The sequence below is a fragment of the Lampetra planeri genome, chromosome 6 (genome assembly GCF_965212315.1).
Source record: "Lampetra planeri chromosome 6, kcLamPlan1.2.h2, whole genome shotgun sequence".
NCBI lineage: Eukaryota > Metazoa > Chordata > Hyperoartia > Petromyzontiformes > Petromyzontidae > Lampetra > Lampetra planeri.
Window position 1 is genome coordinate 5,546,230 of NC_136112.1, and position 59,983 is coordinate 5,606,212.

Here is a 59,983-nt window from a genome sequence, read left to right on the forward strand (position 1 = left end):
GTTCGTGTGCCACGTGGCGCCGCTGCTGCTTGTTGCTGGGAGGAGTTCCGCATCAAAGCTCCGCCTGAACACGCCCCCCCTCCACTCTTCGGGTCTACCGCAGGGGCCAATCAGCGCTCGGTGATGGGCTCAAGGCACACCCCCACCCACCCTGAGAGTCGACCGCAAGGGCCAATCGGCGCTCGGCGATTAGCTCAGGGCAACCCCCCCCCAGAGTTGACAGCAAGGGCCAATCGGCGCTCGGCGATTAGCTCAGGGCAACCCCCCCCCCCCCCCAGAGTTGACAGCAAGGGCCAATCGGCGCTCGGCGATTGGCTCAGGGCACCCCCCCCTCCCAAGAGTCGACAGCAAGGGCCAATCAGCGCTCGGCAATTGGCTCAGGGCCCTCCCCCCCCTAGCTCCCAACAACCGACACCGACACCGGCGTCCAATCGGCTGCGTCCGTAGGCGTGGCCCGGCTAATGCGATACCGGAAATGACGGCTGGCGCGTCCGTTTGAAAACAAATTCGAAAATGAGTGGAAGAGTCAACACTTGAAGGGCGAACGCCGCGCGTATTTATGTTTTTAATCGTTATATTAAACTCCCCTTACTTATTTTAATCGGCTCGTGTAATTCGCCGAGCGTGTCCGAGCAGGTAAAAACGAGTTTATGTTTGCTTTAATTGTGTTGTTGTTTTTTGCCCGCGGGTTCGGTGGCGATGCGATTTGAGGTAGCGGTTGTACAAATGTGGCCGAATGTCGATGCGTTTCATGTAAGGCGACGGTGGGTCATGAAAATAATGTTACATTTTAGGTAAAGCGCGTAAGATTCGGTGTTAACGCGATGCTCTATCGATGATTGCGTGCGGAATTGTGTTCAGGGGGCTGTACGTTATGGGGTGGAGCGGTGGCGCAGTGGTTAGCGCACTATTATTGGTGGAATCCGATGAGCTATAAAGCTCACGGCTTAACATCAGTAACGAGTGATATCTAAAGTAGCCCTGGACCATTGTGGTGAAGTATGGTTAAACACACACAAAGAAATCCCCCGTGACCAACACAGCGGTTGATTGACACAAGTTGTCATTTGTATGACGATAGAAAATATTGATTACACAGCGTGCGCATTGCAATCGGTAAAGGACGAGTTTTAGCAATAATCGGAATGATCTCGGTATCATCTCGGAATGTTTAAGAGTTTGCCGACTGCCCACTGTTCAGTTGACGACCATTAGCAATGTTCGCGAGTTCCATGTTAATTGGAAAACCCACTGCCTTAAATGATAAATATGTAAATATAATCGGCGACGTTTCGTGCAATGGCCCTTCATAGCATGTACATTACATGGAGAGGGCAAAGAGATAGAGGTAAATAAGTGGTGGAGACTGCACTTAAACCATGGTGCTTCATGACAAATAAAAATTATATTTTGTGATAATATTGTAAGTGAGCATATATTCACATGTTATTCGAAAACTGGTGTTGAGGGCAGTCTCCAACCCTTGCTATTTGCCTTGGCCTCTATGTGCTATGCAGAAGGGGCAATACCCAAAACGTCGCCGATTATATTTTATTTTGCCGTAGTGTTGTGACGAATGTTTTTATTTATCTAATTGAGTTTGTGCACCTCTGCCAATGCAGCATCACCAGCTAATTTGAATAATAAATGGGATGTTACAGAGGGACACAAACACCCAACTAAAATACGTGCACGGAATGGCAGAGGTTGTGCCCTTCACCTGTCTGTTGAAGATGTCAGCTACACTCTGGGGTCCCTCATCCAGCAATGGATTAATACATATAAGAGCTGCAAATTTACAGACTGATACGGGTCACACTGTGGGTTGAGGGCCAGTTTGTCTCGTCTGGACCCAATTGGCAATACAGTACAATCGATATACTGTCAGTAACTCTATGCACTCTAATTCACTGATGAGTCAATTGTGGTAATGGCAGAAAAATCCTTACCATCGCTGAGAAAGAACAGAGGCCAATAACTGCAAAAATATATTTACCCCAATATTAAAGGGTTTACAGCCAAGCTCAGATCGCCAGTGAATAACGGGCACAATGCTGTCCGCCTAATGATGCTAGTTGTAATTACAGTACTGGCGAAATGTCGTACTCAGATTGTAAATGTTGTGGATTTGCTCTCCAACACACCGGTGTGCTGTACGAATAACGAATTGGCATGTTCTGGTTACGTGACAAACATTACTTATTGGCTGTGTCGGGTGGTGGTGGGTTTCACGACACATTTATATTTACGCAATTTAACCCAAAAAAACGATATTATGGACAATACTCTTGGCTCACAGTTTGCATGCTAGGTATATGCAATACATAGCTATAATAAATACGTAATTTACAGCCCTATGTCATTCCAATACTGGATGAAGACTTCCCCCCAACATATTGGTAATGGATGTTATTTATTCATACTTCACCAGCCTCGACTCCGATTTGGTGAAGTGGGCAACCAGGACAGGCTCAGCCGCTGATGATAGATGTGACCAAACATTCAACTCAGCTTGGTAGTTTCATAAACGCATTGGGCTCACCACTGTGCCACGTGAACCTACTTTAGGTAAATGTAAAGGTCCAGCCCTGCAATTGCTCTCTCTTGCTCCTGCTGACTGAAGCGCATCTGCCAGAGGCACCTCTAGAAATCCCCTCTAGAGGGTATTTTGGTCTATACTTTCATGCTGATCAGATACCTTGCAAGAGGGAGGGTTATCCTCACATTACGTTACACATACACGACGTTGCTTGCTGATGAACTAGATGCGGTTCTCCGATTTATACTACTGGGTAGACAAGAGGTGGGGAGATTTAAGGAACCTTTCCCGTTGTACTTATTTCTGCCACAAGCAGCTTGCTTATTGTGTTGTTTTATTTTCATTTCCCCAAGCACCCCAGGCTTATTATAAGTTGTGGAAGGGAAAGCTGAAACGGCGAGATGATGAAATTTAAGCGAGGCTGGAAGGGAAGTGCGGATTCTCCTGGCACAGAACCCATCTTCAGCCGCTTTCTTCGCCTGAATCAGCTGTTTCAGGTAATTGCTCCAGTTCTTCAAATGCATGAGAGAGCAGCATTTGCTGAAAAAAATGTTGCATTGGTGTTTTTGTCAAGTTACACATTTAAGCATTTTAACAGTGCACTAATTACATAAAAATGAAACTGCATGCAATGCAGTATTTCTCAATATATGGGCACCGGTTTTTCACAATACATTGACACCAGCTTTTCCTGCTCCAGTCGCTTGGTTTCTGTGGGATTCCTGGAAAAATCCTGATAACCCAGAAAACCCATTATCCAGAAAGTGTGCTTTTGTTGAGAGTAGCGTGATTTCATTAATTAAAAAAAGTGCATTATGAAATCCACCGTGCGGCCATCTGTCGGGGAGACTGCAATAAATAGTTTCATTGGTCAGCTCATTGTGTGGTGAATCAACTCTTTTCCAGTAAAACCCTTAATTGTTAGAACATGGCTTGTGATTGTTTTTTTTGAGAGATGAAATGTGTCAAGTTGTTTAGGTTTACATGTGCAAGCTATACATGGTGCTTAGTGATGGGGAAAAAACTAAAACTATAACCCATTACAATAGAATAAGAAGAGATTTACCCTTTCTGGCAATAAAACAGGTGTTAAGATTTTAAAACACCAAACGGAAATATTTTGCAAGGAATCCGGTGTGCATTAACCACACTTACTTGTGGTGAACATGCAGACAAAAACATGCTCTGATAATATATGCATTAACGTTGGAATTGATTGGTCCACACCAGAGACAGCTTTCTTTAGAGCCTAGTCTCAAAGTGTTCGACCAGAGAACTCCAACGGGTGAATAGCACAAAGACAATGCAATAGTATGTACAACTGCAAGGTTTCCTTGGTTGTATTGTGCAGCTGTCCGATGCATTTTTTGGGTTGTACCGTGATATCCCCACGTCTCTCGCTCCACGTGCTCGGGCAGCTTCTTCAGGAACAGGATCAACTTGGTTCCTGATGCAAACGCAATTGGGGAGCATTTCAGTTTGTTTTTTTGTGAATCTCTTGTGCTGCCCTGCCCCCTACAGGGCAAGATTGCTCAGCCGGGGCAGCATCGGTACCTGGCCACCCGCGATGGCCTTCTCGACTCACTCCTGGTCCTCTTTGAGGAGTGCAGTGACCCAGGGCTCATGAAGCACAACCACATTGCCAACTTTGTCAGTAAACGTGAGTCAAAGGCTGTCTTGCCATATACGTATGTGAATGACTGCATAACTCTATTTGAAAAGTGAATCTGAAATAGCTTGTTATTAACAAGAATAGCTAGCTATTTATAGTGCAGTTGTAGATTTATCTGCTCTTTCAGTTTGAATTAAATAAATGTGGACTTAATTGCCTGACATGATGAATCGCCTTGGTGTGTGAACGGGAAATAATAAATGCCACTTCCAACTGCAATTGACAGGCTCTTTAAAAGCACTGCTTTATATATTCTGGCCTCTGAAGAATATGATTACAAATGTAGTGAATATTATTACATTGACTCGTAAAGCCTGCTTGTAGTGATTTTAAAAATTGAAGGTTTTGATGTAGGTAAATTGGCTTTCTGTTATTGAAGGAAGTGTGCGCTGCATGAATTCAGTTATTTTGTAGCAGGTGAATATCTGAAATTCCCAGGGAGCAACAGCAAATGTGGCACATTTTTATTTCAAAGCCCTCTTAATATGAACGTTTACTATAAAATATCACAAATGTGTGCCTCTAGCCCTATATTAATCTTTCTGTGTATCTGTAACTATGGTATGTGTTTGTCTCTGTCTTAGTGTAACCTTTCACCTTATATGTATTAGACGTTTCACCCTGTGATCGAAGGACCACGCTAAATGTGCCCTGTAGTGACATTGGCTAAGGCATTGCAACCTTTTCAACATTTTACCATCCAAGCTGCAAAGCGTGACATTTATTTATATATCTTTAACCAGTATTTTAAACAGCTAACTGCATCCTCGTTTGCCAGTTTTCATTCCGTGACATGCAACAAAAACGTGGATTTGATTTTGGCTCCAGAAGAATAACGTTTAATAACAGTTCCTCGCTCCAGTTCGATTCTTTCTCTGTTTTCCGGCGCGTGTTTTAATGCAGATGCCGAGACGGTGTCGGAGCTGCAGGAGCTGCGTGTGACCTCATCGGACTTCGAGGTGAGAGGCGTGGTGAGCCGCGGCCACCATTCCGAGGTGCAGGTGGTGCGCGAAAGAGCCACCGGTGACGTGTACGCCATGAAGGTGCTACAGAAGAGCCGGCTTCTACACCGAGACAATGTACGTACTGGGTTTTCTGTTACATTTTTCGGTTATTTGTATGTGTCTGTTGACGACGAAGCTTGTGATTTTTTTTTCCCGTTTTCCATAAGTCCGATGAGGTCGCAGCGGCTTTTGGCTAACCGTAGAACAAAGATGGCCACTGCCTCGTGCGCTTTCAGATGCGCTTCTGCGGCCGTCTGAAACGTTCTTCCTTCCGATATAAGGAATCCACTGGGGCAATGCACTTTAATATATAGAGATTGAAAACGAATATCTTTATAACTGCTTTTTGTGTTTAGTTTGTTGTCTTTTCCCTGCACCTCCGATTAGCATGGTTGGCTATGTATGGTGATTTTATTGTCTTATAAAGAATGACCAACATAGGAGCACTATGTTGGTGGATGCTATTGTTTCCATCTTTTGGTGAAAATTACTCCCGATATCCACTCAGTTATCTGTGAGTGGTATACTTAATTTGCTGCCACTTTTGAGTGGCTCCTATTTTTCTTGGATTATAGGAAGACTGCATCTGCGAAAAATAGGACATTTCAGTTATCGTTTTAAGCTCGGTATACTAAATATGTCACGTCATAAGATTGTGGATAATATAGTGTAATTTTACACCCGTGGTATTTAATTGTTATGAAAAACATAACTTTTGCTTCTTCGGAAAAAAATGCGAAATCTTTCAAAGTGTCATGCAAATGTGAATTAGGTGTGCACTTAATAATACAGTGAATTTAATGAACTTAATACATTTCAGAAATAGATGTGTACAGTTAACTACATTGCCTTGCCCATGATTATAAAACAACTTTGATAGCCCTCAGAAGTATCACATAATCTGTATTTGGGTTATATAATGATAGTGTTCTTGTGAATCGCATTCACGTAGAAAATTCAGCCATGCCTATTTCATAAATATTTGCCCAATTAAATAATGTTAAAGGAAAAGATTCATGTTTGAATAAAGCAGTCCCAAAAGGACAAAATGTCAGTTTTAAACATAATTATTTAAAATTGAGTTTAATTTGTTACTGTTAGTAAGCTTCATGACATTTAAAAATTTCATTTAAAAAAATCTGCTGAACATGCGAGCTGTAAATGTTTCACTGCGCCGTGAAATAATTTCCCTTCTGTGATGCTGTCAGCTACATTATAATGTGCTTTAACGTGTTTTCACAATTGCTGTACCCTGCAGTATTATGACAGATTTGTGGGCAGTCACAAAGCATTGCATTTTGTAAGAGGTGTGATTTCCTCCATCTGCGGAGATCGTTCAGTGTAACGTGTGCTAATGCCAACGTCTTGCTTTTAAAAAAAGGTGGCCTTGTTTGAGGAGGAGAGGGACGTCCTGGCCAGAGCCAGCAGCCCCTGGCTCACGCACCTGCAGTACGCCTTCCAGGATGAAGACAACCTTTACCTGGTGCGGCCGGTGCCTCTTGCTCACGCCTGTCATTGAACAGGAAAACTTGCTCCGAACACAAACACGAGACATTAAACGTTAACCTGAAAATACGGTACAACGGCACATGTCCGATTCGCTGGAGGGGACTGAGTTATTGGAGCATATGCGAAATAGTCAGGGTTTGTGAATAGCTCTGTAGATAATGACAGTCACACCAGACACAAATATTGCACTGGATGTGGGAGTGGTTAATTAGGAGGTCCTTCTAAGGATCTCTTCCTTCCAACACCTCGGCTGCAGGTGATGGAGTATCACCCAGGCGGGGACCTCCTCGGTTTGCTGGGCCGCTACGAGGACCAACTGGATGAGAGCATGGTCCGCTTCTACCTGGCCGAACTGGTTCTTGCCACGCAGAGCCTGCATCAGATGGGATACGTACACAGGTGTCTGACGAGCGATGCACCCGTGCGTTCGTCGGTACACTCGCGTGACCAGTAAAGTTGTGCGTGTGTGTTTTATTCAGCCAAAACGATTGTTGTAAGTTGTTATTTTTAATATCCTTGTTAGTGTCCACCTTTGTCTTTTGAAATGAGCCTCAGGTGAAACCTGCTGTATTTTATGTGGATCCTGCAGCCTTTAATCTTGAAATAAAATCGTACAGCCACTCCAGCTGAATGCACTGTAAGCATCCATATAATTTATATCACGCTAAAAAGGAATTGTTCCTCTTTAGTAACATTCCTAAATGTTATGTCATTGATTGTCACTTATTTAGTTCGATGTATGATTTAACAAAGTGGTATTTAAAATATTTGCTCATTCCCAGTTGTTTACTTAGCTTGGAATGCAATGTTTTTTTATGCAATTCGTGGTGCTGCACTCTTGCAATTTATTTGTGGTAATGGAATTATTGTTTTGTGCTTACACACATTTTACGAAGGACTAAGGATCAGTACGTAGTTTTATGTGCGCGAATTGAATTTGTGCGTCTGTCTACAGAGATTTGAAGCCTGAAAACGTTCTGGTGGACCGTACTGGACACATCAAGTTGGCTGACTTTGGCTCAGCTGCCAAGCTCAATGCAAACAAAATGGTACGTATACCCAGCCCGTTAAGAACAGAGAACATAAAAACGATCGTAAAGAGTCTGAAGAAAGTGTTTGCAACATTCGGTCAATAGCAAAACTGGAGTTATAGGGATGTCTTTAGAATTGTAAACAAATATTTTACGTTCATAACATTTTTAATGTTTTATATTGTAGCTTTAATGCTTGCATATTGTTTTCAAATTATACAGCGACTGCTCCGTTAATTTACAATTAGAAACGTTTTGTTAAAATAACAAGAGATACAATTTCGACGTGAAAATTTTATAGTAGCCTGCAGGTCACACCAATGAAGCAACTCAGGATGCACTCACCATTGTACTCCTGCTTATGTCAACAGGTGAGCTCAAAGTTACCGGAAGGCTCACCGGACTACGTAGCACCAGAGGTCCTGAGCAGTGTCAGTGGGAAGGGTTCCTACGGGCCTGAGTGCGACTGGTGGTCAGTGGGAGTCATCGCTTATGAAATGGTGTATGGAAAGACCCCTTTTGCAGAGGGCATTTCCACCAAGACCATCAGCAACATCAAAAACTTTCAGGTGAGAAAAACATTTTATATTGTTAAAGTGGAGAGATTGCGGAGTGTTTACTCTTCTTCATTTTCATGGTTTTAGAAGTATAACACACGTGCTATATTCTTGGTTCTTTCGGTAAAGTCACGTAGAAGGGAAATAATGAAATATGTGAAATCCACAGCAAGAAAAATTTATAATTTTTTGTTTAAAACATTTTCTTGCTGTGGATTTCACATCTGATGATGATTGCTTGTGTTGCAGTTGAAACGTCGTGAGAATTTTTATTGTTTTATGTTTATATTATTTTATTATTTCCCTTCTACGTGACTTTACCGAAAGAACCAAGAATATGAATCCCTGCAGTCACGAAAGCTTTAAACCAAAATTTAACACACGTGCTATCGAAGCAATATTCTTGGTCGAACATCTAACGTACAGAATGCAGAAGTGGCTTGGTTTGCTCAGGGCTAATCCCCCGTCTCAGAAGACAGTCGGCAACATTGAGTTTAAAAAACAACTTATTAAGTGTAGCAAGCTGATATCCTCAGCCTATTAACACACGACCGCTCACAAAAAACATCATGTTGAGTTTGGTTTTCAGTGCTCACTTATTTGACCAAATATTCGGCATTTTTTATTACAGCATTTTCGGTTTCATCTCTACAGCAGTATCGATAAGAGGCAGTTGAGATCTGAGATGTAGTTTAGATATCACCTTTTAGAGGTTGTTCTCTACCGTAAAATATGCGGTGGTGCACTTCTGCAAGAGTTGCAAGCAGAAGTTACTTTGTCACATGACATAACTGCTCAGCAATAAGATAATGCACTGTGGTTGTAAGCATTGTTGGCGAAATTGAGCCATACTCATCCAGGGCTGCGGTGTTTGACATGTACAGAAGTTCGTCCGTTTTCCGTCCGAGCCGGCGGTGAGCGTGGAGTTTGTGGACCTGGTGAAGGGCTTGCTGTGTGGCCGTGTGGACCGCCTTACACCTGACAAGCTGCTGTGCCATCCGTTCTTCGCTGGCATCGATTTGAATAACATCCAGCACAGTAAGCAGGCTATGAATGTTCTTAGTATGGTGAGATACTGCATTCGTAATATGTACGTATGTTTTATTTGGTTCCTGCTAATCATGTTTTTTTCCCAGTTTTAAGTCTGATAATATACTGTGCAGTAAAACCCCCGCTAGCCGGATTTTGCGTTCACCGCATCACGCTGTATAAATATGTAAAGTGTATTGAGCATTACACGGGTAAGATGTTGATGTTAACTATGGGTTCGATCCCGACCCTGACGCCTGTATATTTGGAGTTTGCATGGTCTCCACCTGGTCACGTGGATTTTTCTCCGGGTTCTCCCCTCCACATTTAGAAACGTACATTCAGAGTATTGGCTGCTATAAATTTGCACGTGATAAGCCACTTTGTTGAGCTATAATTTGTGGCCAGGTCGCTTCTGAAAAAGAGCTACATAGTCGACCAAATCTGGTATAATAAAAAGTAGTTTGGTTTAATAGATGTATTTATGCTGGCAATACGTGAGTGGTGGTGGATGGCGATGAGGGGGTGATAGGGGAGAAGTGCTGGGGGATAAGGGAGACCCGTGTTCCCTCTGACCGACATAACTACTGTTCAGCACAGTGCACAGCACAGGCTACCGTAGGTGCTTTTACTGGTAGGAACCACCTGGTACCACCTGGTTTCACCAGCCCACAGGGGATTATTGTGTCTGTCCCGTCCGTCCGTCGTGCATCCAAAAATGGGAGGGGTGGGGCTGGTTGGAGAGGGGAGGGTGGGGAGGGGCTGGGTGGGGAGGGTGGGGAGGGGCTGGGTGGGGAGGGGCTGGGTGGGGAGGGGCTGGGTGGGGAGGGTGGGGAGGGGCTGGGTGGGGGTGGGAGGGGTGGGGCTGGTCACCCCGTGGCGCCCTTATAAAACTCAACGTTTAACCTATTCACGCCGGCTTGTGCCCGCCCTCATAGTCGGCCATATTTGCGAAATACACCACGCCGCTGTTGACCCTGGCCATTGACCAAGCAACCCAACGTTCCTACCAGCTCTCTCCGCAGGAATGTATTTATTTTTTTGGTCTGTATATAAAATACTACACATTATAATACATCACATTAATACATGTACAGTAACAAGAGGGTTGTTTATTTACATTGATATCATTGAGTTTTGCAGCTAGTCGGACTTCACAGCCGACTGACCAGGGATCTCCTCTTTGCTTCCAGCTCGCTGGGGTTTTACTGTTTGTAGTAAATCCTAGCGGTGTAATTATGTATCGATTCGTCAATTAAAACCAATTATTGTACTCGTGATACTCCCATGTATTCAATAATATGCATGTGAGAACCGATTGTTAAAATTTCCTACCAGCTTAAATGTGCATATTATCTCAATGCAACTGCTTATTGAGACAATTTACATCAGTCCGGGACAACATTTATCGAAAAAGGTGAAATGAGAAATGGGTAGGAGCTAGGGACGTTAGAGATGGGAGAGAAACACCAGCAGCATGGCATATCCCAAGGACAAAGTTACCCCGTCTAGAGTTTGAATAGACTTGGGACAAGTGCTGTTGGTGAGCACCTATGAAGGCCAGCATGTTACATGAGGGGGTGGGTGGCCAGCACCACGTCCTGCCGCCTTTGTCTTCCGAGTGGTGATGTTTACACACCTCACCAGGTATTCATTTGAATCGACCTAGGGGAGGCCCAGAAATGGTTAAGATAATCGTCACTGGTGTTGGTGGCCATGAGCGGGATTTTAACTTTTTCTTGGTTCTTTCGGTAAAGTCACGTAGAAGGGACTTTTAGGGACTTCTACGTGACTTTACCGAAAGAACCAAGAAGAAGAATCCCTGCAGTCACGAAAGCTTTAAATCGAAATTTTGACTTTAGCTTAATTGGGTTTGTTGTGCAGCGTGCTAACCGCTGCACTGTCGCAGCAGTTAGTTCCCATATACAGACACCCATTTCAATTTAATTAGTAAGTTTCCCATGTTATATTGTTCAGAACTGGGGAGGTAGTGTATACCCACCCGCTTTGTCTCTTTTAAGAGCTTCTTAATGTCATGAACCAACATTCTTAATTTTAAAGCGCAGTCGCCCTCATTCTGTGAGCTATTTTTATTACTTTTGTCAGATTGAGATATTATGTAATGCTATTTTTTTTATAATGTATCTGTATTTTTATAATGTAAAGTACTAAAGTTGAAAAAATAAATACTGGCAACACTGCTTTGCAACAGAGTTGAACACCGTTCATAGTTAAAATAATAGCTCGCCAGCAAATTACCATTCAGCCCAGACAGTTCAGAATGTTAATTTTTAACATTGCAATAATAAATCGGCTGTCCAAGCATAAAAATCCCTAAATGGATTAATAACTGTATGATGCATGATTAATGTGTGTACTGCGTGTGACATTTAAGATGCATGGTAATTTAATTATATACCTTTTTAATGCAATTATATGTTGAGCCGAATGTATGTGTGGGTTATACACTGTGCTATAAAACTTGTTGACCTGGGTTTGATTGCTCGTCATGGATAGCAGTGGCAAGTGGTATCTGAATCTGTTCTGTGCCTCCCCGAGGTTGACTGAACCTTAAATGAGCACCTGCTCACATGCATGTGCTAAACCCTATATGGTTATCAACGGAGGATTGCGGATAATACTATTAAATAAGCATGCAGCACCTTTTAAACATTATTTTTCACCAGGTTCATTCTCAGTCTCTTTATATGCAAATATACAAAATGATAAAGAAACACTGATGTTCACTATGGGAACCTCATTTGCCAGTAAAAATATGATAATTGGTTTTTTACCCTTCTATCTGGCAACAAAACTGACACCTTTTTACAAGGTGTCAGTTCAGTTAACACAATTAATTGCAAAGCACCAAGTCCACACACAGACTCCAGTTACAGATAAGATAGTAACAGAAAACATTCATCTTAAATTAGATGAATGTAATTTTTCATCATCTGGATTCTGCACAAACTGGAGTTGCAGATTAAAAAAAGGTTTCAAGAGAAAATATTTTAAAAGATATATATTGTTGAATTGAAACATTCAAATCAAACACGACTTCATCTCAATATGTCAAAACATCACATCGATATACACACGCAGTTATTCAGTATTTGCCTGGGTTGATAAATATTTTTGAGAAAAAAAGAAACGTAGAGTTTTGTTAATTACCATTGAGTAGGTTTCTCGTGTTTGGCCGCGGTGCTTGCGTTTGGTCACGGAAGCCACCAAATGTAATGATGGGTCCTGGCAGAAGCAGCGGGGCACAGCGTTGTAGTTGTGTTTCCGGGTGGCAGTCACAGACTGCCCTCCCCCATCCACCGAGTCCCCGCTGTTACCTCCCTCTGCTTTCCGACCTGCACGACATCCTAAATGATTTTGACTTAGAACTTTCGAGACTGCAGGGATTCATATTCTGTGGTTCTTTCGGTCGGAGCCCTCTTCACCTACATTAACATTAGCTGCCCCGCCCATCTCTAAACCTTCATAAACAGCTTGCCCTTAGAGGCTAACCTCCCTGTTCCTGATGACGACCTCTTATTTTTGATTAACTTTATTTTAATTATTTTATTGTTATTATTTTTTCTTTTATCCACGCGACATTACCGAAAGAACCATAGAATATCTTAAATGATATATAGCAGACAGTCACTCATCTAGGCAGGTCTCTCAAATGCCACGCTCCTTAAAGTTTCATTTGTCTTTCCAAATTGTATCGATGTGCAATTTTATGAGTCGGCCGACGTATTATGGGTTGTTTACCCATTTAATGGCTTTTGTAATCATTTATGTTATGCAACGTTTGTAGTCAGCCCATGAAGGAGTAAAAATCTAATGTTATTACGTTTACATATGACTTGAGCAGTGGTGCAGTGGTTGGGGCACTATGCTATGAATCCGGAGACGTTGAGTTTGATTCTCAACCATGGATAGACGTTGGTGGTGAGTGACATCTCAACTGATCCTTGGTATCCCCGTCAAAAAGCTACACTGATCTGTTTGATATGATCAACCCCCCCACCCCATGACTGACGTCATGGGGAAGGTTTTATCCAGCAGTGGATTAACAAAGAGCTGTACGTTATTATTTTTTACATATTATGGTTATCAGCACCCACCCCCATAAACGAGAAAACAAATGCCTAGATATCACTTGCTGTTAGCAAGTGATATCTATGAGGTCATTATAATTCCTTAGTTCATATTAAATTAGTACTTTGAGATGACAGGATGGAATAAAAAAAAAAGTATTCTTGCAATCATTGTTTTTGGACATATCTTTTAAATAATTCATGCCAATTTGCAGCTGTTCTGACAAGTATAACTTATAAAACTATGTAACACAATTTTTGTTCCTGGGTAGTAAGTGTTCGTAATTGCTTATGCCTAAAAAGTATAGAAAATGGGTATTATTCCCCACAAACTTTTTTTTTGTGACCAGGACAGTGATATTTTGAAATGTATCTATTTTTAATGAGAAAACGGGCGAATTTGTGTCTTTTCGTTCACATGTCAGAAAAAAACAACATATGAATGAAAATGAACATGTATATTTATACTAAAGTAATAAAAAATTACTACAAAAGATTTAGAAGTGAGTAGTTTTTTTAGATTTACGATTACACTGAAAATCAATTTCACGAATCAGCCCCCAAATGTCGTCTCCCATCATGTTCTCGTTATACTGTCCTTGGTAGCGGCGTTCAAAGTGCAGTATATCCTGGTAGAAGCGCTCGCCTTGCTCCTCCGAGTATGCTCCCATGTTCTTCTTGAATTTATCAAGATGAGCATCCAGGATATAGACTTTGAGGGACATCCTACAGCCCATTGTGCCGTAGTTCTTCACCAGTCTCAACCAGCTCCACGTAGTTTTCGACCTTGTGATTGCCCAAGAAGCCACGAACCACTGCGGAAAAGCTGTTCCAAGCCGCTTTCTCCTTACTAGTGAACTTCTTGGAGAATTCATTGCACTCCAGGATCTTCTTTATCAGTGGTCCAACGAAGACACCGGCTTTGACCTTTGCCTCAGACAGCTTCTGGAAGAAGTCTTGAAGGTACTTGAAGGCTGCCGACTCCTTATCTACAGCTCTGACAAATTGTTTCATAAGGCCCAATTTGATGTGCAGTGGTGGCATCAGCACCTTCCGGGGGTCCACCAGTGGCTCCCACTTGACGTTGTTCCTCCCCACAGAGAACTCGTCCGCTGTGGCCAGTCCCGCCTGTGGTAGTGTGCGTTGGGTGTCTACATCTTTTGTAGTCATTTTTTGTTTTACTTTAGTATAAAACATGTGTATTTTGATTCATGTGTTGTTTTTTTCTGACTTTATGTGAACGAAAAGACACATTCGCCTTTTTTCTCACTGAAAATAGGTCGATTTCAAAATATCACTGTCCTGGTCACAAAAGCAAAGTTTGTGGGAATAGCCATTTTCTGTACTTTTGAGGCATAAGCAATTAGGAGATAACACTTACTACCCAGGAACAAAACAAAAAATGTGTTACACAGTATAATCATTATATTATTCAATCACAATATCTAAACATTGTTGGGCCAGTACTGTATAGGTTGAAAACTAATTTATTTAGAACTGCTTTTTGTCTTTTAGTTAAGTTTTCCCCCCACCTGCGTTTAGTATGGTTGGTTACAGTACGGTGCAAAATAAGCTCAACATTCATACACTTGTGATTCAATAACACTGATGCCAGGGGGAAATAACCCATTTGAGATGATAATTCAACGTGGAGCAGCAAGAACCTTAACATGGAAAACAAAATTAAATCCACAAGATCAACCTGGTAAATTAATACAACATATATGCATTGCAACTTGGTTCCAAGTCACGTGTGGTGGGGTGAAGTGTGGGTATTGTCATCTCTTCAAAGGCATCTGGACAACGTGGAAGAGTAGGCCAAATACCATGTAGAGGGGGCTCTCTTGGACTTCCTCTAGTGGACACGCTTCTGTCAGGAGGAGCATGAGCAAGTTATTGCAGGGCCACACCTTAACCTTTTTACAATGATATATTTCTCTTTTTTATATATATATTGTGAATGTGTTCTTGGACAGGCCGTTAATTGTTTCACCAATTTGCGCATCATTAAGGGAGGTGCAATTCCCAGAGTGAAGCAGGCATTGTGAAGGGGGAGGCACTGTGAGTTGGGTGAGTTGATGTGCGAAGAGAAATCGTGCAAGCCGGGCGATGCAATTCTATGCACAGTGGTGGCACATTTGTCTTTCGGTAGGGACAAGTGTGGGTACTCACACCTCTACCAAGATATTTGGCACGGAAGAGTAGGCCAAATACCCTCGAGAGAGGGCATCTAGAGCTCCCTCTAGTGGAGGCAGTTGAGTGAGCAAATAATATAATTAGAAGTGCTGTACTGTTTATTACAAAGCAGGTAGAGAAAATCAATATTTTTGTACATCACCAATTCCTCCCTCTCCCAGCCCCATGCATCGATATGGGATTTTTTTTTAATGTACAACCGGATGTATACTGTACCGTACAGTATCTCCTATACATAGTAAATGTATGCAATGTAGTAGCTACGTATAGGCACGTAAATACACGTGCACGGATGTAATATACGCACGTGCATATATGGGAGGGCTTTAAAAAAAAAGATTTATACTGACAGAGAATCGTGTTTGTGTACGTCCCCCTAGAGGCAGCGGCGAGCCGGCATGCGTTGAATGCTTTATGTGGCAGAGGGCGCAGGCCGGCGAACACCATCACAGCTGACGGTTGTCAACTCGGTCGCCAAGCTTACCATAGATTAGGTCTGTAGGCAAGTAATTAAAGGTAACGGAGCTCTTTGGGCTTGGTCGTCGTCGCTGCTGACGATTTGGAATTTCCTTTGGTGGCTGGAGCGTGTGCTTTTTAAAAAAATAATGGGAACCTTGAGCCCCTTAGCATGCTATGCTTTTGCAGGCCTGTTGAGAGGCTAGAGAGAAAGTAGGCCAGCAGCAGCAGCGATTTCGTGAAGGCAGAATTTGAGAGAGAGAATTCGTTGAGCGGATCATGCCTTGGCTGCCCCGGAGCTCTGCACACATACGGCGGCCTCTAACCAGGTTTGACAGTGCGACGAATTGCTGTTGTCGTGGCAACTAAGCCATTAATAACCGATTACAAGGCTTCAACATCCTTATGAAAACAGCTGATTTTAGTACATCGCAGCAATGCATGGATAATGGTAATTTTGCAGTAATTTGATGGGTTCTAGGTCAGCACTACAGTGTGCTTATTTTCAAATGTCTGGCAGCATAATTTACCCATGTTGAAATTATATGCATTCGGTCTACTCGAGAATAATTGATGTGATTAGCACTTACCCAGCTCGTTAGAAAGTGGGGAATGTTATTTGTAACTTGCTTTGTTGCAATTTTATGGTTGTGCATTGGCCTGTTCAATTAACTTGGTTCAATTTTAAAAGGTCATCAGGATACCGTTTTGTCTTAGCATATTTAACCGTAGTATTTGCCGCGGTAAAAAAAAAATTATAATTGCAAAAGATCCTCACACGGACATGTCCGTAAGTGTCATTTGACGCTAAGCCCATGTATGCCGCTTAAGTGGGTCAAGAAGGGCCGTGCCACTTTACCAAATGAGTCTTATCAAACGGCTTAATGGACAGATTGTGTTATGTCAAAGCACGAGGAGTCCGAGAGAAGCGCATGGTGAAGTATCCCAGACAGCAGCAGCAGCGACGTTCTCCCATCGTCGCCAACGCAGGCACATCCCAGTCCACTTCACCGCGATGGGAAGAATGCTGTTTGACTGATGGCGTGGCTAAGCCTGGCTCGGCTCTCTGCGTGCGCCCACAGAGTGGCCGCGTTCGTGATGGGGAAATAGGCTTTGGCTCCCATGCCGTGCGCTCGGTCTGAGCCCCGTGCTGGAGCTACAGTGCTCTAATCGGCTGCTCTATCTAGGCCAAGTGAGTGCGGCGCTCATGCACAGGTACCGGAGCGTGCGCCACTTTGTGCCAGTGTCATTCTCGGGATGCAGTGTACTTTTTGTTGCATGTGAAGAGAGGGAAAAAAATTAGGCGATTTTTTTAAATTTCTTGCCTAAACAAGTCTGCGTTACTTTATCATTTGCGCAAGGCTGCATTCAGGACATCATTCCAGCTGGTATTTGCACCGGGCTAGTGGTAATGTATGAACTGTTGGTTGAGTGTGCTCGGTGACAGCGATATCAGCTGTTCTTTGTGTCCGATTTTGCCTGCTTGCTAGCCTGTGTGACTAGGCACTGTGCTGGGTTATGAACATGCTAACGTATTGCTATACAGTGCACTTTGCTGTAGGCATCAAATCTGCAGTATGTCCATATTGCATATTACGGCTGTGCTTACGATATGGCTATTTGAGTGTGTTGATTTGTGATGTTTTTTTAAATCATGACATTGTGTGTTTTTTTTAAATCCTTGATTTAAATGCACCGTAATTCTCTTCTACTGTGAAAGAATGGATTAAATACATTATATCTTTTTATGTACAGTGCCATTACAAAGGCGAATCATTTTTCATTTACTGCCGAGGGTAAGATTACATTCCATGTTGCAGATACACGTTTTGTGTCAATGTACTTTTCCATTTTATGTATCATGTTGTATATTGTGTACAGTGGCTCCTTACAGTGCATACGTTGCTTTACTTGTGATGAATGCAATGTGAATAGGCTTTAAATCGGCTCTTTCTTGTATGCTGCACACCTTTAACATACAGGGTATTGACATTACAGTTGTATTTGATGTTCATACCGTACTGTATTATTGGGTGCCACATGCATAGAATTAAAGAAAAGGATGATGATGATGTATGCCTTTGGTTATACCATCGCAGTCATGCTTAGCACAATGGGGAAAAAAGTAGTTTTATTCCCTAGCAATGAACTACTATTATTGTGGAATCGTTTTGTTAATAATGTTAACAAAAGAATTAGCGTGCCGTAAAATTGATTGTCATTTTTTTCCGTGGTGACCATAGTTTCTGTGACCTGGATGAAATTGTAAAAAGTATTTTGGAGCACGAACTTTGTCCTTTTTAAAACGTTTGTTGATGGAAATCGCATATTAATATTGTAACAAAAATAACCACGAACCTAACATGCCAATTTAATTTGTCGTAATGCCAGTCTCTTGTCGAATACAAGCCCGATATTCGGATGGTTTTCCTTGATGTGTTAATAAATGTAACGCTTGTCAATTTTGCACCATTGTGTTGCCGGCGTAAGATAAAACCAACATTTACAATGTCTCGCATCTGCATTGCCTCAGAAGCCAATTGTTAACATGTAAGCTTGCAGTACAGATGGTACTTAACATGCTTTACAGTGGTTGAAATGTGGTAATGATACCTCTGATGTGTTTGAAGATAGTACTGTATGTTGTGCGTCATCTTTTCCGACGTTTCGCTCCAAGTGCTGGTGGCTTCTTAAAAAGTTGCTGATTAAGCTCCCAAAACTGAAGTCGGTTCCCGAAAAAGCTCGGACTCCGTGCAAGCCACACGCGGCGCGACCCGAAAACACAACGGGGAACTGTTACAACTCTTTGGTTTTTCGGTAAAGTCACGTAGGTAAAAAATTAAAATAAATTAAATCACGATGTTTCGGAGGCAACACAAGCTTCCGTCTTCAGGTGGAACCGTCATAGCAAATTAAAATCTAGAATTAACTATTACAACGCAACCATGAAAATGCACGCAGCGATTGAACAGCGCGGTGCTTTTCTCCATTTTCTCTCTTCCCTTCCCCATCTGGCAGTGCCTCCTCCCTTCGTGCCACCTCTGCAAGGTGATGACGACACTTCGAACTTTGAGGAGGTGGAGAGGGAGCGCCCAGCTGCCCCACCGACGCCTCGCCAGCTGAGGCAGCCTGGCTTCTCCGGGAACAACCTGCCCTTCATCGGCTTCTCCTACAGCAAGGCCCTGGTTGGCCTTTCACGCACCGAGTAAGCAGGCTTTTGCCGAATCGCTTACGATTCGTTATCGTCTTTTGGGCCTCCGCCAGTTGTGCAGGTTGTGATTTTTTTTTTTATATTCATGGTTGCTTAGAACATGCTCAAAGGCCTAAAAACACAAAGAATCAGCAACACACTGTAAAAGCCGTTGTACTCTGCTTCAGTAATCTCACGTTTATGCTCCTTGCTTTCACCAAGCGATGTGACGTACGGTCAATTAGCCTCGACGAAACCCACTGTGTGGAGAGGTCCTCATCCAGGAGTGGATTGACTATGGGCGGCACATGTACCCTACATTTAAATGTCATTTTGATCATTAGGTATGTGACTGTTTCCTTTGCAATCCAATAAATTGTCACGATTCCGGGTCGTGATTCGATTCAAGAATTGCATTTTTAAAATCGTATTTTTTAGCACAGAGTTCACATAAAATAACTACTTATAACATTCGCTTAGAAAATTATGAAACACACCATTCAATGTAAACGATAACATGAATTGCAAATCATTGAGATGTGCCATAGAATATTGAATACTCATAAAAGGAATAATATAATTATTTGAACATCTCTTTATACAGGTTATAAATGTATGCCCCTTTTTTCCCATATGTACATTTTTATTGATTATTTCACTGTGGGCACAGGCATGGTTTCACTGACAGGTGATAATTTACATTGACACTTGTGTACTTTGACACTCCCGCAGGTCTGTTATGTCGGTTTTGGATTCCCCAGCCAAAAACAGTTCCATTGAGAAAAAACTACAAACCAAGGCCAAGGAACTCCAGGATGCACAGGATAAATGTCACAAGGTAGACCTACACAATGCATCTGTGATACACATTACAACTTGTGGGCACTATAATAGAAATCGATATTGGAAAACATTAATACAGTTTGCTCACCTGTGAGAGTAGGAAATGTGGATGGCTGTCTGCAATAATATATATTTCCTGAGAGCTATGAGGTGGTTTGGGAAGGCCTTCATTCTGCAGTGGATTGTGAGCATGGCCGATGATACGCAGTATTTAGCAAGTGGGTTGAGTTGCATTGCTTCGAATTCATCTGTTTCACAATGTAGTCTCGGGGATTAATGTCAACAGATAAAAAAACACAATGCTTGATATGTGCATAAAAATGGACATGGAAAAACCCAAATGGAGAAATTGGAAGTGAAATTGAAATTATTCTCATAGAATATCAGAGATATTACTGTATTTGTTCTCAGAAAATTCAACACAGGAAGTGACCAACATACTGGTGCAATGCAACTTCAAACTGCAACTGTGTCCACTGCTAAATGAGGACCTCCCTAAGCCGTTTGAGGTGTCGTGGCTATTTGGCAACACTTCACGACGCTGGTCAGTGTGGGTTTGTGAAGTTTGGAATCCTAGCCGAAAATCACAGTATAACAATGGATGTTCTCCACTGCCCTCTGCTGACCATCACATAGCCCCACAGCTACCTTTGACAAATTGGTCTGCATGGTAGTAACCCATTCCAGCACTGTCCAGGCTCAACTTTGCTTAGCTTCTGAGATCTGATGAGATTAGATGCATCTCTTGCGATGTCGTCATAGTAAACAGTATGATACAAACTAAATATTTGTTTCATTTTGAGCTGATTAAATCATAATCAGCATTTTTTTTAGTGATGGGCCAGTGCTTATATTGTTGGGCAAATAATGATGCTTCAAAGAGACTGACATTTCTTCTTCCACGGCACATCTTACATTATTCATTAACCTCTTTGAAAGAATCGGTGGCCAGTTTTTGGTGGCTTTGGAGGATATATACATATACAGGTAGTCCCCGACTTACGATGGAGATGCGTTACGACGACCCCATCGTAAGTTTAAAATATCGTAAGTCGAAAATGGCCGAGCCTATCCAGGAGTCTTAAAGAATGGTGATAATTTAGCAAAACAGAGCAATTTACAGTACCGTACTGTATAAACTATATACTGTATGTATTTATTAATTACAATACATGCTTTTTTCACAAAAATTGGGCTTTGAAACACAAAAAACAAAAAAATACACGCGCTAACACCGTGACAACTTAACTCCGTCGACCGCTGGTGAGAGTGAGGCATGACACAAGGCGGGAGATGCGTACAGTACATCCCGGCAGCGTCCCAACATACAGTATCGTACCTCGTACGCTGCTGCGTTTGCCTGCCGCGCGAAATGTAAAATATTTTACAATTTTGTCATCGATATCGCCATCGTAAGATCGAAATATCGTAAGTCGGGCCATCGTAAGTCGGGGACTACCTGTACACACTGTACATCACTGAAATCTGTCGTGTGTTTCCGCTTTCTGCTATAGTGCCTTCTGTTGTCTTGTTGCCGCTGTGTTCTTGCGTTTAGATGGAGAGGGAGCTGGAGGGCCAGCAGAGGAGAGTCCTTGAACTGCAGTCTGATCTACGTCACAGGGACAAGGAGCTAAAGGCTGTTGAGGTCCACAGGGGAACACTCGAAAGAGACCTTGCCATGTACATCACCGAGTGCAGCGTAGGTCCCACTTTGTTCATTCTTTCGCACTGAACCCGTCGTGGTTTTAATTCAAAACGAAGCTGAAATGTTTTTTATATATCACTTGTATGTAGCTATGTTGAACTTCTTTCGCACTGTACGTAGCCAACCATGCTAATCGGAGGTGTGGGGGAAGGACAAACTAAACACACAAAGCAGTTCTAAAGAAATTGGTTTTCAATCTAGATTTAAAAGTGCATAGCTCCAGTGGCTTGCTAATATCGGAAAGAAGAGCGTTCCAGACGGCTGCAGAAGCGCATCTAAAAGCGTGCGATGCAGCGACCCTCTTTATTCGATGGTCAGCCTAAAAAGCCGCTGCGAAAATTGCGTTCAAACACATATAACGCCAAAGATGAGCGCTGTTAGTTCGAATTGAGCGTGCATGGTCATCGTTACGCTACAACATAGATATCTCAGAATGAATGTTTAGGTCCTAGCGGTGAATTTGACACCGTGGAATCGTCGTTGCAGAGCCTAAAGCGTGGGCTGGAGCAAGCACAGCTTCAGGTGTCACAAGAGGATGATAAAGCTTTGCAGCTGCTGCAGGAGATCCGCGAGCAGAACATCCAGCTTCAGGAAATCCGCGAGCAGGTGAGTGTTGTGAAAGTCCTCTTTTAAATCCCATACACCTGTGCGGTGGATGACATTAAGCTGTGCAGGAAAATAACGAGTTAAGGGTGAGTAAACGAGTCTTGTGTGGTATGCTAAAAGGTAAATCTTCTGATGTTAATGGTGAATATCAAGAAGGTGATGTATGTACAGTATGTCCAAATGATAAGCCACTTTTGTTAAGCTGTCATTTGTGGCCAGGTCGCTTTTGAGAAATAAATTCATACCTCAGTGGGCTTTGTCTGGAAGGATGGGGGTCGTTTAGTTTAATTTGTATGTGTTTGGGTGATTTGTTTTCCTTTCTTGTACTCTGCACTCCTGTCGTGTTTTGTATTGTTTGTTGGAACGTTCTTACCCCGTGCCCCGACTGGACATCTGTGAAAAAGAGCTTTATAGCTCATCGGATTCTTCCAGTATAAAAAAATGTTTTTATTCTGAATGTTCAGACCTTTTGTCATTCCACTACCGGATGAGGGCATCCCCTTATCGTGTGGGTCATAGGAGTTATTGGAGTTATTTGACCATACTTCACCATGCTGGAGAGTGCAGGTTGGTTAAGGCATGGGATGTAGGCGGGGTGGGTGCATAGTACAGAACAGCATATTTTGCTGCACTTTCCTCTAACAACGTAGCCTCAACAGACCATCTCTTTGATGCACGGCGGTCACCTATCCGTGCACTGTCCAGCCTCAAACATGCTTGGTTTTTGAGATCGGGCGCGCAATCCGGACGAGTTGGGTCATAGACCAGGAAGTGATGCGCGGTGCCTTCGCCTGAGGGCTGCTATGCGCGTTGTGGCCGACGGAGCAGGAGTTCAACTCCCAGCTGGAGGAGCTGCGTCTCGTGGTGAAGCAGCTTCAGGAGGAGCTGTGCGTGGCGCACCGGCACGCCGGCCTCGGCGACACGGAGCTGAGAAAGGCCCGGACGGCCGCTGACGATTACCGCCGCAAACTCGTCGACTATCAAGACAGACTCAGCAAGGTTGGTGCTCGTAGACTTAAGCGAAATGCGATCGCGAGCGCGCGCGCACGCGTGAGTGCGGTGGAGGTGGCTTAAAGACAAAATTAGTTTGAAGTGTTGGCCAAATATCACCGTAAAGAAGTTTTGCAAGTTGCTTCAAATTCCTTGTCGATGTATACAGTGTATAGTTAAATAATTTGTTTATTTTTCTCTCTCTCTCGAGCTAAAATTATTTCCACGGGCTCTAATTGTTACATTGTTGTTGCCGTCGTTATAGAATAGCAATACGGCGCTGGCAAATTGTGTCGGTGCGTGTAAGAATGTGCTCACGCATTGTGCAAAACTATGTTTGTAAGAGTAATGTGTTTCCATGAATACAGTACAACGTATTCTACCAATGTTGACATTTTGAAAAGCGGTAATTCTATTTGTTTTGTTTGACAGACCAGAGAGCAGAATAAGACCGAGGTTGCTGCTCTACAAAGTGAAATGGGAAAGGTGTGGCTGGTTTCCCATGGTTCTATCATTTGCTGTCATTATAATTATAATAATTTTTGTATTGTGAATTAATTTCAGTTCATGCATATAATATTATTAACGTGCCTGTTTTTCTTCTTAATTTTTAGATAAATTCTGAGAGCCATAGGAAAATAAATGAACTTCAAGATAAGCTCACTAAGGTTGGTTCCAATTATGATGCTGTTCTTTCTCCTTGCCTTTATTTAAATAAACTAAATCATCTCCTGCTTTTTTTCAAATTGGCAAGAAAATCGGAGAATTGAGATCGTTTTTCCCAGAGATTCCAATTTTAGTAAGCACTTCCAAAATGCCGTGAAACGCGTTGAGAAGTAAGCACTTCCAAAATGCCGTGAAACGCGGTCGACTGTGGCCACGGCTCTGATGATGCCAAGGGACCAGCAACGAGCGGGACTTGTGAAGGTGTACTCGACGAGAGTTCACACGTTTCTTGAATTGAGCAAGCTTGTAAAAACTTTTGAAAAGAGACGATGAGAATTTTAATGCCAGTCAAGCTGCACGAGGGAAGACGCAGAACGCGACTTGTTTTGACCTGCAGTATTGCGATTGCACACCTTGTGGGTGAAACGAAACAGCGAGTGACGTTAATGAGAACAATAGCCATGGTAGTAGCGATAAAGAAGGTGACTAACCACAGGTGAGCGAGTGACTACGGTTCAAGAAGCGAGTGCTGGATTATCAATAAACTTGATCGCTTTAAGATGAATTCTGTACACTATGCAATTGGAAGAGAAGCAATCCACCCCAGACATGACAGCGGTGGCTGGATATTTTCTGCTTTGGTTAGCAGCAGTAGTAGTGGGCGTTTTATAATACAATCTTGCTGTTGCTCTCCAACACACCGGTGTCTGTACTAGTAACGAATTGGCATGTTCTGTTTACGTGACAAACCTTACTAATTGGCTGTGTCGGGTGGTGGCGGGTTTAACGACACATTTATATATTCACGCGATTTAACCCCCCAAAAAAAACCTGTATTATGGACGATATTGGTCGCGAAAGCCTACTACGTGTTAAACTGGTTTTGTAATCGACGGCTGTGTCTGGTGGCGCGCCGCAGGCGGTGCAGGCCAGCGCCGAGGCGACGGAGCTCCTGCAGAACGTGCGGCGCGCCAAGGACCAGCTTGAGAGGGACGTGGAGCTGGCACGCGAGAAGCACGGCAACAGAGAAAACATGCGGCGACGGCTCGAGGAGAGCGAGGTACGGTGTCGTTTCGCGTCCTCGTCAGTCTGTCGTTCAGAGTTTCGTGACCTCACGCGATGCGTAATGTCCGTGATTACCAATGATTGGGGGAACGTGGCCCGTCGGTGAAGTATGTCGCGTTAGGTTGAGCGGAGGTGATGGAAAGAACTGCTTCTCGGTGTCAAAATTAGATACTGTGAATCATTGCTTTATAAGTCCAGAGTAAGTTGATATTGTTTCTGCTTTCATGGCTGTTGAGCTCGGTATGAAACACAGTTTTATTTTGAAACAAAGTTTCCTTTCATAAATTTTGATTAAATCAAATATTGTATTTCTAGCCACGAAGCGTTGTTGGTTGTCATCCTTTGCCACATTGCATTTCAAGGAACGGTGCAGAACTCTGGAAGGTCAGCTGAAGAGGCTGGCAGTGATCGAGAGAAGAGAGAGCAAGCTGAAAGAAGATCTACATACCAAGTCCCAACAGACACAACAAATGGCAGAGAAGATTAAGGTATAATAATAGGGTTGTTCCCCTTTTTCAGTTTCAAGGACAATGCATATATTATCAGAGTGTGTTTTTTGTTTGCATTTTGACTGCAAGTATTGTGGTTAATGCAGACATGAATCCTTGTAAAAAGGGTTCAGTTTTGTTGCCAGAATAAAGGGGAACAACCCTATTATTATAGTTTTGTACTGGCAAAGGAGGCCTAATGATGAAGATTAAGAGACATTATTAAGTGCTTTAATATGTCTCAATATATTGTTCCAGCAGTGCCGTAGGATTAAGCGCAGTCGGCAAATGTGCTCTTTTGAGTGCCCCCCGCGTATGATAAAGAAGCACAAAGCATATTTGCTGGATTAATAATTCCACCGTGGTACAACGCTTGCGATGTTGGTCTGGCATACCATCTGAGACTGCTATACTTTCCAGGAATTGGAGGAGCAGTGTCGAGAGTCAGAAATCAGCTGTCGGCGGCTGGAGGTCCACGTCAAACAAAAGGAGCAGATGTACGAAGAAAAGATTCGGGTGAGGATCCTTATTGTGTCTTGTTCTTTAGCATTAAGATGTCCCCAATCGTTTAATGACTGCATAGATTGTTGGGCAGAGTCTGAAAAATCGATGCTACCTTAGAGTAATGGTTCGCCGCACACTGGATTTACAATCCAAAGGTTGCCGGTTTGATGTCCCGGTGTGGCAGTTTAAAGCATCGGCAAGTGTTCACATCCTCCGGCCTTTGTCCACCCGGCAGGATAAATGGGGACACACCAGTCGGCCAGCAGGTTGCTTGTGGTGGGGTAACGTCTGGGTACTCCTCTTCCAAGACACCTATGTGTGTACATGTGTTGAACTTATTTCACACCGTACATAGCCAATCGTGCTAATCGGAAGTGCAAGAATATGCCACAATACCCTCTAGAGGGGCTTCTCGTCACTTTCGCCAACAGTAGCGTAAGAAAGTTATTGCAAGGCTGCTCCGTCTATTTTATTTCTGAAAAATCTACTTAAAACTCTTTGTTGGTTGTTCAATGTGTACTCCTTGATTACAAATACAGTACAGGTTAAATTCAGGTTGAAGGTGCAACTATCCAGTATCTGCAAACCGAACTATCAATTTAGTGGAAACCTTCAAGAGAAGAAGCTGTGCTTGGTTGCTGACTACATAAGCGCATTGAGGACTGGGGCAATAAACAACTTCAAACAATATTCTTGGTTCTTTCGGTGAAGTCGCGTAGAAGGGAAATAATAAAAATAAAACTATTAAATTATCACGACGTTTCGATTGCAACACAAGCAATCATTTCAGGTGTGAAAACCACAGCAAGAAAAGTTATTATTTCCCTTCTACGTGACTTTACCGAAAGAACCAAGAATATGAATCCCTGCAGACACGAAAGCTTTAAATCGAAATTTAACTTAAACAATGCTCAATGGCCATAAAACAAGTTACATTGTACGTGCATTCTGACATCGTGCTTGCATATTTTGGTGGCAGGTTATGGATACACAAATGAAATTAGACTTTGCAGACAAAGAAGTCTTGGAGCAGAGTCGAACGAAACACGAAGAGGACGCAGTGGAGAAGACCAAAGTCTTGGAGGACCAGAAAGCGGTCAGTGCACTGTGAACATCACAACTCAACTCTCTTGTCTTGTGTATTATTCACGTGATTAATTGTATTTCACGTGTGTCTATATTTGTTGCCATTAGTTTTATCTTTCATAGTGTGCAACAGTTTAAGCCAATGCTGAATTTGTCCTTTTTTCCCATTAAATCAATACCAAACTGTTTGTTCTTCTGCCAAGTGCAAACATTTTCTAAAAGCATGGCTATGTTACATAGTTTTGAGAAGATTTCGATCTAGAGTTTGCAATGTGATCCTCATCCTCCCTTAACATCTGCTGCAGGACCGATCGATAGAAGTAATTTCCTACTGTAGTTTGCGTAAATGTCACCTGTAAGGAAAAGTGGCACTTAATAGTGTGGTGATCAAATTCCGCTGTAGTCGTAATATTACCTGTGTGCCCATTCCTGAATATTTTTTGGTTGCTGGATGATGGGAGCTGCTCGCTGAACAGAAATACTACCGCGTTTCAGTTTTTGCCAAGTGGTCGGTGGTTTCCGTGATGGCGACGATGTTTTTTTACTCGTGCGTATGTTTTTTGCGGTTGTCCTGTGCAGCTATCAAATGGGTTTTTGGGTTGTTCCGCATGTTGTTTGGCTTGAGGTCTGAAACTTTCCTCAAATAGCTGAGAGCTTCTTCTTCATGTGTGGTCTACTTTGCTTTTCTTTCCAATCAGACGATCAAAGCCATGGAGTCAAGGATCCGCGCACTGGAGCAGCACATCACGGAGCTGAGCGAGGCCAACAAGATGGTGGCTAACAGCAGCATGTACACGCAGAGGAGCATGTACGTGCCAGCTGATGTGTCTTAGGTGCACACGTGTACGTGGATTGCCCCTTTTGTCAGTCCACTGTTGGATGGAGACCTCCGCACACTGTGCGGGTCATGAGGCTTATATTGAACAAACGTCACGCTGGTTGGCGCGTATTGCTGCACTTCTGGGCAAATAAAGTTGCACGTGGCTCTGCAACTCTTGATAAATTTGGTTAATTCCAGTTTTAAAATTGTTGTTGCACGAGCAACAAATGCTCTTAATGGATGGAATCGCTTGGTCGTTGTGGCAACGTAATGCTCTCCTCACATCGCAAACATTTCTGACTTCTATTGTATGTGTGCCAATCTTTTTAAAAATGAAACTGAATTAAAATATCTTACAATTTAACATCACTCAATTTAAGGAATTTGCCCTTCGTTAATTTAACACATTTGCACACCTCAAATGTGTCGATTTATTTTTCATGAATGGGCCGAGCAGGTGCCTTTTCTTGCTTAGATGTCTGGCTGGGCTCTGTTGGCTGGGTGGCCCAGGTGAGACAGGAGTGTGGGGTCCGGGCCTCCTAACCTGTATTAACGATTAAAGGCAGGCCATCATTGACCGCAATGGCTCAGTAATATGCACTATTTAATTTCTTCGGAAGCAAAGTTGCATCTTTTAACATGGGATGTTGCGTAACATTTGCGGAATGATATATAGTTATGTGAAGTGCAATTATTTGCACTTGGTAACTTTATTCGTAAAGTTGGGACATTCTAATAGTGAGTGGTAGGGTGTTATGTGCCAAAACCAGTCACGACACTTTTCCAGCTTAGTGTTATTTTCAGCCTTTCAATCCAGCTATGTTATATCCAGCAATGAGTTAGGTTATTTCTGAAAGTGCATTGTCACATACACTGGTGAGACTTGGCCATAAAGAACGCTGTCTCTGGTGTAGGCCAATCAGTTTCAAAGACAATGCATATATTGTCAGAGCATGTTTGTTTGCATGTTCACCGCAAGTACGTGTGGTAAATGCAGACTTGGTTCCTTGCAAAAGGTTTCTATTTGGGGTTTGAACATCTTAACACCTGTTTCATTGCCAGATAAGGGTAAAACCTATTATAATTTTTTCACACTTTATTTATTTTTCCGACAGCTTAACTGCTCTTGAAAACCAATGATGAATATTTGAAAATGCTACCCTGCAAATTTTTGTATTTGTTTGTAATTGCACTTTTTTGTGTGAGAATGCAGAAAAGCGCAGGAGGAGATGATCGGTGAGCTGCGGCAACAGAAGTTTTACCTGGAGACACAGCTGGGCAAGGCTGAAGCACAGGTTTGTTGAAACTAAGGTGTCATTTTATGAAATGAAATGGCAAATATAATTTGTTTTACTCTGCTACAATAATTTCCTGGACCTCCGATTAGCATGGTTGGCTACGTACGGTGCAAAAGAACTTCAACATACATGCATTGGTAAATTTTAGACCACCCAATTGAGCAATATTCTATTAATCAAAAACAACATGGCCTTATGCAGCTAACTTTGTTTGGCTTTTAAAGTAAAGATTATTTCTAAAATTGTCACCGGTAATCTAGTTGAGTTGACGAGCTTTCAGGCTTCCAGCCATACTATTTATTTGTCCATAATAAAGGTTTTTGGATTAGATCGCGTTGTTTATAAATGTGTCGCAACTCTCCACTACCCGACACGGCCAATCAGTAAAAAATGTGTCACGTTGACAAAAGACAATATTTCACTAGTTTAGCCCACCGGTGTGTTGAAGAGTGGATCCACAACATTTACAATTTGAGTAGTACGACGTTTCGTTGGAAATTCCATCCAGCATCTTGGGGCGATTTGCCAGAATAGTGAAGCCATCCACCTGCTTCCGGTCTTAAATAGTGCCGTATGACGTCACCATTGTTGAACCCCATCAGGATTCGAGATCAGAGGCGGAGGTGAGGGTGTATGCAATTATGTAATAGATCAATAATCAGCCACTTAGCATGTGACTCACCTGTAAGGAATTGCAATGTGTTGTGTATTACTTAATAATGCGCTTCCAGGTTGCGCTGAGTCTAAAGTTATCACAGTGATTACAATTATTTGAATTCTTCTCAATTTCAATAGATTTTCTAACTAATCTTGGCCAGTCATAATTAGTTCTGCATAACTCTTCAACGTTATCAAAATCGATTGAATGTCCTTGTTGGCAAGCATGCTCTGCCACCGCTGACAGCTGTGTTTGGGAGAATTTAATATTCCTTTGGTGTTCTTTAGTCTTACGCTAATGTTACGTCCCGTCTGTCCAATATATATTTATTTGTGTTGGGGTATAATGATAATCATTTTTTTAGTGCCACAGGATTCGTTCATTTGAAGCAGCTCATTATGTAATTTGGAAACCCTGTGCACAGCACAGACGTGGAGCTGTGTAAGCCCCTCCCGAAAGAAATGTGAAATGTGCACCACTGGCTCAGGCCAGCAGACAATTGCACTGCCTCACTGTTGTTTGAACCAAATGGCGAAGGCATTAAATAAATCAAATAAAATAGAATGAAAACAATTAAAATTAAATCAAATTAAATCAAATCAGTGATTTAATTTAATTTTAGTTGTTTTCATTCTATTTTATTTATTAAATTTTTACCTACGTGGCTTTACCAAAAAAACCAAAGAGTATGAATCCTTGCAGTCACGAAAACTTCAAATCTAGAATTGGCGAAGGCATATTTAGTGCATTTAGTTTGGTATGCTGTGCATAGGTGTTTTACCATTCGATCTTGTTTGCCCCCCCATTCTATTAATTATTGTACAAAATCCGTGCTGTGTGGTGCAGGCGCGTGCGGCAGAAGAGAGACTCCAGCAGAGCCAGGAGGCCAGTAGCGTCGCTCGCACAAGGGTGGCGGAACTCGAGGGCAGGCTCCGTGAGGTAACAGCTGACTTTATGCTACGACTGCGTAGCTCCCGACAGTTCCCTATCGTGCTTTCCCGCGCGTTTCAGAGGTTTGACAAATCTCGCTCTACGTGCTGGAAACTTGTTCAGACGCTGAGAGAAGGAACTAAAAGAAGCTCGGCACATGGAGCGAAAAAGGTCATAAGTCGTGCAGAACTTCGCGTGCTGCGCAAGCCGCAGACACATCGGAGGGCTCACTTACCACACTTGTAACCCTGCCTATGAGGCATTTGTATCGTATTGAATGGATACATTTTCACAGCGCTTCCAGATAAGGTTTTGTTTTGGTTTTACCCTCCAATGTTTGAGACCGTTTGAGTAAACATTTCCTTTTGGTGGGTAAAGAGAACATTACCACGAAGTCCTGAGCAATCACAATACATATTGCACAATACTAATGCAATGAAACCAATTATGACGAATTCATGGCATATTCAATCACTCAATTCTTACATTTAACTGCAATGATACGTTGTACCAAAACTTGGTCTTACAAACCCAAGAAAGGGCTTTCGATTAAAAAAAAAACTTGTTCAAAACGTATTTAAGAAACTATTTTTAGAAACAAACTGTACACCAAAGGTTCGCATCGTACATTCATGAATGTAAAGTACGACATTTTATCTTGTTGCACTGCCTACTTCTGACCACCACACTGCCTCACAACCACTTATGACAACTGAGCATGCGTGGCGATCACCAATTCAAGCACTATTCACACTCAAATCTTACTTAGCCTCCGAGATCTTGCGAGATGGGGTGCCTCCCAATTGCGAGATGATAACTACCTCGCCTGGTGTACAGGAGGTCGTGGGTTCGATCCCGACCATGACTCCTTTATATTCGGAGTTTGCATGTTCTTCCCGTGGTCGTGTGGATTTTTCTCCGGGCCCTCCGTTGTATCCCTCCACATTTATAAACATGCGTTTACAGTGTTTGGCTGATATACATTTCCACGTGATCAGCCACTTTGAGCTATAATTTGTGGCCAGGTTGCCTCTGAAAAAGAGCTATACAGCTCAATGGGTCTTACCTGGTAAAAAAACAAAGATTTGGTCATAGGCTATTTCTACGCACAGTACAGCATATGCATATGTCAGAAAGTATGTGGTGGTGGTGATTGGTACGACGGCGAAGTTGCATGTATGCATGTTGAACAACTTTCACACGCTACGTTGCCAACCATACTAATCGGTCGCATTGCTGGCGGACCGATGACTCGCGCCGCGGTTCAGGCTGCATTTGCGGCAGAGCAGCGGAAGCTGGACGGGCAGCGGGAGGTGGGCGAGGTGGCTCTGCAGCTGCAGGAGCGGGAGGCCGAGCTGCAAGCTGCGCGCGCCAGCTGCTTCGCTCTCGAGGTCAAGCTGCGCCGCGTGCAGACCGAGCTGGACGAGACGACGGCCGAAGCAGAGGAGGAGATCGCCTCGCTCAAGGTGTGTCCCATCGTCGCTAGGGGCAGTGGGCAGCCAGTCTCGACAGAATGCGCTTGGGATGCGCTCCCGGTTTCCAGCTTACAAAAAAAAATCAGGACTGTTTATGACATGTTGGGCGATCCGAAAAAGATGATTATAATTGTTTTGGATTATTTTGAAAAAGGAACAGGCGTCATTGTTACGACATCGTTTTCACTGTTTGTCTGTCAAAAAGGGTGTCGCGTAGCTTCGAGAGATGTCACTTTGGTGGGCTCGAAGACACAATTATCTAACAATGTAAAGAATCCAAAAGAGTTCTGATATTTACTTAAAATCCGAATTTTTTAAATCCTAAAACTTATCTCGATTAAGCACAATTTACGGTCATTTTCCATGTTGATGTGATGGTTGATGTGATGAGCTGTTTATGAACCACCAATTAAATACATTTCCTGTTTCTGTGTGGGATGCCCAGTATTTGTGTTTGCATTATGGAATAATAACTCGAAGGATATGAGATTGTATTGAATTCTGTTAAAATTAAGTTTTGTTACAACCTCTGGCACGGTAATTCAATAATGAAACTTTCATCTGCATTAGATGAGCTAAGTGTGAGATATGTCTATTCAATATTTTTGAAACCTGTGTAATATTGTATCCTCTAGACACCCCGTGTAAGCTTCAACTTTGCTTTACCATTTACAGGCAAGCAGAGATGACATCCAGAAGAAGTTTGAAACCCTGCGAGAAAGCTGCTCGGTGAGTGACTTTGTTGTGAGGTTTTAATAAAACTCATACTTCATGGCCAGTAAAGGCTTCAGTTTGTTGAGCCAAAACCAAGTCGGATGTCCCCAATTACGAATGATCAAACACCGAAATAACGCGGCTTTACTGTTCATACAACTGCAGAAAAGCGCACGTGGAAGCTTAACTGTGAAGCCTCTTGTATTCCGTTGACGTGGCCGAGCGTATTGTGCGCTCGCAGGTGATCACGGAGATGGAGGAACAACTGGGAGAGCTGAGCCAGGAGAACCTGGAGCTGAACAAGCAGAACTTCTACCTGGGCAAGCAGCTGGAGGAGCTGTCTGGCGCCGCGCTGGAGCGGGGTCGTGCGCAGAGCGAGGTGGAGGGCCTGCGTCGCGAGCTGACCGCGCGTGACGCGCGTCTCTCGAACCAGGACGCGGTAGGGGACCTCAGTCCATAAACACTCTATTTGCTGCCGCCTGCACTCGCCAAATGCGTGGTTATATGCTTCATTGTTGTGTCGTGGCTGGCGACTGGTGCTTGGGGGCTTTGCATCCGTCAATTACTTGGCTCACTGATGATGGGGGATGAAGTGTTTAGAATGAGAAAGAAATCTCTTTGCCGACCTCATCCCTACGAGTGAAAGTAATAAGCCTCCAGGCTGTAATCTTTGAGAATCCCTGTTTGAAACGATTGGTTTTGCATTATTGTTGTTGTAATCATAGTCTTGACGAAATTTGAGCCACATTTTTTCTTTTTAGCACGTATGTATGTACGTTATGTTTAAATAATTTGGCACCGTATGTAGTCAACCCGTGCTAATCGGAAACTAATTACAATTCGCATCAGTCGCTCCGACTAGTCACAATAAATGTATGAGATGTAAAGCATGTTTGGTGGTCTCCTCTCGATTAAATGAGTTTTGGTAAGGCAGGGGTGAAACGGGTGCACCACTGCTTCACGCCCTCCGTTATCTGTGCTCATTAAAACGATTAGTGTCGGTGCCAGGAACTTTGGCTTAGTAATTCCCGTTGCTCTAAAGAGGTAGGTAATGTAAATGTATTTCTTTTTTGCCGGCTGCATTCCATCTGCGATTTCACTTTCGTAGACTCTCAACATGCTGAAGACGACGTGCACAGAGCTGGAGCAGCAGATCACCGACTTGGAGGGCTTGAACGACGATCTGCTCGCCAAGGAGCGCGCGTGCGAGAGCTCTCGCTCCGCTCTGGAGACGGAGTGTGAGCGGCGCGAGCAGCGCGTGCGGGAGCTGCTGAGGCAGCAGGATAACGACCGGCAGAACAGGTGATTCACCGCCACCGCCGCCACCACCCGGCCAACAAAGCTATCGGCTTTGTCGATTCTTCCTGGGTAACGTATGGAACGCACGACTTTCTTTCGTGCACGTCGGTACGAATGGGCTCGTGGTTATAATGGTAAAATCTCCAACGGCTCTCTGATGTGTTTCTTAATGCGGCGGTCGTGGACACGCTCCAGCTTCGTCGCGTGTCGACGATGCTGGAGCGTAATAATAGATAATAATTTACAGTTCTGTTTTGGTCGACTGCTAGATGAAGGCCGTCGCATACCGTGTTGTTCCAGGCGCTTGTTTGGCCATTCGCCACATTGCGGTTTGGTTCAGTTATCATTTATTTCAGTTTCATTTATTTGGTATAGCCATGTGAGCCATTCGGCTCTTGAATCGGGTGCAACCGCAACACCTGGTGAAGGTGGCACCCAGGATATCACTCGCTAATAATGATAGCCATGGCTTGAATCCAACTCTGATCATATGGTCTATAATTCATTGCTACTAACACTTGGTGTGGCAGTTGATATGCATCAACTTTGGGAGGGCTTGATATTAATTTTACCTTTGTATGAGCATACGGAGCCTTCGGTCTAAGAGAAACCTTGTTTGTGGTTGTAAAACATACAATACTGCATAGATATTGATATGTATTGATTTCGACTTGTAACATGTATTGTTCTATCATGTGCCCGTCTACTCCTTGTTTTTAAGGATGCGTGTTGAACAGAAGAGTGTGGAGTTGCGGCAGGCCATTGAGTTGGCAGTCCGGGAGCACAAGGCTGAGTCCCTCGCTCTGCAGAACATAGCCAAGGAACAGCGACTGAAGGCCGACAATCTGGGAGAGATGGTAATAATTTTCTAAATTGCCATTATTTTCTTAATGTCATGTAATGTACAGCCCTTTGTCAATCCACTACTGGATGAAGGCCTCCCCACCCCTTCGATCATCGGGGGCCGTTTGACCATACTTCACCACGCTGGTCAGTGCCGGTTGGTGAATGGGCAGAACAGAATCAGGACAGTTCCCGCTCGCCCGGAATGCATCAACTTTGGAGGGCTTGTAGCTGCTCTCTCGCTGGTTCAGCAGTTCCACTGCTGGTTTAATTTTTTTCCGCCTGAGGACGACCGCTTGTGTTGCGATCGAAACGTCGTGATTTATTTTATTTTATACCTACGTGACTTTACCGAAAGAACCAAAGAGTATAGATCTCAGGTTGCTTGATTAATAGCATGGTGTGCTAACTACTGTGCCACCACTCTACCCCAATAATCCTTTAGTCTGAATTGAAATAAATGTCAAATAACAGTATGGTACAAATTTAAATTGTATATTATGCAAATGCAACTTCATCTCAAGATACCGTACAAAAAGTTGAACATGTACATCATGAGGTTAAAAGGGAGGCATTTATTGCTTTAAAGTAAGGTGCGATCGAAATCAGTTCATAGATGGATGACAGCGAATCGAAATCAGCAGATAAGAGGCAAATCTGGAGCCTGGATTCGAGATTGTATTTTATTCAAGAAATTAACGTTATTCTGGTGCCGTGTTTAATGCAGTTGTGTGACATGCTTTTAAAGAGGATACTTAATGATGGGCTGTTGGGTTGGATGGTTAAAACTGTACTCCTGTCTCACAGCTCAGTAACCTGGAGAAGAAGCATGCCATGCTGGAACTCAGCTCCAAGGGTCTGCAGCAGAAGCTGGAGACGGAGCGGGAACTGAAGATGAGGCTCATGGAAGAGGTTTGCGTTGCTGCCGCACTGCAGTCTTGCCACTTTGCTTGACCGACAGGGTTCCAGGACCACCACCCTCGTTGACAATCTCATTGCTGTGACACGTGAAGTTGAAAACGATCTGAAAAAGCATTATCACGGTATAGCTAACTACAGATTGTATTTTGCGGAAACACTATCCACAATTAAGTGACCTTCACGTGTCTGCTGCTGGCCTCTACGTTACAGCAAGTGAAACTGCAGCAACAGCTGGATACGCACAAGACACGCATCCACCGGCTGACTCAGGGTCTACAGGAATCCCTGGACCAGATCGATCTTCTCAAAACGGAGAAAATCGATTGGGAGAATCAGACCGAGAACTTGCAGGTGAGTGGTTGCTCAATAGCGGTAGTTTTGCATTCGTTCTCTGTGCTGAGGCACCGCGTCGACTGAACGGTGCTTTTGTCGTTCTGTGTCACAGGTGATGTTCTCACAAGAGCGGGTGAAGATGGAAGGAACGATCGGTCAGCAGACAAAGCTTATTGACTTCCTGCAAGCTAAACTGGACCAGCCCACCAAGAAGAAAAAGGTAACTAGGCTTTTCAAATTACAGTGATATGCAGAGGGCAGTTTAGAAGGATGCTATTTGAATCTTGTAAGGATTATTCCTCACAGCAGCGACCGGGTCCGCTTTTGGACCCAGCCGCTGCAGTGATGACTTGTACGCACACCTGAGAAGACGTGTACGCACGCCTGTGCAGGGGCTGTTTGGGTGGAAGAAAGACGATGGGCCCACGCCGCAGCAGCTGCCTTTGCCGTACACGGAGCTGAAGTCCGCTCTGGACAAAGAGAAGAGTCGCTCGAGTGAGCTGGAGGAGATGCTGCAGAAGATTCGCGTGGAGCTCAAAGCTGCACGGGAGGAAGGTGAGACCCTGAGCCACATCGTGTTTTTCGGAGAGCTGAGTGTTTATTTTAGGCAATCATTTTGCAAAATTATCAGTATTCTATGTCTTTTTGCACCTCCGCTTAGCACAGTTGGCTACATACGTTGCGAAAGAAGTTCGGCACACGTACATCCCTGTTCTGTAATGGCCCCACAGCTGCGCATCTCAAAACCGTGGACCACCAGACAAGCAACGGCTCGGCAAACACCCAGCAGCAGATCATCATGTCGGCACTCGTGTGCTCACCGGGACATCAGCCCAGCCCCATGAGTCTCCTGGCTCCACCAAGTCACAGGAAGCAATCGGCCACTCCAGATGGTACCTCACGCTTGCATCGAGATGAATGTAAATGTCAGTCTCGAAATGTCTTTTAAAAAATTTCAGTGGCTTGAGCAGCGGTGCATATAATTCGTAAACTGCTTATAAACCTGACGAACTGAGTTCGATTCCTGGCCATGGCCAACGTGAACCATTTCTGGGTTCCCCCTTCACCAACCCACACTGACAAACATGGTGAAGTATGGTTAAACGACTGCCGTGACAAACATGGCTTGGAAGAGGCCTTAAGAGGCTCTTGAGGAAGCAAATGACGAGTGTATTTTAGAAGCTTGTCTTTTGAGTCAACACTTGTATACACTGATTTTGTAGTGTAATGCTGGCGGATGATTGTTAAAATATTGCTCGATATGTTATTGTACATTTGACTGCAAGGACATTAGCGGGTTAGTAAAGGATCTCCTGTCCAGTGTGGATAGGAGCTGAACTTTTAAGTGTACCTCACGAATAATGTTCTCGGTGTTGGCGTCATTCCTCTGTGACGCAAAGAAGCACTGCTCACAGCTTCGTTTTCTTCTGTTTCTCCAGAGTTGGGGCGCCACATCAAACAGAGAATGCATCACAACATCCCACATCGCTTCAGCGTCGGCCTCAACATGAGAGCCACCAAGTGCTCCGTGTGCCTGGACACCGTTCACTTTGGCCGCCAGGCCTCCAAGTGCCTCGGTTTGTTTTAAAGCGTCTTCGCGAACGCCATTGCCCCCCCCCCACCCCCCTATTGACATTCGTGTGTTCACATGTACAGTGACGGCGGTGTGTATATAGCGTAGGCGTGTATATAGCAGATCACAAGTTGAATACGAAATTTAGCAATTTTTTGAAATACGTGGTCAACCAGGTTGGTGTCTGACTGTGTTGTTGGCCGACCGGTTTTGCATCACATTATGTTTCTAAGGTTTGTTGAGTTCTCGTATCCCATCTTGTTGTTGTTTGCCTCCATGCAGTTTACCGTTCTCTGTGTGCTGTGTGCTTGGTGTCCCCCTGTGTGTTCCCTTGCTGTGTTTTGCCCCATTTCCACCTGATGATGATCGCTTGTGTTGCGTTCGAAAGGTCGTGATTTATTTTAATTTATTTGGTTAAATTTTTTTTCTGCATACGTGACTTTACCGAAAAAAACCCTATGAGTATAGTAATTTCTGCAGTCACGAAAGCTTCAATCCTATAACAGTGGTTCTCAACCATTCTGGGCCCACGAACCAATGTCAACTCTCAATAAAACATTTTCACTGACCACCGTGCTCCGATAATAGATGGAACAAATGTAAAACAATGCTTTAAATCGTAGTATCTGCAACAGTAACATGGATCACTTCCAGCGGCCCTATGGGCACCACCAGTGGTCCAAGGCCCACAGGCTGGGAGTTTATGAAGAAGTTCCCATCCAGCACATGCATTTGAAACGTCGGATATCCATCCGAACGAAAGCTATGAACTAAACAATTTTTATTTTACCAGGTAAGGCCCACTGAGCTCCATAGCTCTTTTTCAGAAGCGACCTGGCCACAAATGATAGCTCAACAAAGTGGCTTATCATGTGGACATTTATAGTTGCCAAATACTCTAAATGGATGTTTTTAGATGTGGAGGGAAACACCAGAGGAGCTGGAGAAAAATCTACACGACCATGGGGAGAGAGACATGCAAACTCTAAATATACAGACGTCAGGGTCGGGATTGAACCAGAGGTCGCAATCGGGTACCCGATACCCGTACCCTACCCGATACCCGGCTACCCATACCCCGCCGGGTACGGGTGTCCGTTTGCGACCCTAGTGCGGCCGGGTACGGGTAAGGAATCAAAACCCGTTTGCGACCTCTGGATTGAACCCATGAACTCCTGTAAATAAATAAGAGGTAGTTAAAATCTAGCTACCGTGGTGCCAATACGCGGTATGACCCGAAACTACATTGGAGGGTTAAAACTACTTTAAAATAAAAACACGGAAATGCAATTCCAATCTCGTCTGCCGTCTGCCTCGCATGCGTGCTTAGAGTGCCAGGTGATGTGCCACCCCAAGTGCTCCGTGTGCCTGCCTGCCACGTGCGGCCTGCCTGTCGAGTACGCCACGCATTTCAGCGAGGCCATGGTGCGCGACAAACTCAATTCGCCCGGCCTGAAGCTGCCTGAGCCACCCCACAGCCTGCGCTTGCAAGGGTGGATGAAGGTGCCTCGGTGAGTTTGTGTTTAAAAAGAGGTTTCCAATACTGTACATGTTTTTTGTGTGAGTAAGTGACGTTCACTATGCTAATTGGTTTTTTTACCCTTCTATCTGGCAACAAAACTGACACCTTTTTTACAAAGAGTCATGTTTACATAGACCACAATACCTGCAGTCATAATTTTTTTTTGCATTATGACTGCAGGTATTGTGGTCTATGTAAACATGACTCCTTGTAAAAAAGGTGTCAGTTTTGTTGCCAGATAGAAGGGTAAAAAAAACAATTATATATTTACTGGCAAATGAGGTTCCAATGGTGTTCACTATGCTGTTAGGAAAATGTGTAAAATGCATATGAAGTATTTTTTCCCCCCCATATAATTTGTAAAATTAACGCATTTACAATGCGGTTGAATAGGTTTTTGCAGTCCATTGTCAATCCACGGCTGTCAACTCCGCATGCCGTGGCAGTTTTGAAGATTTTTTTTTACCATATTTAATTTTTGGTGAAGCGGAAAATGGCGTAGAACCAATTTAGATATTGCCCACGACTTGATGTTAGCCGTGGCCGGGCATCGGAAGCGGGTCATCGGGCTCGGAGCAGCGCAGTGTGCTAACTACTGCACTACAACATGCAGCCCATTTTACTTAACAGTCAGTGATGTCTTTAACTTGTGTATGTTCTCTGATACATGCATTCTACTCTTTGCTTTATTGTAATTCCAAGTATATATGCATGCTTCTTTACATACTGTGAACTTTTGTTATATTTTATTTGTCGCCGTTCAAGTTTCCAATCCAATATATCATTGCGTATAATATGCACCTATTTCAAAAGTTTCTCTTCCGGCACATTGGTATCTAAATTTTCATATTAGAATTCAGTTTTCTAAAAGCACTTCACCCTTATTTGACACCTTTTTATTTATAATTTTCATCAGTAAATGTATCGATGCAATCTCGGTGTAAGTTGTTCTTTCACTGTAAATGGCTTTAATTCTTTAATATGTTTTTTTCATTTAGGTATTTGTTTGTGAGAACTTGTACGACTGCATCAGTTTCCACTGAATCGAATGTTTTCTTGTAGTCTATGAGAAATAACAGCAGCGTTTCCACTCTACCTGCTCTGTCACAGGAATGGACGACAGGGGTTGCTGGGTTGGGACCGCAAGTACTTGGTGCTTGAAGGCTCCATGGTCAAGATATTTGACAATGACAACATTGACTGTAAGTTTGCATGTTTCTGCATTTTTTTTTTTACGTTCTCTTTTACATCTCATTTTCAATTCGTAAATGAATTTTTTTTTTCCCAATTCTGCACAGCAGATGTTGGCCGGTGGTCCAAGTGGTAAGCTCAGTGTTCCTCTCGTAGTTCCGGGCGGTAGTCCTGCCGGTCTGGATGGTAGTTCTGGTGGTCCTCGTCGTAGTGCAAGGGATCCCAGTGGGCCAAATGGTAATCTCAGTTGTCCCTAGTGGTCGTCTGAGTCCCGGTAACCTGAGTGGTCGTCCGGGAGATTGCGGTTGTAGTTCTGGTGGCCTTGCCGGTCGACCCCAATACAAGTATTGTTCAGAATCGCCATTGAATCGTGTCCCATAGGCATAGGCCATAGATATAACATAGGCACAGGCCATAGATATAACTGCTCAACGTGAGCTATAAATGCTCTGATACTTGTATTGTCTTTGTACTTTTCACCTTTTGACACTCTCTGGTCTGACACTGGTGACACAAGGCTGGAAAGAAGGCTGTCTCTGGTGTGGGTCAATCAGTTTCAAAGACAATGCAGAAATTATCAGAGCATGTTAGTTTGCATGTTTTACCACAAGTACTGTGTGGTTAATGTAGACTTGATTCATTGCAAAAGGTATCTATTTGGTGTTTGAACATCTTAACACCTATTTTTTCTTGCCAGAAAGGGTTAAACCTATTCTTATTTTTCATACGTTGATTCTGGCAAAAAAGGTCCCGTAGATATTATTAAGCAAAGTGTTTTGTGTGTGTCCGTCCAAAACTGCTAGAAATTGGCACGGAAATGATAACGCATCGTGTTGCCCTTGGGCAAAAAATTTACCTTTTTACAAGAACTTGTTCCAGTCTTTCATAATTGTTTTATTAGCTGGAACAGCGAGTACTGGAAGGCGGCTTGCTTTGTAGGAACCGTTGTGATGTTTAAATTATTTGAGAGTTTCGCGAGACGAGTCTCACGACGAACCCTCTGTGTGTGTGTTGCGTGCGTGCGTGCCTGGCCACAGCTGGGGCGCCGGCTGTGGATGAGTTTGATCTCGTGCTCGCCGATGGAGATGTCACCGTTCACGGAGCAGTCAGCCCGTCGGAGCTGTCGAACACCGTGAAAACAGGCAAGATGGAAGTCGTCTGTTTTCATAGCTACATGTGCGACTCTCAAAATTAAACGTAATGAATAAATAAATTCCAGCGTTCTCAACCAACCGATGGATGTGGAGGGCCTACCCAATCCACGTCCGTCATGGTTTTGTTTTTACCATACTTCTCTATGGTTAATGTATGGGACCAGGACATGTTCTGATATCACCTGCCACTGATTTTAGTTGTGGCTGTGAATCGAACTTGGGGCACTGAGTTTGTAGTGCAGCACGATAATCCCCGTACCCATGCTCAATCCTGTAGTGAAGGGGGGGAGAGGGGGAGGCCTTTGACTTGATGCATTGTAAATGAAAATGATTCTTTGCGTTAGGCAGAAAGTAACAGATTTTGAACCCTAGTTAAAAACATTATTTGTCCATTTAACAAACTTCATCATCCATAACTATAAACCAGCCTAATTCTTGAAATAAAAAATTCATAAGCTGAAGCACATTTCCCTACCACCATTTGCGATGGTTAATAATCCATCGTCGCGAGGCATGCCCTCTGTTCCCCTCGGGATGCACCTGAACGCAATCCGTCTGTGCAGACATAGCGTACGTGCTCAAGCTGGAGTCGCACCCCCACACTACGTGCTGGCCGGGCCGCATGCTCTACATGCTGGCGCCCAGCTTCCCCGACAAGCAGCGCTGGGTGACAGCGCTCGAGTCGGTTGTGGCGGGCGGGCGTGTGGCACAGGAGCGCGCCGACGCCGACACGGTGCGTAAGTCTGCCGATGCCCTGTGTGTATACCTGTGTGTGTGTGTGTTAGTGGTGCATTGGTCAGTCATCTCAGTCAATCATCCCCATGGCACCTGGGTCTGTCCCGAAACCTCCTGCCAGCGGGCGTTCGACACTTCACGTGGCCTTAAAGCGTACTTGGCTAAGGCACAAGCGCCGTGGTGACGTCACCACCACCTAGTGTCGAATGGCAGTTGTTGTGTGTGCTGTACTGGCCTTAATAGGTGCTCGCTAACAGCACTTGCCCCAACAGTCTGTTAAGGCTATGCAGAGGATCTTTGTTTGTGTCTGAAACTCACGGGGGAGCGGTATTGTAGCATTTAGCGCACTACACTACGAACCCTGCGACACGAGTTCGATTCCCGCTCATGGGCAACTCCAGTGACAATTATTTAAACCGGTTTTGGGCCTCCCCTAGGTCAACTCGGCCTCAAATGAGTACTGCGGTGTGTAAACATCACCACTGGGGAGACAAAGGCTTCCGGGTGTGGTACTGGCCAGCCATGCCCCTGTGTGCCATGTGGCACAGGTGGTTCATCTGCAAGTCATCTCAGTTTATCCGTAACACCCTGAGTTCTGTCCTTTGATTTGCCCACGTGCCTTCGATTTTCGTTGTAAATCTCTGTCAAATTCTTCTGGGGCAATTGTAATAAAAAAAAAATTCGTGTGAGTGCCCTTCGATTTGTACGATACATGTCCATTTGTGTGTTTGTTTGTGTGAGCTTCCATATAACTGCATTTCTTTGTCCATTTTTGGACTTTGCAGGGCTCTGCGTGATGCTAAAAAAAATGCTGCATGGGAAACCAGGTGTGACGAGTCCGATTTCTGTGCAACAGTTGTGATGTCGTTAGAATCATGGATAATGATGATGTTGGAATCCAGTGCAATGGTTGAAGAAAGGGGAGACATTATGAACTATAATAAGATGTCCGAAGATAAATTGGAATGCAAACGTACAAATGTTCATTTGTGTTTAATTGTGGGAATAATTTCTTGTTACAGAAACTATTGGGCAATTCTTTACTGAAGCTTGAAGGAGATGACCGATTGGACATCAATTGTTCTCTGCCCCTTACCGATCAGGTAACCAATGAGTACAGTGGCTGCTCGACACGAATCGACGTCTCACAGACAGATCTCGTTAAAGAACCTGTGTTAGCCGAAGCCTAAAGACTCGATTGGTACGTTCTTTTCTGATTAGTATTAAACATTGATTGAATTAATCTCGCGTCACTTATGTTTAGCCCATCCTGTTTACTGGAACACACATTGTATGAACTTGTCTGAACTCTGAATCATGTAACATGAAAGACTTTTGATGTATGTTCTGGCGCAGCAGCGGGCGCAGTGGTTCATGCACTGCACTAAGACACCAGCAACCTGAGTCTGATTCGCAGCCACACTTAACGTTGGTGGAAAATGGTAACTGAACCAGTGCCCCTTCACCAACACGCACTGACCAGCATGGTGAAGTCTGGTCAATTAATTCCCATCACTGACACGGCATGGGGTGGCCTTCACTTAACAAGTGATTGACCAAGGGCTGTCAGTCATATTTATTAACAAGGTATGTCTGCCTTAAATTAACAATGTGACGAGTGATGCCGAGGGCAGTCACAGAATATTTGTAGTATGATCCATTTCAAAAGTATGTAACGGATGAAGGTGTTAATTTAGTGGCTGGAATCGCTGAGTTTCGCTAATACTTGTCGGCGTCTTCAACATTGCCGTCCTGCAGATTGTGCTCGTTGGAGCTGAGGAGGGCTTGTACGCATTGAACGTGGCCAAGAGCGCGCTCACGCATGTTCCCGGCGTGGGAAGTGTGTTTCAAATTCACGTTGTCAAAGAGCTGGATCAACTCGTGATGATTGCCGGTATGAATTAGGTCTCTCTGCTCACACATTTTTCTTTAACATATATTTCTTCCCTTGCGACGAACGCACAATACATCCCACTCGTAAGTCTCAAAGTAGAGAATAATTGAAAATTGTAAGGGTTGAATACGTTTTTTCTTCTTTTCCCCAGCGATACAAAATTGGAGATTGGCCGTTGTTTGCAAGGATTGCGGTGGTAGAGTAGTCGAAGGCGTTGTGCTTGACGTGTGGGTGTCGTAGCGGCGACGTTCGAACACAACTGCCACCCTGGTTAATACTGTGGGCGCGTCAACCGGTGAAATGCACGCCGCCGTCTGCCTAACAGTGGACGTTAAAAGATCCCGTGATGTAAAAAAAAATGTAGGCCCACGTGTGTTGGCGTCACGGACCAAATTTGAAAAAATTACCCCAAAAATCGCACAAAAACGGTGCCCCCCCCCTTTCTGGCAAAGTTCATCTTTGCAACATGGTGCCTTCAGAGTAGCTAGAATACCATATGTACGGAATAATCATTGTGAATTCTTATCGTGAGCAGGCGAGGATCGTACCCTGTGCGTGCTGGACATTAAGAAGGTGAAGCAATCACTGGCACAGTCCCACCTGCCCGCTCAGCCTGAGGTGCGGCCCAGCATGTTTGACAGCGTCAACGGCTGCCATCTTTTTGCCGTGGGCACGGTGAGTGTTGGTAATAACAATGGTGCTCCATGTTTTTATGTCGCATCATTCATGCAAAGTGCATCTAGCAACGCTGCTCAAACCACAAACACAGAGGTGCAGATTATTTTTATATTGATGTATTCTGCCATTGTGTGTTTGTAACATGTGTTCAAGAAATTAGACCTTGCTGTTTGCCAAAGTATTTCCATTTGTGGTGGGATTATTTTATCTGTCCAGCGATTCAATAAATTGTCAACATTCGGGGTCATGATTTCATTCAAGATTCCATGACGTTTATTCTTACCCCCATTCAGTGAGTAACTGTCTTACGTACAATGTAAGCCAGTGAAAAAAAACATTGATTCTTACACCAGCAATTCAGTGATTGTATCTTGAGCTTAATCATTGATATTAATTGATTCGATTCAACTTTCCGCTCTGGTGTGAAATTAAGAATTGTAGTAATCAATGCCGGTAATTAATTCAATTGTAAAATCTGTACGAGTGCACGATGCTCTTAATGTGCGTTATTTTTCTGCCTTGTAGCATCTTGGACCTGAAGTAATTTCCACAATAAATTTCATACCCAAGACATCCCGTGAATGTAACTCGTTCTGTTTTCCGTCCACCAGGTGGAGGGTTCCTCCTGCATTTGCGCGGCGATGCCCACGCACGTAGCAGTGCTGCGCTACAACAGTGGCCTCGGTCGATTCTGTCTGCGCAAGGTCAGTTCAATCGCCCGCTGGTTCACCCTGTGGTGCGACGTGCCAGGCGTTGACCAATTTTCTTTTAAACGCATCTGTCTGTGACGCTGCCCAAAAAAAAATAGAGAATAATTTCATCGTCAATGGTCCGGGCCAGTTGTCCCTTTTCATAGCGTAGCTGAAGCTCTCTCTGCTCTGCTCTGAAGAAGGGGCCATTGCCTAAAACGTCTCAACGAGTTCTCTGCCCTTTTTTAAATAATGTTTGGGCATTAGCCTGATATGTTTCCTATTTAGGACTGTGTTATTGTTGAATGTATTGCATTTTTGTTAAGTTTAGCTCTTTAACCACGCCGACGCCGTGTTACAAAAAGGTTGTTTTCTTTTTTATGCTATTTTTGCTTGCAGTTTTTTTTTACGATTGCAAAATAATAGGTGGGTTCGAATATAATTCATATATCAGCACTGCTGCTGCTGCTTGGTATTGACAAGTCCCTTATATCACCTTGGAAACAACCATTCAAACAATGTAGTCTCAGGAAGAGTGCATCGTTTGTAACCAAAAAAACAATACTTTACGCGAGTCGGCTTAGAGAGGGCATCCTTTTGTAACCATGCATGAATGTGAATGAGCGCGTGCTTGGCAGTGTTAATGTTACAGCTACCGCAGTAGAAATGTTTGCTTTTTGCGAACGATTTTGTTGGTTGCTTTGGTTGGGCAGGAGGTGGAGACCAGTGAGCCATGTAGCTGCATTCACTACACCAACTACAGCATCATCTTTGGCACCAACAAGTTCTACGAGCTCGAGCTGAAACAGTACACGCTCGAAGGTGAGGCCCGTTGCACATGCAGGAGAGATCATGTGATTAAACACCGGTACATCTCTGCACTCTGATAGGTCTCTGACTGGAGCATTGCCGTTCTGCTTAAAACCCGTCTATGCACGAGGATGGGTTCAGGGCAATCGTTGCTGCCATTCAAGGGGTTGCACCATTTTCTGTGTAAAGTTTCCAAACGTGGACAAATCTAATTGTTGCTACCAGAGTGGGTAACAGGAAAGGTAACTGACGTAGACCAACGATTGTTCATCAACACAACTTTCACCAAAGTTTTGAGAATAAGTCCTGAGGAATAAAAAAAATAGTCGTTGAAAGTAGTGGCTGAAACTTCTCCTTCACCACCAAATATTTTTTGCGTACTGCTGTTGTCCTACAACTTTCATTGCTTTCTGCAGAGTTCCTGGACAAGAACGACCCATCGCTGTCTTCGGCTGTGTACGCCTCCTCGTACCTCAGTTTCCCTGTTGCTATCACACCTGTGTCAGGTGCTGCCAACAGGGATGAGTACCTGCTTTGCTTCCACGGTAAAATCGACACACCTGACCACAGTGGGCATTCCGATTCGATTGCCGTTTGAACGAGTGACTCGCGTACGGAATTTTATTTAACGCTTGAATCGTTTTGACTACAGCAGCGCACAGGTCACGTAGAATCACCATTGTTGAACTTCCTCATGCTATTCTTTGGTTCTTTCGGTAAAGTCACGTAGGTAGAAAAATAATAAAATGATGAAAAAATCATGACGTTTCGATCGCAACACAAGCAATCGTGCTCAGGTGAACAAATACAGCAGGCGGACTGCTGAGGCAGGAAGAAATAGAGCGAGAGAGCTCCTGCAGCCAAAGGTTTTATATGCTTGGAGTGGTCAGGGCTTTAGATGGAATTTGCAAGTAAATGCAAGATCGCAGAGCCAGGAATACCTCATGATGCTGATGGGCTTAAGTAGGCACAGAACTCATGGAGGGTAGGGTTGGGCAACGTGGAAGGCACTTTTTTATATGTATACACACGGCTCAATTTAAAATCTGACCTACTCACCCGCCGCCCTTGGGACTCTCGTCTTATGATGAGAATTAGCATGTTCGCCTGTACAAGACTGTCCACCACCACATCCTGCCACTAACCTTGACTATTTCTATGCCCATTTAAGCCTATTGTGACAGCGTGTACATTTCAAAAAGATGATGACAACGGTCACCTTGCTGTCATAAGAACATTTGACCAGTGGAATAAAAGGGTAGTGTGCACCTGACTTGTTTTCAGAGCTGCCCTGCGTGTATTCGTTTGACTGTTTTTTCTTCTTCTGCCGGACAGAATTTGGGGTGTTTGTTGACACGTACGGGCGACGCAGCAGGACAGAGGACCTCAAGTGGAGCCGCCTGCCTTTGGCCTTTGGTAAGACTCCTCTTGTTATGCTGGCATTGATGAATGTGCCCATTTATCCACGTTGTCAACTGTTTTACTACCCAATACCGTATTCTCTGGAATATAGGACACGCCCGAAACTTAAGAAGCACACCCCAAGCGTGTGCTCGGTATCAAGCTAAAACTATTAACTTAACTATTTTTATTTTACCAGGTAAGGCCCACTGAGCTATGTAGCTTGTTTTCAGAAGCGACCTGGCCACGAATGATAGCTCAACGAAGCGGCTTATCACGTGATAATTTATAGCAGCCAAATACTCTAAACGCACGTTGATTTTAAATGTGGAGGGAAAAAAACGGAGAAAAATCCACGCGATCACGGAGAGAACATGCAAACTCCAAATATACAACCGGCGTCACGGACGGGATCGAACGCATGACCTCCTACATATTGGGCGAGGGAGTTAATATCTCGCCACTGTGGTGCCCAATGAAGTTATGTAAATCTTGTCTCGCGCACACCTACACACGGCTACCAGATTAGCGTTTGCTTTGAAATACAGGGGACAAACATGCATCTTATAATCCGGAAATTATGGTAAATATGCTCGTCCTTTCCTGTTAGGGGATCAAAAATAATTTTACTTTTAGATTTTTAACTGTTGCCTGCCGAGTATAATTTTCAATGTATTTCCCCCCCCCCTTACCAACCCTAGCATACAGAGAGCCTTACTTGTTTGTGACCCACTTCAACTCCCTGGAGGTGATTGAGATTGTCCACAACAATGGGAAGAATTCAGCCAGGTAAGGATTTGCTGTCGCGTATGTCTCCTTAGCTCTTCCGGGGATAATACCAATGGGATGCATTGGGGGTACAGATCAGTATGAAAGTCCAGCTCTCAATCTGTTGCTCACGCGACTGCTGGCAGAAAGGACTCCACTAGATGGAGCAGTAGAGAGCCTCTATTAGAAGGTATTTTGGTCTACTCATTCACCTTGGCCAGACGTTTAAGAAGAGGTGGAAGTGCTTTGCCCGATTGGTGGTAGCAATGAACAAAAGTACGTGAGCATTGTGTTTTATATAAAGAAATGTTCGATTTCTTTAAATGCAGACATTTAAAAAAAATATATATATTTTTTTTTGTAAACTGTTAAAGTGGCTGTGGATGTCGATAGAACACTTCTTGCGAGGCATAAATAATGGCCAGGACACAGCATGGGCCTGTCAAGTGAAAGACATGGCCATTGTACGCTTGAAAACGAATAACTGCAGTGCCTTTTGTGTACATATATATATATATATCCACTCCAGGTTGCTATAAAAAATAGACAAAGCAATTCCTCTGCCGATTTGTTCAATAAAATCCTGTGCCGATAGGCACCTACAATTAGCAAGGTTGGCTACGTACGGTGCAAAAGTTCAACATATATACAAAATGCAAGTACATGCCAAGAACATGTAGTGTCGTCATATTCTGTATGATCATGGTTTGGTCGCGTGATCAAGATCTTGTTTCAAGAATGCATTCTTTAAAAAATATATGTTTTGCCAAATGACAGTTTTTCTCTCGGTATCGTGCCATGAAAACAAAGAATCCATTCGAAAATCTCACAGAGCCCTGCATCCCGTGTGCCAGAGAATTGTCCAAGCAGGAAAAAATCTATCATGTGGCCGTATCATCCTTTCCACAAGCTCTGATATAGTTTGACAAACCATATCAGCATGATTTGCAAACATGAAATGTAGGCAAATTAAGTGTGAAACTAAATTAACACTTGAAAATCCAGTTTTAATTGTGGGGAACTTGCCAGGATCTAAGCCGTGCCAGCTCGGCACACTGGCAGCCACTTTGCCACCTCAGAACATTATCTTTTTATTACATTGTGGCGAATATAGGCACCCCTAGTGCCCTAGTGGCTACTGTCGTCACCTAAGCCAATTATAACATATATGAAACTAAAATAATGGCTTCTCGATGACACAATTCGATACTTTTATTATGAGCATTCGAATCAATTTTCAAAGGTTGCGTGTCTCATCTCGGAGTCATGTCTAAGGAGTACAGTCCTTAGTTCATCCACTGCTAAGATGAAGGCCCCACATGTCATTGATAATGAGAGTTGGACCACACTTCACAATGGTGGTCTGCGTGGGTTCGTGTAGGCGGGGGGAGGGCTGCACATGACCGGTTGAGAGCTCACTCGCTCGCTCTCTCTCATGTTAGCCCTGGCTGGGAAATCAAATTCAGGCAGCTGGGTTCATAACGCAGTGCATTAACCACTCTGCCACTGCTCACGCTAGAAGTTTTTTTTGTTTAGCTGTCCTTCCCCGCACCTCCATTTAGCGTGGTTGGCTACGTATGGTGTGAAAGAACTTCATCATACATATATACATACATACGGAGACTAGAACATAAGATGCTTCTTCTGTCAATGCCACGTGCAGTTGAGAAGAATCACTGTTGACCAATGTGCGATTAACACCTTGGGTGTGTTGCCCACAGCCAGCCCATGCGAGCTTTCTTAAACATCCCAAGCCCACGGTACCTGGGGCCAGCAATCTCGGGGGGTGCAGTCTACCTGGCTTCTTCCTACCAGAACAAGCTACGCATCATCTGCTGCAAGGGCAACCTTGTACGCGAAGAGCCGGACAGAGGTGCTCCGTATCCCTCCGCTGCTCGCAACGCCAGGTACTGCTCCTGCACTGTACCTGCACTGCGCCAACCCTTCCCTAAATGTGATGATACAGCAGGAAAATTGTATGGCAGTCGTCGCCGGCATTCGCTACCTTTTGCACTGCATTTACTCAGATTTTGCGTTTGCGACCTGTCTTGCAATGGCACAGAATCATGCAGTTCTGTCCATAAAACATTAGAAAACACAGCCACAACTATTTCCGGTGAAGACTGTTAGGAACGATTGCCATCAAATTGCCCGAGAGTATTATGGTCTTAAGAGTTCTGTGAGGATTTGGGATTTCATCTCACCATGTTTTTAAAATGCGTACGCTATCATGTAAATTTTCGGAAACGATAAAAAAAAAAATTTGCGTTGCAATATTTTTTGACACGCGGGCCACAGCCGTGCGAACGCGAGTCGATTCGTTTTCAGCGGCTCTTCCGCAGTTTTCCCCATCGCGGCGGTGATCGCCGCGTTGCGTTTCTGCGTTGAGAAGCAGCCCAAACAAGCGGGGTCCCCCGTCCTACACGGAGTACATGGCCAAGCGGCGCGCCGCATCGCCCGCCCGCTCGCTGGGGGACAGCAGCTCGTCGGATCGATCAGGCCCTGCGCAGAGAGACTTCCGCAGAGAGGTGAGCCATTTATGCATAGCCGCTCGTGCGCGCACGTGATGTGCAAGTGCACCCATGCAAACGTGCAAATGCACCAATGCGTACACGGACAACACCGCTTGTGCAGATTGCGCGGAATTTTTGTTCATTTTTTACATTTTGCTGCCAATGGGTTGCACCAGCACTGATAACAAAAGATCACGTTATTCAACAAAACTGCCGTAATTGGAGGGGAAATTTTTTTTAACAATAGATGACGTGTCAGGTAGTGTAATTGAAGAATGTATCGTTTTGTTACTTATGCAATATACAGAATGGCCCATTATAAGATAAACCCAGTTTAATTGTAATGACCCCTCTTATTTTCTTCTCCACACCTTGTCCAACATATAACCAGCAATGCTGAACGAAGTGTCTCAGGAGAGTGTTTAAAGAGAGATTGGTGGGAGACAGGCAGTGAATTAGAGTGTTGTTTTCTCCATTATTTATCTCGATTATAGCGATGTGCTCGTTGATTTTTGGATTAATATGATACCAAAATCGGGCAAATCTTGTTTTTTTTCTGTCTTGGGTTGATTCTCAATCCGTAAGGTCACCAATATGATGTCACAAGTACACTTTTCCCCCCCAAAAAGTGTCAATCGGGTATTAGGTGCCGTCACTTCTATTCACATGCAGACACGTAGATGCCTTACAATATAACTCATTCGAAAATCTCTCAAAAAGTTGAAAAATTGTCGCTAAAAATCTAGAATAAATATTATTTTTTTAAATCCAATTAGCACTGCCCCGCGCATTTGCGCGGGATCCACGGTCGGGGTGGAGGGTGGGTGTGGAGGGAGGTGTGTGACGTCAGAGCGACGCACGAACCCCGCTCAACCGCTCTGGGATGCGCATGACACCATCGTGCAGATGTGCGCGCTGACATCACCACCACTGTGCCAGCCAGGCAGCCAGCCAGCAAAACTTTCTTCTAATATTGTATAAAACTAACGTATGTTGAACTTCTTTCGGACCATACTTAGCCAACCATGCTAATCGGAGGTGCGGAAAAAAATAGCATATCTGGTATCATCCAGATACCATATTGCCTTAGCTGGGGTTGTCTATAAACGTGTACCGCCTCGTACGTGTACCGAGACGAGTGGTATGAAAGAGAGAGAGGACTGCACGTCGTCGTGTGTACGTCGTCGCGCAGAGGGATGAAGGAGAGAGCGGCCAGTGGAGCAGGGACGGCCACAGGGAGCGCTCCCCGGGCCGGGTGCTGGAGGGGCCGTCGGAGCGGCCTTCGAGAGCCCGGCAGGTGGAGCAGCGGCGGGAGCAGTCCCCCCTCGGGCGCTGCCTCGACACGGCTACGAGGCGCGACAAGTCCGGGGGACGCGGCCCAGCCGGCGATGTCCCCGGTAGCAGGGTCCTCCCCGGAGCTGTCAAAACTCCGCTTTTGCAAGCCAGGGTAAGTTCCCACCCCCTCATTGCATTAATCTCCCCACCCCTACATATGGGTGTTTCACGATACGACGTCGTATATCCGACCGTCGCATATCCGTTCCGACCAATAAACCGCCCGTGCCAAATTGTGGTATTTGTGCGTGGTGTAACTGTCATTTTCTCTAGCTGTTCACAAATTCGACATTTTCACATCCACCTAAACTTCAGTCCTCATCGAGTCGGATATGCCACGTTGGACTGTACGCCTGTTGATGGAAAACTCGGCGATGAATGCATTTGCAAGCATGAGTTGCAAACTTGTTTAATGGTGGCAAAACCCGGCCAGAATTTGTTTATGCTGAAATCACATGGTATGTTTAAAGAGCCCTGTTGTTAATTTTGCAAAACTAAATAAACACATTCAACTTGTAAATCTGTTGTGTAAAAAATGTATTTGAAAACGTGCACATTAATGCATTACGTTTGTCATTGAAACGAACTTTGTTTTCACCCCAAGGTGGTTGCCAACTACTGCCCCACGTCTGCGTACGACGACTAGTGGTCACCGCGCCACTGGGTCATGTGTCGAGCATCTTGCACAGAGCACCTGGGAGGGGCAGTGGCCCTCTGTGTGAGTCGAGAGCACAGCCCTTCTTGCTCCCTGTCAGACGACTCGGACGTTGTACGGCAGCGATGTGCATTTGGCCTAATGTCTGTGGACTGTGAAGGGTACATTGGCCATGCAGCCCGATGTGTGCGCTGTCAATTTGGCACCTGCCTGCTTTCACAGACAGAACTCTCCTGGCAGTGCTGAATGCTTGCAGCTTTTAATGGTGGATCTATCTGAACTAGAACTTCAGGCTCCACAATGTCCAATGGTTACATGACACTTATTCCTGCCCTTCTGCTCGAAGAACCGCTTCAAAGCATGACAGGAGGCAATGCTGCAGGGCATTGTGGAAAAGCATTGCCACCTTTTCATCTGAACTTCCAGGGTCGCCACTGTGGATGGTGTCAATCGTTGGCTCGGGTCACTCTTTGCTGTGACTCCCTTTTTCTGCCGTCAAGCTCGTGTTTTATAAATGGTCCCGATCATTATGCATATATTTTCCAAACTAATGACGTAACGGCCAACCTCGGATGTTTCTTCTACGCAAAATACGACAGCGCCGGTTGCTGATTGGTCGTGACGAAGGGATTTGGGTCACATGTTACAAATGTATTCTTGATGCATTGGCAGACAATTCCTCTGTCTTGTCAGCCTGGCCAGACTCGGTTTGGTTGCAGAGTTGCCTGGAGACTGTTTATTTTGGTACTGATGATAATAGCTTTATTTCATTGCTTCTCCTGTAAGGGTACGCAGCAGTACGCTTACGTCACACACCACTTCAACGTGCTCTTTATTTACGGGAGAGTACAATACAGCGGCAGCGCACCACTTGTAAATGGATAAACGAGTGCATTGCAGAAATCCCGCGTGTAGCAGTCAGGCTACAAGTGACGAACATTTATTCTGGCATGAAAATAACAGTTTCATACAAATGTGTTTATTCATGGGTTACTGGCACGATGATTTGTGTACAATCCTGCCTGTACTGGACATTTTATTTATTTCAAATGCATAATTAGGTTGAGAAATGCGTACAGTTATCAGGCATATAGGGCACACAATGGCACATTGTTATTATGAAGATGCAGAACAAATGAGAAACCTTTAAAATAGTGTATGGACTGTTGCAGGGTAAACACACATCCAGTATTATTATGCAAAATGACTTGTATTGAAATGCCGCAGATCTAGCTTGAGAAGATCCATCGTTTTAACCCGCATTAATCTCTTTTTATGCTGTTACCTTAATGTCGCACATTTCTGAGAGCGTTAAAGCATCGCCGCCTCACACTCGGTGCACTATGATGGCTGCGAATTAGTTACGCTTCTAAATATTTGTTGGTCCGCCAACTGAAATAAGAATTGAAATCTGTATTTTGGTGCTTTAACCGTGCCAGCCATTTGACACAATTTGAAGCGTGGATGGACACAATTTTTTGCACTTGTTGTTTTACCGACATCGAGTCCACAAACGAACAAGAGTCGATCGCCACACTCGGTGTACCGTGTCACCTCGGAATTTCAGCTTTGCGTCTGTTACCTTTGCCCATTTCCTCCACTCTTCTTTGACCTTGGATTAGGATATATTAATGGAGTTGCTCCATAGCAAAGGTAAAAAAAGCCCGAACGTAAAATTTTGCACTTGGTATAAATGAGTGTCGTGATATTTTCTGAGAAAAGTGTAATACGAGTGGAATGGTTTATACCCAAGAGGTCGAGCGAGTCAAGGCCTTATCAGGTGGCCAAATGTGTCATGTTCCCTCTTATCGTTTCGTTTATGAAAATTTCAAAGCACAACTTTAAACATGGTAAAGGCCGTCAAAAAGGGAATGCTAGTTGCATCAATTTTCTTACACGATATCTCGTAATGTTGGATTACTGTTTAGAGGAATAAAGCATCGTTTGAAAGTGATTTCTTTTTTTTACAAAAATTGTTTACCATTTAACTTGGATGTAATTCGTTATATTTTTTAAAAAATATTTACAAATAGCAACGACATTTGTTTTTCCGTCTCAGTTTTGTCGTACTCAATGCTACCATTTCTATTTAACACACGATATAGTCTGGACCAGTTTTATTTGCAGGTGTAAGTCTGTCGCTTGTTTCTTTTATGTACTGGTTTCTACTTTACTTTATGTTCCCTTTGTCTCACTGCCTTCTGTTTATGTAACTTGTGGTTTTGTGCATCACAAAGTAAAACGGTAAAAACCACATTGTCCAGTGTTGATTAATATGTGATTGTCGTCCTATTTGAGTTTCTGGTAGCGGTTATAACATATCTTCAAGTTTGATGCTGTTAGCCTACCAAAAGTATTGGCAAACATTTTCCATATGCTAGGAATTGCTCGTTACATTACCAGACAATTTTGGCCGCGCTCGAATCTGTGTTTTTCCCTGATCTTGTCCTGTTTTTTTTCTCCTGTGGACTATATATGCGTCATACCACTAATTACCTTGCCACATAAATTGCAGATAGAAAAAAACACCATGCAGGGCAAATACGTGGTGTGGATGGGGGGGGGGGGACATTTCTCCCAATATGTAGATAGTTTGGTTGATTAATGGGTAATACAAAAATAATATTTTTTTAAATGTGCTTCGTGTGTGCTTTGGCAACTTGCAGCGACCCACCAGAGTTTGATTCCTGGTCACGGCTTACGCCAGTTCCGAGTGATATATGGAAGAGCATGAAGTGCCATAAAACTACCGCACCTCCGATTAGCATGGTGCGAAAGAAGTGAAACATACATACAAAAACATACAATCAACTCCCATTACCAACACAGGGCCATCGAGAGGACTTCATCCAGCCAAGCCTTTCTCTTCCCTTAGTCTCGCGATGCACTAAATCAGTGGTTCTTAACCTGGGGTGCACGCACCCCCCGGGGGTGAGAGATGCCCTGTCTGGGGGTGCGAGACGTGGCCAGATTTTTTTAGAAGATAAATAATCGAAAACAAATTGAGCACGGGCACGTAAGTATAACTACTTTATATTCTTGGTTCTTTTGGTAAAGTCACGTAGAAGGGAAACAATAAAATAATAAAAATATTAAATAATAACATTTTCACGACGTTTCGACTGCAACACAAGCAATCATCATCATCAGTTTTGTAAAAAACAGCAAGAAAATTATATTTTGTATTATTTTATTCTTTCTCTTTTACGTGACTTTACCGAAAGAACCAAGAATATGAATCACTGCAGTCACGAAAGCTTTAAATCAAAATATAACTACTTTGTTTCATCAAATCTATATATGTATTAACATTAAAACAATTACCGATTGAGAACCAAAGGGGGGTGCAAGGCTGCAGTAAAGGTTAAGAACCACGGCAATAATCCATCCGGCACCTTCACACAAACTGATTCCATTGCTCCATCTCTGCAGTGGACACCCTCAGTCATGTTCCTTCATCTGGCTTGCCACTCCTTTGTTAGTCTCGACCACAGTCCATTCAATCTAGTGATGTGCTCCTGCCCCCAAGTCTGCTTATAATTATTAATAATAATAAATGTTATCTCGAATGAACAAATGTTCTCTAGTCCATGTGCTCCTATTCTTTCCGTCTCATAATTGCGAACTTGCTTTGTGTACTATTACACTTTTGTCCATTTTATTAATCAATGTACATGTTTGTAATGCATTAGTTTTTTATTTTAATGGAATAATTAAAAGCATGAGCATAAATGAAGACCATATTGGCCATCTCAGATTTTCCAAGAGACCTAACAATCAAACGTAAATGATTGAAGAACTCAAAGCTATGGACACGTTTTAGAAATGTTTTATGTACAATTGCAAACATTTGAAAGATAAAAATGCTACGTAATTCTCGAGGACAACCTACTTTAGATTTCATACACTATTGGTGAAGAGGCTTGTGGTTGAGGAGGTAGGGACGTGGATATGTGTGCATGTATAACTGCATACTTTAAATGAGTTGATTCATATGAGAGACACTAAGAAGAACATTGCAAAAAATCATGTAGCAAAGAATGTATACAAACTTCCAAAAATATTAAATTGTAATAAAGCCCCTATTAAAGTGCAAATTATACTATCGCATGTGTGTGAATAATGCGCTCTAAACATTGGAGCTGATAGACCACTTATTCCCAGCCCTGAGAATGATGTCCATCTGCTCGAGATAAATGCTTCATATGCTTTAAAAAAACACTTACATTTCTGCAAACCAAATCGCCCCGAAACTTGCCACACAATCGGCCGATGTCTGGATCTTTCTAAATAATTTCAGGCAAGATTGACGGTGAAATGCTTTCCACATAGCGTGCCTGCACAAATCCCTCGTGCAGTGAGATGTCTCCACGGGTGTCAACTCACATTCTCTCCTCGTCCGCGTGTGTGTTTTTTGCCCCTCCCCCCCCCGTGCACATTTATTTTTGTAGTCAAATTACCTAACAAATTTCAGCCTTCCCCTAAATGGACTGACTGTAGGTTGTTACACAAATTCTATAATTTGCTGTGACCTTCACCTGAAATCGAAGACTACGATATATAAATACACAGGGCTTCATTTCTCAAGGAATATTTTTGGAGTACAGCTCCGGCTAAAATTAATCCCTGTGTGTGCATCTACAGTATTTCTATATTGCAAAATGTGCAATCCATAACAGGGCAGCGTGACTTGGTATGGAATGTATTTTTTCCCTTCTGCATCGGCGCTCAATGTGACCCGCATAAATTGACACTTAATGCACACAATTCCCATATATGTCAACAGCAAATCAGTGGACTCTGGACTGTGAATGTTAGCTGCCAAGTAGGGTGTGACAGGATGCAACGTGACCTGAGGTGCACACACACACATCACTTGGCACGAGTCAGCGAGGGGATATACGTCACGGGCACATGCTGTCAGCATACTTACTGCATATATCTTGTATCCACTTGGGGAAGATTGTCTCGGTGAGAAGGGGCTGTCGTTTTCCTTGTTAGACGGTCGCTGGACACGGGTGCATACGTACTGACCGCTACTCAGTTACGCTTAACTCCCATCACTCCACATACTGTGTGCATATTGAGTGGATGTATTTGCATTCATCGTAAGTTCAGGTTTTTTTTTATTAATTTGCTCGCTATGTAAGGAATAGTTTAATTTCAATGTAAACTACACCCCTATAATGTCATCTTCATCTATCCACTGCTGGATGAAGGCTGTCGCAAACGCCTCGTAGTTTTGCGACGCAAAAAAAATCCATGTAGCTTCTGCACACGAATCGGTTTTTTTTAATCACAACATCTCCGCTGTGGATTCTACTTATTTTATTCCACGATATATATAGAAGAACTTTGTAAGAAACGATCATTGATGAGTCCTGTATTCATTTATACCTCGGTCTTGGTTGAGCACCTACTTTTCAGATGATGTTATGATATATTTTGTTGAGTGTGTTGATGCTAAAAAAATTTCGGAATTCGGTAGCATTTGATTTATCACGCGAATTCGATGGCATTAGCACCGCATCAGTGCCATTCATATGTCCCTGTGCCGATGAGGCAATTGCATCGGTCATTATTCCTGAACAATACAGAGTGCTTCAAAATGTTGTCAGCACTTATTTGGGACTCGGTTTTAATGGAAAAGGAACGGATAATACACTGTAACATGAGAACAAATGTATGGTAATAGCTTTAAAAAAGTCAAAGAGTCTCCAATTGTTCACCATCATTCTCAACGCACGGCTATAATCTTCTCCAGGTGATCTCCAGAGCCCGGAAGCACATTTCTTGTGGTATTTTTTCAAATTCTCAGAAGTGTTAAACATTTTTTGAACCACCCTGTATAATCACTGCAACTGACTCTACATTAATGTCATGATACCATGTTGTGTCATCATTTTCATCATGAGCCATGATCTATCCACTGCTACATTAAGTCCCCCCCCTAAGCCCTTGCCATTTGTCAACGGTCTCCTGATGCAACAAAACCATCTGGATCCCACATACGAGCTGATTTCATCACTCTACTGCCTCTCGAACGCATTCCGTTACTTGACCGCCGCCACTCTGTTGGTTTCATTGCTGCTGCTGTACTCATGCACCACGGATCTCCCTTGCTGGGCAACTGGTTGAAGGGGACCACCCGTGTAACAAATAAAAATAAGCTAAATTAAACATGATGTACAAAAACATTCATCTATCCGTTGCACTATTTAAGAATAAAGGGTGGCGGCGGTGCGGAGTGTGAGTGTAGCGGTTAGCGCACTGCGGTACGAAACTGGCGATCGGAGTTCGATTCCCGCTCACTGCCAACATCGGTGACTATTATCTGAACAGGTCCTGCGCCTCCCCTAGTTCTGCCTCAAATGAGTACCCGGGTATGGTGTGTAAACATCGCCACGCGGGAGACGAAGGCGGCCGGGCGTGGTGTTGGCCACCCACCCCCCTCGTGTGTCGTGCCGGCTCGCTAACAGCACTTGCCCCAACAGTCTGTTACAGGCTACACGGGGGATCTTTGTCTTTGGTGCGGGGTCTGGTTCAT

The 59,983-nt window shown here is 43.7% G+C and overlaps 1 protein-coding gene across 1 annotated transcript; it reads left to right on the forward strand.

Annotated features, from left to right (window-relative positions):
• The first annotated feature begins 481 nt into the window (after positions 1–481).
• CIT (citron rho-interacting serine/threonine kinase) lies at positions 482–55,690 on the forward strand. Its single transcript, XM_078595354.1, has 50 exons — positions 482–636; positions 2,893–3,036; positions 4,061–4,199; positions 5,115–5,290; positions 6,597–6,698; positions 6,981–7,123; positions 7,680–7,773; positions 8,127–8,324; positions 9,197–9,350; positions 19,103–19,289; positions 20,007–20,112; positions 21,673–21,816; positions 22,309–22,428; positions 23,257–23,427; positions 23,851–23,904; positions 24,033–24,086; positions 25,004–25,144; positions 25,512–25,637; positions 26,058–26,153; positions 27,121–27,237; positions 27,926–28,035; positions 29,261–29,342; positions 30,850–30,942; positions 32,202–32,399; positions 33,084–33,137; positions 33,364–33,561; positions 34,231–34,424; positions 35,143–35,278; positions 36,072–36,176; positions 36,396–36,536; positions 36,631–36,738; positions 36,911–37,073; positions 37,250–37,411; positions 37,958–38,095; positions 39,422–39,602; positions 40,724–40,815; positions 41,842–41,946; positions 42,522–42,691; positions 43,716–43,796; positions 44,452–44,587; positions 45,123–45,262; positions 45,877–45,969; positions 46,668–46,776; positions 47,181–47,309; positions 48,100–48,180; positions 48,867–48,954; positions 50,655–50,840; positions 51,326–51,461; positions 52,639–52,893; positions 53,386–55,690. The coding sequence occupies exons 2-50, from the start codon at positions 2,941–2,943 to the stop codon at positions 53,425–53,427; spliced, it is 6,324 nt and encodes a 2,107-aa protein (XP_078451480.1). The 5' UTR covers positions 482–636; positions 2,893–2,940; the 3' UTR covers positions 53,428–55,690.
• The last annotated feature ends 4,293 nt before the right edge of the window (positions 55,691–59,983 follow it).

Bases quoted from the DNA above. Each gene is read 5' to 3' on its own strand.
- CIT (XM_078595354.1), top strand. From the start codon at position 2,941: ATGATGAAATTTAAGCGAGGCTGGAAGGGAAGTGCGGATTCTCCTGGC. The intron at 24,087-25,003 runs GTTGGTTCCAAT...GGCGCGCCGCAG, and splicing joins TTCAAGATAAGCTCACTAAG to GCGGTGCAGGCCAGCGCCGA. The intron at 25,145-25,511 runs GTACGGTGTCGT...TTGCATTTCAAG, and splicing joins GACGGCTCGAGGAGAGCGAG to GAACGGTGCAGAACTCTGGA.